The sequence below is a fragment of the Microtus oregoni genome, unplaced genomic scaffold (genome assembly GCF_018167655.1).
Source record: "Microtus oregoni isolate MIOR12 unplaced genomic scaffold, Mior012 000031F_ref0000149, whole genome shotgun sequence".
NCBI classification, from domain to species: Eukaryota; Metazoa; Chordata; class Mammalia; order Rodentia; family Cricetidae; genus Microtus; species Microtus oregoni.
Window position 1 is genome coordinate 1,418,184 of NW_024543090.1, and position 72,089 is coordinate 1,490,272.

The window sequence follows — 72,089 nt, forward strand, 5'->3', positions numbered from 1 at the left end:
GAGGAAGACTTCCAAGGGCTGCTGTTATTTACATTTAGATATTAATATGGAGACTGACTTTATCATTCTTATGTGCAATGACACTTAGATTGACAGGTGGCAGAAATAATTCTTTCGGTGCCTACCCTAAGCAGGCACAGCTTAGTATCAGCGCCTGCCGTCCTGTCGGTTCACTAGAGATGAGAATTCATTTCTTACTAAAGCACTGCTCAGATGAGCTGCATTGGCAAACTGAAGTAATGAGACAGGGACAGACCTAGAAGAAACAATTCAGCTTTTCTCACACACTACTTGCTCATTGTTTGATCTGCCTCCTCTCTTCTTCAGCCTCATCGGTACTGTCAATCATTTTATATTATTTCAATATTTGCTTGCTCAGATCACTAATCATTTTTCCAGGACCATTATTTTGCTTGTGGTATTCTCAGTCCATAACTTTCCTTTACCTTTTATTAGGTTAACTCCCACTCATCTTTTAATTTTAATTTTAAACAGCCACACTAGGTTGGGAGCCTACATTACAGAATTTCAAGCCACCCTATATTTGCTAGCAGTACTTACCAATTTTAAGTAAATGGTTTAATGGGTTGCTTTGGTTAATACATCTGTCTCCTGAGCAGCACTGAGCTCTGCTTGCCTCTTGCCTATCCTGTCTGGTACCTTGGGAGTGCAGCAGAGACTCAGTTAATTCCCAGTGGAACATTGAAAAAGTACAGCCCCCAGAAACGTCAGCCCAAAGCTAATGGGGAAAATGACGACAATCAACATTCACATGTACCCCGTACGTAGTTGTACTTGTAATTTTGGTAAAGTACATTCAATCATCATTCCCACACTTTCCTGCTACTCTTCTTTGGATGATGCGGAGGACGCCTTTGCTTTCAAAATAAAAGTGGGTTTATTTTGTTACTTTCCAAAACATTTTCAAAATCAAAAGGTGACAATGACAAGCTAATGTGTCAAATCACTTCCAGACTGTGTTTTGTTCCATGCTATTTCTAGTCTGCAGCCTTTGTGCTTTTTTCCTCCACTGTTACCATCCAGCTGTTGTCATAAAAATAACATGATTTCTCTTGGCAGTATTGTTTGTCTGTTTTTTACTTTCCCCAAGCAGACATTTAAAGTTGTGCTTGCTCAGCTTAGAAACCCAAATACCTGTGTATATGTATTTATGGTGTCCCTCCTCATCCATGTGTACCACACCACTGGACGCCAAAGTGTACTGGTACTCAAGGCACTAATAGAAAATGTCTTACGTGCAATATTTGTATGTAAACATACTTTTCTTATCATATACTTTAAGCAATCAATACATTACTTAAAACACCTAGTAAATATCACATTGTGTAAATAGTTGCTAAACTGTGTTGCCTGGGTAGTTATAACAAGAAAATATCTGTACATATTAAGTATATTAATACATAATTTCAGTCAGCAGTTTTGAATCCTTAGGTGGAGAATCATGGATACAGAGGATGATTGTGTATATTTGCTGGAGAGTTTCTGTTTAAATATATATATATATATATATATATATATATATATATATATATATAGAGAGAGAGAGAGAGAGAGAGAGAGATTTATGATTGTCCATTTCATGAGCATACCAAACAGAGATTTTTATAGATTGCCACCACTACTACCACTTGTAGAAAATCTCTTGCCAAGGCCTGCAGAACTCTGCACAATTGACTTTCTTCACTTAGAAGGGGAATATTGTGCTCAAACAAAAGACTGAGAAGTGTATGCTACTGATTTCCTACTCTGTGAGTTGATAATGAGGCCAATATTGATTGAATTCTCAATATATCTGAATCACCTGGAGGCTTACTTGAAAGAGACTGCTGTTCCCATACCTGGAATTTCTTATTTGTTATCTTTGGGGGAGCTTAAAATTCTGCATCTATTCTAGGTTCTCAGGAGATGCTAATGTCGCTGGTCCAGAAGCACACTTTGAATATGATTCCATTAAAGTTTAAAGATGCTATGAGAATAAATTTTTAAAGAGACTTTTGATCTCAAAACAGCTTTTCAATAGCAGAAATGACCACTAAAATACTTAGTGAGATGAGCATAATTTTGACAATGCCTTACTGAGGACTCAGGAAATCATGGAACCCTGTTCGGCCCAGTGCATGCCTTTTAGTGGTTAAATAATGCTGGTTTTCTTAACTTTCTATATGTCTTTCAAGCAAGACAAAATGTCTTTTCATTTCAGAGCATCTGTTTCTCAAATACTTAAAAGGTCTGCTAGCTGACTGGTTGCAAACATCCAGGAAATAATGTGGCAAAGACATCAACACACCATCCTATATTTGTGTAGATGAAAATAAATCTTAATTATTTCCTCTATTTGAAAATTTATGTGAAAATATTTAGGACAACTGTTTTCACATTTTCTTTTTCTTAGATTATATTCCAAAAATGGTTTTTCAGAATGGCAGTCAATTCAGCAGGTAGGAAAGAAAAGATACCTGCTGAAATAAAAGCAATTTTCCAGGGATAAGGAGAAGGAAGAAGAGTAACTCTCCCTTGGATGTTTGTGTCAGCATCTTCATAATGCAAGAAAGGTGCTTAGTCCAAGGGACACATCTTCTGGACAGCAGAAATTGTGCTTGTGGTTATCAGCATTGACTGACTGGAAGTCTGCACCAAAATTCCCAGATATGGTCTTTACAGTCTCATCAGAAATAAACAGAAGAGTGTAATAAACAGAATGCCAACTTCTCTGTTGTATGTTGAAGGTATTTGTCCAGATAATGTCACGTTCATCTGGAGATTTCTCTACAGGAGCTTTTCTGTTTAATTATATAGTCTAGTCAGAAACAAGAGATCCAACATGAAACTATGAAGAAATATGTTGCTTCATTTTATTATTGTTATTATTTTATAATTCTAGAATTCTAGATGAAATCAGCACTAAGAATAGATTTATAACCCTCTCTCAAAAAAAGAATACCTTTGTTTATTTTGTTAAGTTTTTGCTAACATCAGTAAGACAAAGTATTTTTAATTTTTTAAAGTAAACTTTGTCCAAAATCATATAAGGTAGGAGCTGAGCTATTATATTTTGAGTTAAAATAATATGAAATTTGAATTAAAAGTTTTATTGGGCTTTTACCCAGAACCCTGTTTTTCCAGAGTGTTTTATTTACTTCCAAATTGGCATATCTTCTTATGAACTGAGAATCTTAATGTCACAGAGAAACTAAATTTGGCTGAGGAGAGAAAGTATTCAATCAAATCAGAAAGAAAATGAAATAGCTAAGGTGCTCCAAACAAAAAGGTGAAGTAGAAAACAATAGAAAGTCTTTATTAAGAATTCAAGACCCATTTAATGTGGGAAGTGATTAAGTCAAACCAGATCCTTTAATTCATACAAGTATTTAACTCTTGGCTGTGTGTCATTTAAAAGAAGGTCTTTATAAAACATGTTCCACAGTATATGTGACCTGTAATTTTCTCTCTTTTCCTAAGTCCACAAAATCTTCAGTATAATTAACTTAAACTGAATAAGAGGGAAAATAAGACACAGGTAGGTAGTTGCTGCATAGTTTCTCAATTACTTCAGAGCAAATTATATTGATTTACATTAAATACAAGGTAACCATGCAAAATCCAGCTAAGATGAACATAAAATTACATATCTCCACACTTTTTGAAACAGTAAGTAGACATTTCAATATTCTAATTTCCTGAGAAACTTTTTAAAGAAAATGGAAATAAAGTTTTTCGAAGTAAATAGGATTGGAGGGATTTTTAAAAAGAAAGAGAAAATGGGAGCTTCTCTAAGAACAAGGAGCAGGTAGTGACATCAAATCCATCACCTTGAATCATAACCTCAATGGGAGAAAAGTCCAGAGAAAATAGAAAGTTAAAATATTATCTTATCCTCCCCCTGGTTCTGAGAACAGGCATATATATTCTTAATCAGTATTCAATAAGTAGAAATAAAGTAAATTGCCCTTTTCTCTCATCTAGAGCCCTGGACGAGGTCATTTTTTGCTTTACAATCATGGTCATTTTGAAACTCTTTTCTTCAGTAGCTAAATTCATCAAGCATTCTAATAGTCTTTAAAACTATTTGATAGTACGTATTTAAGCAATGATATAAAATGAGATGTTCTTGTCCTTCATTGCTGTTCTTAACCATCATTTTAATTATGGCTCAGCTGTTTTCCTCAACAATAATATCTCAGGATAAAATCTTAGAAAAATATCATACAGCTTTAATGAACATGACCAAGTCTGAAAAATAGAATGTATTTTATGATTAGTTTCATGGTCACAAATAAAGCTTTTATTAAATCTCCATACTGAAATATATGATCTAGTAGCCAACTGAATCAGTTTCCAACTCTTCAAATGAGAAAAAATTGTATTAAAATTGAGAGCCTTGAGCTATTATAATAGTCAAATCGTATTTCTGTAATCTCAAACTGCCATGCATTTCTTTTTCTGCATTGGGGAGAAATTCAGAAGGGGGTCACTAATACATGAAGGAGTCTTATAAGGTAATAACTACAATTCTCTCTAAAGGTCATCTATAAAATGAGGAAGTATAATGCCATTAATATTGCTTGTTACTGTGTGGATAGAGATTTTTTTTTGAAAGGCAGCCTCAGATGTAATTTTTCTCTTCTAGCACACACATGCACACGTACATGCACATGTACAGACACATACACACTCAAACCCACACACAAAACAGATTACATCTGACAAAGCCTTAACCTTGAGATATAACTTACCTTTCAATGAAGTTTTTAAAAGGAAAAACTTTCCAAATGTGGAAAAATATTTTATTACAAGTTCACAGAAATTTCTTTCATTTCTCTTTCTTGTTCTGTGGTCATCCAATTTATGGATAATTTTGTTGTATTTTTCTGCTATTAAAAGTATAGCTCTAAACACGAAGTGAACAAAGGGAACATCAATAAGCATGTGAATGTGCAGAGAGGAAAGAGCATTGGGCCTCAAACCTACACAGAGAACTACTGGCAAATAAGGAATGCTCAGCTTGTGTCTTTCCCCTCTGGCACCTGCATGGCATCTCCTAATTTCGCCTTCTTTCTTCCAGCATTCAGTTTAGTTTTCCCTGCCTACCTCTATTCTGACCTGTGCAGGCCAAGAAAGTTTCTTTATTAATCAATGGTATTCACAACATACAGAGGGGATTCCCACATCATATTTTATTATATAAAATATTTCATTCATACGTGATAGGTATAATTTATGAATACCGCTATGATTTCCAAATATTGCATCTTTAATACCACAAACACTAAATAATTATACGTAATAAACACATAATATCATAAGGAGACAAGAGTCTTCTGACCTTAGTTTCTTGGAAACAAGGAACTGGTACTGAAATGTACTTTTTTGTTCTTACCAGTTGTAGCAGAGAGGAGTGAGTTTCCTTCTGATTAGTCATCATATCTTGCTGTTGTTATTTAATAAATTTTCTAATTTTTAATATCATTTTTACTGCTTATTTAGGAATTTCAAACAATGTATCCAGTCCCATTCACTTTCTACTCCTTTCAGGTTGTCTCTACTCTTATGCCTTCCCACATATGCTGCAGGCCTAGGTCAGCCCCATGCAGGCTCCCTGCTTTTTGGTTCAGTCTCAAGGAGACCCTGTGAGTCCAGGTTCTTGTGGTGTTGTCAGCTTACACTGATGAGACCTTTACTCATGTAACCTTTCTTAACCCTCAGAGTATAAATTGTTTAAAGTTCTGAATAAAGTTGGCTATTGCATCAGACTTTAGTCTACCTCATTTATCAGCTCCATTCTCCTTGATCTTACCGCCTCTGGAGTAGCGACAACACAGTAATAGTGTCAAGACAAAAACTCAAGAACTATTCAAATCATCTTATCTGGTGAAAAACACCACACACACAGCAAAGAACTATAAAGACTAATAAGAATAGTGTGTCTTCTTCATTTCTGCATTAATTTATAATGTTTAATAACTTGCACTGATCTGCAGTTCTACTTGTTATCTCTCAGTTTTCTGTGTGCTTTATCTGCTTTTGATGTGAATACAGTAATTCCTTGCTCCCCTCTTCCTCATATTCATTAAAAATTTTAACTACAGTTGTCTATATTCCCCAGGAACTGATTCTATGCTTTATTAGCCTGTACATAAGTGTTAAATTCAGATGTTACAACATGCGCTGCATGGTCATGCCTGATTTAGAAAACTATTAATATTTAAACTAGAGTACTTCTGTGCTAATTGAGGCTATGGTGGTCTACAATTTTTAATAATTAACATTGTGGTAGGCACTCAATGCTTTAGATAAAGTAGTATAGGCTAAATAAGTTGGCCAACAGTTACAAAAGAACCGAGGTTTGATGAAATCCTGAAACTGAATAGTTTACAGAGCGCTGTGTTAATCCATGGAAGAGCAGACACTTGAGTATCCTTAAAAGTACATTCTTATAGATCAACTTTGTTCTGTTTGGGACTATACAGTGTTACTAACACAGAGTAAAGTCAAAGGATGGTAAAGACTTTTAAATAGAAAAATTGGGAGGAGTAATCAGTCACATGACAACCTGTGTTGACTAACTATAATGAATCAAAGTGGCATTCTTTATAGTTTTTGTTTCATAAATCACAGAGATGGTGTCATTTGTGTAACAGGGAATGAAGTGATAGAAATATATGTGGGTGGATGTGATTGCTTGGAGTTTCTGTTTGCTCAATATCTCCCTGTTTATTCTTAAGACAGACAGACAGACATATTATCGTGCTTCTTAGGTATAGGGTAGATTGAGACCAAAATGTGTTGTGCAATCTAAGGTTGGTGCTGCTTTGTATGTATAGTAGAAAACCTTCTTTTAAGACTCATAGCCTATCTATGTAGCTTGCTATACGATGTTATAGTATCATATGGAAATGTTCAATGTTGTAGATACCAATATATTGTATTATTTGTTAAATTATTCTCAAAATATGCAAGCAAAAAGTGTGTTCATATTAGCAACATTATGGGCTGATGGAGCTTAATTAACAGACTAAAATATCTTCACCCATTTTATCAAATATTCTTTATTCCTAATGTCTATTTCTGCACCAAGGAGAGTTTCAGAATAAAAAATAAGTGGGAATTTCCTGTCTCATCTTAACTCCTTATTTTACATACATGGAAAAAAAATCAATGAAATATCATAAGGAATTCACTATTTTTTCTAGTTCTATGTTCTAGACAAGATACAAATGGACTCGTTATAATTTTATGTGAACATTAAAATTCATCTTTCTGGAATTTTAGCAAGCTATATTGGTCCAAAGATTTTAACCAAAGTCACTATGACTTCTCTTCAGTATCTTTATCAATGTATATATGGATGAAAATGAAACTAATCAGTCATCTATAACAAACAAAATCTAAAACAGGTCAATAAAATTTTGTTAGTTTCTGCTTCTATGATTAATAACTTAGATGCAACTCAAAATGATGAAGCTATATTCCAATATACTAGTGTGTTTTCCTTCAGGAAGTAGTAGAGCAGGAAGCTGGTTAGTGGGAGACAGCATGGTGATTAATGTTGATAATCAGCTCGGCAGGATCTAACATAACCTAAGAGACAAGCCTTTCGGCATATCTGTGAGAGATTTTCTAGGTTATATTGGCTATCTTAACACCACTCTCAGGGACTATGTAGGTAAAGTTACTAGAGATGGAAAGATCTGCCTTAACCGTGCGTTTCACCATTCCATAGGCTGGAGTCCTAGACTAAATTAAAAGGAAATAGCAAGCTGAAAGTTAGCATTCATTACACTCTGCTTAATGACTCTGGATACAAACGAGGAACTAGCCTGCTGTCATACCACCATGCATTCCTTGTCATGTTCAAATGTATCACTTCAAACTGTCAGCCAATATCAACCTCTTCTCCCCTATATTGTTTTGGTTTTTTTAATATAGAATTCTATCACAACAAAAGATAAGGAACAAATATAGACCTTCATCTGAAATAGCTCACCAATATTCCATGTGAACTTCTGTCCTTCAACCGTCTAGACAGAATTAGGTTCACAATGAAATAAGAGAGTTAAAAGAGATAGAATAGAAATATATAAATTTTCATGTGACACAGAAACCTAAATACTACAATACCAGTTCTATCACAGTTCATTAACCAAATAAGTTATAAAACTTTCCATAACAGCTAAAGTATAATAATTCCATAACTTGATGGAAGGATAATCAAATAAGACACTAACTCATTGGATTCAGCAAGGAGAAAATTGGGATCCTTGCAATAATCATCCATTTAGAGGAAAATCAGGCAGATATAATTCTGCTCCATTTATAAAACTGGAAATACCAGGATCAGAAAATAAAGTTAGTGCTTCCATTAATCTTTAATTAAATGTTTTAAAAATAAAAAAAATACTGCAATATCCTTAAGTATCCAAAATTCTTTTGAACGGAAATACACCTAGGTAAATATTTTGATAACAATTCTCTTTGGAAATATTCATGGCTAGATCTCCTCCTCCTCTACTAGGGCTCATTGGTGCTGTAATGGGCATACGGGTTTGGAGGTTTGGGACCATCTACCTGAATATAGGTCTACCAATGGGCCACACAAAGAACCCTTTTCCTTTCTTGTTAGCCACCAACTACCAATAACTCCTTACTAAGTTGGGCCTGAAAATTATTTGCCTCATATATGCAGGAATTTGGGCTGACTTTATCTTGTATGGGTCCTGTGCATGTAGGCAAAACTAGTGTGAATAGAACATATTTTAAAAATTAAAAAAGAAAGACACCCTGTAATAATACATTTTAAAAATATCATCAACTAAATACTTGATAGGGTTATATAAATAACAACAACAAAACAAAACAAAAATCAACTCAATAACAAATGAATTTATAAAACCATAAAAAGAGAAAAAATATTAATGACTAGGAAAACTTGAAAACAACATAAACAGTGATGAAATGAAAGTATCTGAGGTAATTTCTTCTAGCATCTTTATGCAGCCCTTTTGTTACAATGTTTAAGATTATCCATCATCCTTGTAGATACTGGGCACTTTAGGCATCTGCCATTAGAGATTTCTCATCTTAATATTATCATACTATCAGTCTTGCTATTAAATATTGTGCATGTTCTGGCAGCAATCAACCCAAATCACCCATGTCAGACTTCTCTCCTGCACAGCAGATTTTGAGCAACTTCCTACTGTACCTTTCAGTTACCAAGTCACACTTACCATGCCTTAAACCAATCCTCAGAATAATTTGTCTAAACAAAAAAGAATAAGGCTGTTTTGTAAGTTCATTTTTCCTATCAAATAATGATATAACAATACATCCAATGTTCAGGTAAAAATAAGTTGTTTTCCAACTCTTCATGTCATTGCTAACTTCTACATTTATTATTCCATTTCCAAAATATACATAAAGTCGGAACATGGTGAAATAATACCAGGATTATTCCAACTAAGAAATTTTAATAATTTGATTTGTTAGTGTATAAGATGTTGTTGTGTTATTTCCATAAGATATGAATGTATGTATTTTAAACTCTGACCTACGATGTTGGAGTGGAAGCTTCACCCCAGCCCCTGGCATCCATATACCCAAAGAGTCAGGAATGTGGGTGGAAGCTCCACCTTAAGCCCTTCCCCCTGGGGTTGCCTCAATCCAGATGCTACCTGAAAGAAAACCTGTCAAGTGATCACACCTCCCCAGAGATGTTCTAGACCAGTCTCTTAGAGAACAAACATGGTTTTCCCATCTTCCTTTCCTGTCTCCTCTCTAGGAGTATTAGTAGCCATTAAACCTGGTTTTTTTCTAATCTATTTTGATTTGGTCTGATTCAGATTATTGCCTCTGAGGAAGGTTTATTGGGGTACAGAAACTTTCCACACATATTATAGGAAACACATGAGATTATCTCCCCCACACATATTTAATATTACCACAGATCTCTTTGGTCCTTATAGTCTGTCCTCACAGAGCAGAAGCAACATTTTACAAAGTGTCAAATACAGATCACTTCACACCATGTACCTTATTAGAAGCACCATTATATTGAAATTAAAATTAAACTCCTGACTTACTATACTATAAATGACTTTGTCTAACATAATCCTTGTCTGCTTCTCCCTGTATATGGACTCTTCTTTTTGATGCTGCACCCAATCATGTATACTAGCTTTTCCTCACACTTAGAATATTCTGTGTCTTGAATTTTGCATGTTGTTTTTCATTCATTTCAGTTCCAAATCTTTTCAAAGTGATTTTACATACCAACCACAGTTCCCACTCCCTTCCTTTCTCCCCTCCTTTTACTACTCCCTTCCTTCCCCCCAACCCATTCCCTATCCACTCTTCTTTTCTTTTGACATTGTTCATAACTCCTCTCAAAGGCAATTCTTCATAAACATTTGCTAACTTACATTGTCATGAACATCTATTTACTCAAATATCTATGGCTGACTTTATTAACCATTTCTGTCAACATGGAGTTAAATATACCAGAGGCTGTTTCATTCTGTCATTTTGTTTTGTTTTGCAGAACACTTCAAAAAATGTTGGCTTTCAAAGCTCTATTTCCTTGGGCTCTGAGTAACTTTATAATGAACTTGAAGAATTTATATTTAATCACTGAATAAAAGCACTTAATTCTACTTATATTTATATGGCCCAAATTCCCCTTACAAAAATTGTCTTCAAACATCTGTTAAGTTATTTCAATAATAATCGGCATTTTTGGTCTAGACTGGGTTCCCTGTCTAAACAACAGAATGCTAATGAATGGATTAATGGCTTGATGGCTCAAAGTATTGGAGCAATTAACATTTAAAGAAGTCTTTTGTTGCCTTCTTACCCCTTTTGTATTGGGGTATAAAAGTGTATAAAAATTAAATGCAGGGATTTTCAGTATTCACTGAAAAACTATCCTATGTTTCTGTTTTATTATTTTCACTTGGGTCTTCATCCTCTTTACTATTTTTCTGCTCCCCACACCCCTATCCTGGTAAGTGATATTTCTGTCAAAGCTTTCCCTCAAAGAGCAGGGAGGTCTCCAGGATGGCAGTTAACCAGATACCTCTCTACCCACACCTCCTACTGAGCGTGATCCCACCAACTCCCAACCCTCCCCTCCCCTAGTTGTCCCATGCCTGTAGGAAGTAGTAAGACTTGAGCCAGCAGCTCTATACCCAAAGAGTCTGAGATGTTTGGGTGGAAGCTTCACCACAGCCCCTGGCATCCATATATCCAAAGAATCTGGAATGTTTGAATTAAAGTCTTACTCCAATCCCTGGCATCCATATACCCAAAGAGGCTTGAATGATTGAGTTAAGGTTTCATCCCAACCCCTGGCATCCATATATCCAAAGAGTCAGTAATGTCAGGTGGAAGTTCCATCCTAAGCCCCCTCCCCTGGGAGTTGCCTCTGTCAAGACTCCGCCCCTGAGAAAGCCCACCAAATGAAGATCCCTCTCCAAAGTTACTCAAGACCACTCTCAAAGAGTATTTAAACTGCCCTCCCAGAAAACAAACACATGGTTTTTTGATCTTTTTCCCCCATCTTTTCTCTTGGGGGGGGGTGGTGGTGGCTGAAAAGCCATCCAGGAACATTGGTATCCATTAAATCTGGGCTTTTTCTAATTTGGTTTGATTTGATCTGATTTGGATTATTATGTCAAAAGAGAGACTTACTTGGGTGCAGAAACTTTTCAGAAACAGGGACCTCTTCTTCAACAAAGGAAACAGATATATTTTTTTATATATGAGAAAGAGAAGAAACTTGATTTAGCAGCATAGCCTAGTTATAGAAAATAGAATTAACCCCACTCTCTTTAACAATTAAAAATCAAGAGAAACATATTAACCATCTACATTATCACTCACTGGCTTAAGTAATGAATGACGGGTACCTACCTCGGCATCTGAAAGAACAGGAATCTGCAAGCTCTGGCATCATCTCCATCCCGTAGCCTGAGGGAAGATTCCAGGCTATGGGTCAGGAAGAGAAAATGTGGCAGTGTTCTTAGGAAAGAACACAAAAATTAGTGTTTGTGGAAGGAGAGTTGACTGTATTTCATGGAGAGAGTTCTAAAAAGAGAGAACTTTTCTGATAACTCTGAGGATACTCATATGGGTCCTCATAAAATTATCTGAAGCAGAAAATAGTTAAAATATTCATAAAGAAGGGAAAGGCCAGAACCTTCCAGACTTCATGCAAGGTAACAGTCTCTTCTTATAGGGGATCAATGGTGGAGTCTTTGGAGCATCCTTTGTTTTAAGGCACTTGAATAAACATACTTTAGAAATCCAGGCTAGATGCATAAAAAGTCATCTAAAGGCATATATTAAACAAATCTGGCAAAAACCCAAGTAATTTGCTTGTTTGTTATAACAAACCTCAACTACTGAAAGGGGGAAAATGCAAAGTAACACTTAAAGCCATAAAATTGGGTCAGTGATATGGCTCATTGGGTAAAAGTATAAGCTGCTACTTCCAATGACCTAAGTTCCATCCCTAGGTCCCACATGAAGGAATGAAATTCAACTCCTTCAGATTCTTCTCTGATCTGCATATGTTAATGTTAACAATGGCATATGTGCACACCTCCCCAGTGTATACACATTAAATAACTAAATAAACAAATGTAATAAAAGAATGGAGTTTACAGCCTCCAATTTAAAAAGTTTGAAGCTGGGAGAAAAGTGGAACATTTACTGTGAGTCATATCAGGACAAACGTTAGTGAACAGGCAGATCAAAATGACAGGTAATGTGTTATTAGAAAAGGATGCTAAACGGCAATTATAACTGCGCTCCATCTGTTCTAGAATGTAGATGAGGATATAAATGTTCTGCTGGAATGAAATATACTTAAAATAGGCCTCTTTGCAGTATCTATAGACAAAAAATACAATATGTGAATTTAAGGCATACTGGATGGGATAGAAAATGGGTTAAAACTGCCAAGAGAAAAATCTTGAACTCAAAAAAGCAACATAACATTACTCAAAATAAAACATAGAGAGAAGATGAAAGTTTGAAACTATAGAGTGACTTAGATCACAACACTGACTAACATATATGCTAAGGAATAGAAAACAAAATAATTTATTAAATGCTCACAAATATTGGATTCCTATCAGAAGATTAAAAATAATAAAAATCAGCTTTGTATTCTGATTTCCAAGTACAAATAAATATTCATCACAAATATTTTGTAAGATGACACTGAATATAGAGAAGAGGGAGAGAAAATTCATTTTGGGAATAATGGGGGAAATACAGGAAGATAATAGATATAACACCTGATTTTATTTCCTAGTTCCTAATGCTATAAAATAACTATAATATTTTATAGAACAAAACCTCATAAAAGAAACTTGATCTTTTGTTTCTAATTAAAAGGTCTAAGATAAAGGACAAGAAAGAGAGCTAAAACCAAAGACTTTGAGAACGGAATCGCAGCTCATTCTTAGTGGAATTTTTTTTTTCTTGTGGTTCCTATTTCCTTTATAGCAATTGTCTGAATATTTTCAGTGATGGTTTCAATTTTAAGTATGCATCTTCAGCATCATGATTTATAGCACAACCTTTGGGTTGCAAGGTGTTTTATATACAGTTATAGCCCAAATGTTCTGCTTTCTGCTCCACAGCCATGTACAGAAATCACCAGTATCAAATCCACCACCACACACCAAGCAGTTCTGCCTGTCTTCCCCACCATCATAGACTATGACCCCCTGAAGCCGAGTCACAGTCAGTCTCTCCTCCCTTGTGGTATTTTGTTAGGTGTTTTGTCACAGCAATGAAAAATATAAACAACACATTGCAAATCAAACATTTATGTAAAACCACCTTTGACCCCAGCACCAATGAATATAAATAAAACCTCAAGATGAATTGTACACCTTAATATGAATCCTGACAAACATATATCACTCTTAGAAAAGAGAACATTGTTATGACTATGGAACAGGGAATGATTATTCAAAGAGAACATGAGAAGTATAAAATATTTTAAATAAAGAATTGACCAAAATAATGTATTTATACAGAGATGCTGTTGACAGTTTGAAAAACGAAAACTAAACGTTTAGATGGAAACACATTCTTCTGATAGAGGATATATATTCAGAATAAATATTCTTTAATAATTGTTTTCAAATTGTGAAAAAGATTTAACAAGTAATTCATACCTTAATAAGTGGAATTCAACTTACTATAAAAGTGGGGGGAGGCTTGAGGAAAGACAACACCAAATGAGAAAGTGCTGCATAAGCAAGAAATATCTGGTATGGAAAGGAATCACAGGCATCCAGGACAGGTTAACTGTAATGTGTCTCCTGGTGGAAGAACACTGGCAAAAAAAAAATTGAAATTAGATTTGCAAATAGAATAGTTATATGTTTTCCTCAGAAAGAAAACACAGATATTAAAATACATTTCTTTATAATAACCTATATGGAAACTCTCCCCATCATGGCCTTACTTTGATAACACATCAAATGTAGTAAACTATAAAAGAAATAAACTATTTTTTTGTATTTTAATATTCAATATTATAAAGGAATTTGGTTCATACAATTTACAGGTATAACGTTGAACCACAACAAAAATTCATAATATTTTAATTGACATAGACACACTGAAGAGCAGTTCACACCAACAAGCAAATTGAACATATGCTCTCTGTCCATAAAAGCAATACAATTCCTGATTTGACACACCCAAATTCTCAGGAAGTCAAAAAATGATTTATTGTAGCACTGTAGTTATCAATGAGAAGGAAGAAATCTTTTTTTTCCTCTAGACAAGATATAGGGAGGGTAAGGGAAATGCACTGAGCAGTCATAATGTGAAGTAGAGTGCACATAGAATGAGTAAATGGTAAATATAGGTGCTGAGTGAAGAGAATAGGAAACAGAATGGCATCTACAACAGAACGATTGTCCTGAAAATTATGCATGATAAAACCAGCATCAAAACACTTTGCTTTGATGAATACAATACAATACAATGTATTAGGTATGGTGAATATAATACAATATGTTAAACCTCAAAAATGAGACTGACAGAAGAGAAAAAAAACTGACTAGAGTATTAAATATTGGTATCTGTAAGAAAAAACAGGGAAGGAGTTTTACAAAGTTAATTAACCTGAAGTGAGGAGTTTATTGATTTAATGCTGCCCATCTGATGTTCAAATAAAAGACAAAGAAAAAAAGAAACAAAAATGGTACTGGGACAAAATATATCATGGTGGTAGAAAATGTAACCATAATACAAGCATCAAATAGATACGATTGTGGACCTGCTTTTCTTCTTGCCTTTCTTTTTTTATCATTCCTTTACAAATTGGCTCAGATATGCAGCAATGAAATGGTGTATCTCTGTAAGTAAAGCACCACGTTGTAAAAATAAACCACCATCTTACTCCCCCTTTGACTTCTGGCGTAGATTCACAATATGAAAAGAAGCAAGATTCTCTCATTTGTATAGAACAAGCCTGTATAAAAGTTTCCAATTCATAATTGAGAAGGGAAATACAGTCATTTAACATAATCATCTCAGTTCTAAATGCACATAAATAGTAGGCAGCCATCAAGTGCTTTCCCTACATGCAGAAGGCAAGTAGACTTGATTATTAATCAAGTCAAGGGCTCAGTTTTCTGTTTCATAAGAATCTATTTTGTTACTTTTTTGTACACTAGCCAAATGTACCAGACATGGAACAGGTATAGTTATGTGACTTCAACATCTAAAAAATAAAAATTCTGTGCATTAATGTCACGATACCCTGTGACATCTCCTAATGTTAATATGTATGCAATGAGAAGACCAGAGCAAATCTGTTCAAACAGGATCATTGATGGGATGAAATATAACTTACGCACTTGAGCCAATTTGGGAGTGGAAAATAACCCTACCCAAGTATGCATGCCACTAATTATTTTGCATGATTCTAAGATTAAGCTGGTAAGTTATTGCAAACCTTAAACTATGCCTAGTGAGGACCATGCAAGCTATAGAGAAGGTACCCATGACTGAGGGGACCCACATCAAATTTAAGAAAATAGCCTCTAAGATTTTCATCCTCAAGAGTGATCTGGAGTGATCTGAGAAGTTTGCTACAGTGACCTAGACAAGGAATTCAAAACTGTCACTATCAGCCAGGCTGTGTCTGAAAAGTGTTCCATATAAAGGGAAAGAAATAGAAGAACTGAAACTTCTGTCTGAAGGAGGCTAAGACCCCAGCAGAGTTTGCCAAGGGAATGGTTTGGTTTTAGAACCTAGGTTCAAAGAAGAAAGCCAGGACTTACATGAGACTATGGATCACCTATACTTACATCAGACACAATACACTTACTGTATTTAACATAAGAAAGAAAATCCTCCCAACCAGCTCTGTTGACTGTCCCACCCAGTCCCGCAAACCTTCAGGCCCAAAGAAACACACAGAGGTCTGCATTAATTATTAACTGATTGGTCTATTGGCTCAGGCTTCTTATGAACTTTTATAACTTATATTAAGCCATAATTCTTGTCCCTGTTAGCCACGTGGCTTGGTACCTTTTATCAGCAAGGCATTCTTATCTTGCTTCCTCTATGTTTGGGTGACAACTGCAGATTGAATCTTTCCTCTTCCCAGAAGTCTCCTATTCTGGTCACCCCACCTAAACTTCCTGCCTGGCCAATCAGCATTTTATTAAACCAGTACAACTGACAAACCTTTACAGGGTACAAGACCATTGTACTTCTCCCCCATATTTTTTTTTCAAAACAAGAACTCTGAATGGAATCTCTTTTGTTTAGTTTTTTTCCTGACCATTATCCATAACAACTTGTAATATAACCAACATTCTAAACAAATGCAATCATCCATAATCCATAATTTGGGAATGAGGACATAGTTTTCTAGGCTATTTCCTGCTAATTAGGGCCACTGATAATCTTATGGGGACCTAAAAATAATTTAGAATTATGGTCAAGTCCTGACTAGAATATTCTGTGAAACTTGATTATCTCATCCAGTAATCTTGAGGCTGTTCTGGATATAGAACTCAGACATCTGAGTTCTCAGGGAGTCTTCCTTGATCAAACCTGATTTTTCTTAAACCAGAATGAATACACAGCCTCTCATTTCCTGTAGAAACAAAAGCAAAACTTCTTTTCCAAAGTAACATATCTTTTGGCTTAAATTTTGAAGTCAAGACATTTTCAAAATATATTTGTTGGATTAATTCAGCAGCATTTATAATCAAATGTCTTTTGGCAGCTGTTGCTCCTTCTTCAGACATCAAACAATTCAAATACAACACAATAACATACAGCATCCAGATTTTCAGTGTATTTTCCATCTTTATATGGCTTTTTAATCTCTATTTCTTTAATTTTTATATTTAATCTTTGATTTTTTTTTGAACCAAGGTTTCTCTGTGTATCTTTTGGCTTTCCTGTCAATGACTCTGTAGACCAGGCTGTCCTTGAACTCAGAGATCTTCCTGCCTCTGCCTTCCAAGTGCTGAGATTAAAAGTGTATACCACCACACCTAGCTTCTCTCTCTCTCTCTCTCTCTCTCTCTCTCTCTCTCACTCTCTCTTTGTTTTTTAAGAACTTTATTCTTTTTCTTTTCTCTCCCAATCCTACATAATTTTTTTTTGTTTCTTTGATTTTCTTTTTTTTTCTTTTCTTTTTTTTTATTTTTTTTAATTTATTTATTTATTAAGGATTTCTGCCTCGTCCCCACAACCGCTTTCCATTTCCCTCCCCCTCCCCCGATCAAGTCCCCCTCCCTCATCTGCTCGAAGAGCAATCAGGGTTCCCTGACCTGTGGGAAGCCCAAGGACTGCCCACCTCTATCCAGGTCTCGTAAGGTGTGCATAAATTTTTAAACATACTCTAAACAGTTCAGAGGTTTTCTTCATCTTTGAACCTATCTTTATACTTCTTTGTCTGAACACATGGCTTAGATGACTGGATCCACCCCTTTCCTTAGCTTTTCAAGAGCCTAGCTTCATTGCAGTAGTACTTGCATAAGCCATGTTTATTGCCGCGACTCTATGGAGTTTCAGTGTTCATGCTGCCACCAAGAAACACGCTGTCTGCTATTCATAAACACCATTTAGGTGTTTTCTGGCAGGTCCTCTTAAAGCAGCTGCAAGGTTTTTGCAGCTAAAGCTGAGTCAGGAAGCCTCTCTTAAATGAGATATGCTTGCCTCTAGCATACAGAGCACATCTGAGAAAAATGCTGCTACCAAGAAGCCATACTTAACTCTGTTCTTTTGTTTCTAAAATTACTTTCCCAAGCTCTTTCAGGTTTGATGTGGATATGGTTGTCTACGTTGGCATCATTTATTGACTGAGATTTCTGTCCTGCCCAGTTCTGTAGCAGTTCAGTGCCAAAGAAACATACAAAGTCTACATTAATTATAAACTGGTTGTCCTATTGGCTCAGGCTTCTTTTGAACTTACATTAACCTGTAATTTTTGTCTGTGTTAGCCACATGGCTTGGTAGCTTTTATTAGCAATGCATTTTCATTTGCTTCCTCTGTGTTTGGGTGACGACTGCAAACTGAACCTTTCCTTTTCTCAGAATTTTCCTTTCTGATCACCCCACCTATACTTCTTGCTTGGTGCTGTGGGAGCTTCTTCAGCCATGTGGGCATGGTCTCTTAAAGGCTATTGGCTGATGGAGTTACTACAGCACATCTGCAAAGATGCATGTCTGTCTTCCTTGTGTAGAGTTCCTTTATTATTACATCTTTCCTTTGCTGGAAGTGTCAAGTAAATAATGAAATTATAACCAAATGAGTGTTTTGTAAGTAGGGGTTGTGCATTTTAGCTTTGCTGTGATAGTGTTTTCTGTTAGCAGCTCACTGCTTATACATCTGACATTTCCCAACAGTGTGGGGTCAACACAACTCATAAATCTGACAGAAACTCACCTTGTTTCTAGCCAATCTCTACCCCTTACTTCTATTTATGAAGCAGCATAAGACCCAGGAAGAAACTAGAAATGCATGCCTTTTTAAAATATCAGTAGTGTGCCATGATGGTTCACTTTCTCTGTGTTTTGACCAGATACATTTTTACATAAACTATAATAAAAAGAAGGGAAAGGAAGGAAATTTCATTTAAATTGAGAGCACAATGTTGAAAATTAAATGGTTAAATTATTTAATTATACTAAAATTGAAAGTATAACTTGCAAAGTTCACAACTAAGATGCTACAAAATCCCTATATTCTGAGAAAATATTTGTGTTGAGATTGCATTTTGTCTGAAGCTAATTGTATTCAACTAATCAAATCAAATGGGTACAATATCAAAATTGAGAATTGCACACTATCTGAAAAAGTTTTAACTTGGAATTTTACTTCTAAGGGAGATGCTTAGAATGAAATGAAGAAAAGTATGTATAGAAAATGGGTAGTTATATTTCTCTATGTCAAAAAAATAGAAATTCCACCCACTTAATGCAATTTGGTCTCATTTTATTGTTTCTAATGGCACCTACAGAAAAACACTTTCTAAAGAAAGAATGTTGCAGATCAAATTAAAGTTCCAGTATCAAGGTATTAACAATATAATGTACCTTTTCAGAAGAAGAGAATCAATTTAATTTAATCACATTGTAAGAAATTAATTTATCAAAACAGATACTGACATTTTCTTTTTTTTATTATTGAGAAAAAGAAAAAAAAGTTTCTGCCTCCTCCCAGCCTCCCATTTCCCTCCCCCTTCTCCCACCCTTCTCTCCCTCCCCCCACTCCTCTCCCCCTCTCTCTTCAGTCCAAAGAGCAGTCAGGGTTTCCTGCCCTGTGGAAAGTCCAAGGTCCTCCCCGTCCGTCCATGTCTAGGAAGGTGAACATCCAATCTGGCTAGGCTCCCACAAAGCCAGAACATGAAATAGGATCAAAACCCGTGCCATGTCCTTGGCTTCTCATCAGCCCTCATTGTTCGTCATGTTCAGAGAGTCCGGTTTTATCCCATGCTTTTTCAGTCACAGTCCAGTTGGCCTTGGTGAGCTCCCAATAGATCAGTCCCACTGTCTCAGTGGGTGGGTGCACCCCTCATGGTCTTGACTTCCTTGCTCATGTTCTCCCTCCTTTTGCTCCTCATTGGGACATTGGGAGCTCAGTCCAGTGCTCCAGTGTGGGTCTCTTTCTCTATCTCCATCCTTCGCCAGATGAAGGTTCTATGGTGGTATGCAAGATATTCGTCAGTATTGCTATAGGATAGGATCATTTCAGGTTCCCTATCCTCGGCTTCCCAAGGAAATAACTGAGGACATCGCCTTGGGCACCTGGGAGCCACTCTAGGTTCAAGTCTCTTGCCAACCCTAAGGTGGATCCCTTAACTAAGAGTTGTGCTTCCCTGCTCCCCTATCCAACCTTTCTTTATCAAAATCATCCTGTTTCCCCAAGTTCCCCCCTTCCTCCTCTTCTCACTTTACTCTCCCCATCCACTCTTACCCCCATCCCACGCCACCCCCAAGATCCCAATTTTTTTCCCCAGCAATTTTGTCTCCTTCCCATAGCCAAGAGGATAACTATATGTTTTTCTTTGGGTTCACCTTCTTATTTAGCTTCTCGAGGATCACCAATTATAGACTCCGTGACCTTTATTTATGGCTAGAAACCAATTATGAGTGAGAACATCCCATGTTCATCTTTTTGGGTCTGGGTTACCTCACTCAGGATAGTGTTTTCTATTTCCATCCATTTGCATGCAAAATTCGAAAAGTCATTGTTTTTTACACAGCATAGTACTCTAATGTGTATATATTCCACACTTTCTTCATCCATTTGAACATAGTTAAACAAATGCTTTTGTCATATGATAGGGCATCTCTTGGGTATATTCCCAAGAGTGGTATTGCTGGGTCCAGGGGTAGATTGATCCCGAATTTCCTGAGAAACTGCCACACTGCTTTCCAAAGTGGTTGCACAAGTTTGCATTCCCACCAGCAATGGATGAGTGTAACTCTTACTCCACATCTTCTCCAGCAAAGGCTATCATTGGTGTTTCTGATTTTAGTCATTCTGACAGGTATAAGATGATATCTCAAAGTTGTTTTGATTTGCATTTCCCTGATCGCTAAGGAGGTTGAGCATGACCTTAAATGTCTTTTGGCCATTTGAACTTCTTCTGTTGAGATTTCTCTGTTCAGTTCAGTGCCCCATTTTTTTAAATGGGTTAATTAGCATTTTAAAGTCTAGTTTTTTGAGTTCTCTATATATTTTGGAGATCAGACCTTTGTCTGTTTCAGGGTTGGTGAAGATCTTCTCCCAGTCTGTAGGTTGCCTTTTTGTCTTAGTGACAGTGTCCTTTGCTTTACAGAAGCTTCTCAGTTTTGGTAGGTCCCATTTATTCAATGTTGCCCTTAATGTCTGTGCTTCTGGGGTTATACATAGGAAGCAATCTCCTGTGCCCATCTGTTGTAGGGTACTTCCCACTTTCTCTTCTATCAGGTTCAGTGTGTTCGGACTGATTTTGAGGCGTTTGATCCATTTGGACTTGAGTTTTGTGCATGGTGATAGATATGGGTCTATTTTCATTCTTCTACAGGTTGACATCCAGTTGTGCCAGCCCCATTTGTTGAAGATGCTTTCTTTCTTCCATTGTATACTTTCATCTCCTTTATTGAAAATGAGGTGTTCATAGGTTAGTGGGTCAAAATCCAGGTCTTCTATTCAATTTCATTAGTTGACTTCTGTGTTTTTATGCCTATACCACTCTGTTTTCATTACTGTAGCTCTGTAATAGAGTTTGAAGTCAGGGATGGTAATGCCTCCAGAAGATCCTTTATTGTATAATATTGTTTTCGCTATGCAGGTTTTTTGTTTTTCCTTATAAAGTTGATTATTGTCCTCTCAAGACCTGTGAAGAATTTTGATAGGACCTTGATGGGAATTGCACTGAATCTATGAATTGCCTTTGATAGAATTGCCAGTTTTACTATGTTGATCCTCCCAATCCAAGAGCAAGGGAGGTCCTTCCATTTTCTGGTATCCTCTTTAATTTCTTTCTTCAATGCCTTAAAGTTCTTGTCAAATAGATCTTTCACTTCCTTGGTTAGAGTTACCCTAGGATATTTTATGCTGTTTGTGGCTATCGTGAATGGTGAAGCTTCTCTGATTTCCCTCTCTGCTTCCATATCCTTTGTGTATAAGAGGGCAACTGATTTTTTTGGAGTTGATCTTGTATCCTGCCACATTACTAAAGGTGTTTATCAGCTGTAGGAGTTCTTTGGTGGAGTTTTTGGGGTCGCTTATGTACACTATCATATCATCTGCAAATAACAAAAGTATAACTTCTTCCTTTCCAATTCGAATCCCCATGATTCCCTTATCTTGTCTTATTGCTATTGCTAGAACTTCAAGCACTAATTTGAAGAGGTATGGAGAGAGTGGACATCCTTGTCATGTTCCTGAGTTGAGTGGGATGGCTTTGAGTTTCTTTCCATTTAATTTGATGTTAGCTCTTGGCTTGCTATAAATTGCTTTTATTATATTTAGGTATGACCCTTGTATCCTGAATCTCTCCAAGACTATTATCATAAAGGGATGTTGAATTTTGTCAAATGCTTTTTCAGCATCTAATAAAATGATCATATGGTTTTTTTCTTTCAGTTTATTAATATGATGGATTACATTGATGGATTTTCGTATGTTGAACCAGCCCTGCATCTTTGGGATGAAGCCTGCTTGATCATAATGGATAATTTTTCTAATGTGTTCTTGGATTCGGTTTGCCAGTATTTAGTTGAGGATTTTTGCTTCGATGTTCATGAGTGAGATTGGCCTGTAATTCTCTTTCCTGGTTGATTCTTTGTGTGGCTTTGGTATCAGAGTGACTGTAGCTTCATAAAAGGAATTAGGTAATGACCCTTCTGTTTCTATATTGTGGAATGCATTAAGGAGTATAGGTAGTAGCTCTTCTTGGAAGTTCTGGTAGAATTCCGCATTGAAACCATATGGTCCTGGGTTTTTTTTGGTAGGGAGGTTTCTGATAACAGCTTCTAATTTTTCACGACCAACAGGTCTGTTTAGATTGTTCACCTGGTCCTGGTGTAACTGTGGTATACGGTATTTATCTAAAAAAGTGTCCATTTCTTTTACATTTTCCAGTTTTGTGGCATACAGGCTTTTGTAGTAAGATCTAATGATTCTCTGAATTTCCTCTGTGTCTGTGGTTATGTCCCCCTTTTCATTTCTGATCTTATTAATTTACATATTCTCTCTCTGCGGTTTGATTAGTTTGGATAGGGGTTTATCAATCTTGTTGATTTTCTCCAGGAACCAGCTTTTTGTTTCATTGATTCTTGGATTATTTTCTGTGTTTCTATTTGTTGATTTCAGCCCTCAGTTTGATTATTTCCAGTCTTCTACTCCTCCTAGGTGAGTCTGCTTCTTTTTTTCTAGAGCTTTCAGGTGGGCTGTTAAGTCTCCAATATGTGCTTTCTCTGTTTTCTTTAAGTGGGCACTTAGTGCTATGAACTTTCTTCTTAGGACTGCTTTCATAGTGTCCCATTAGTTTGATTATGTTGTTTCTTTATTTTCATTGAATTCCAGGAAGACTTTAATTTCTTTCTTTATTTCTTCCTTAATCCAGGTATGGTTCAGTAGTTGACTGCTCAGTTTCCATTAGTTGTAGGCTTACTGTGGGTAGCATTGTTGTTGAATTCTAACTTTAATCCATGGTGATCTGATAAGACACAGGTGATTACTAATATTTTTTTATAACTTTGGAAGTTTGCTTTGTTACCAAGTATGTGGTCAATTTTGAGAAGGTTCCATGAGCTGCAGAGAAGAAGGTATATTCTCTCCTATTTGGGTGGAATATTCTATAGATGTCTGTTAAGTCCAATTGATTCATTACCTCCATTAATTCTTTAATTTCTCTGTTAGGTTTCTGTCTGATTGACCTGTCCATTGGTGAGAGAGGAGTGTTGAAGTCTCCTATTAGTGTTTGCAGTTTGATGGCTGCCTTGAGTTTTACTAATGTTTCTTTTATGTAAGTGGGTGCTTTTATATTAGGGGCATAGATATTCAGGATTAAGACTTTATCCTGATGAATTGTTCCTGTTATGAGTAAAAAATGTCCCTCTCCATCTCTTCTGATTGTTTTAAGTTTGAAGTCAACTTTGCTAGAAATTAGTATGGCCACACCTGCTTGTTTCTTAGGTCCATTTGCTTGATAAGCCTTTTCCCAGCCCTTTACTCTGAGTAGGTGCCTGTCTTTGTGGTTGAGGTGTGTTTCTTGTAGACAGCAGAATGTTGGATCCTGTTTTCTTATCCAATCTCTTAGCCTGTGCCTTTTTATAGGTGAGTTGAGCCCATTGACATTAAGTGATATTAATGACCAGTGGTTGTCACTTTTTTTGTAGTAGAGTTTGTGTGTTTCCCTTCTTTGAGTTGCACTGGTGAAGGGCCTGTAGATGTCTGAGTTATTGTGGTCATTGTTTGACTCCTTGGTTAGTGATTTTCCTTCTATTACTTTCTGTAAGGCTGGATTTGTTGCTATGTATTGTTTAAATTTGTTTTTATCCTGGAAAATTTTGTTTTCTCTATTTTTAGTGAACAAAAGCTTGGCTGGGTATAGTAGTCTGGACTTGTATCCATGGTCTCTTAGTTTCTGCAGAACATCTATCAAGGACCTTCTGGCTTTCATGGTTTCCATAGAGAAGTCAGGTGTAAGTCTGATAGGTTTACCTTTATAAGTAACTTTGCCTTTTTCCTTTGCAGCTCTTAATATTCTTTCTTTATTCTGTATGCTTTGTGCTTTGATTATTATATGGCCAGGGGATTTTTTTTTTTTGATCCAGCCTATTCGGTGTTTTGTATGCTTCTTGAACCATCATAGGTACATCTTTCTTTAGGTTGGGAAAGTTTTCTTCTATAATTTTATTAAGTATATTTTCTGTACCGTTGAGCTGCACTTCTTCTCCTTCTTCTACTCCAATTATTCTTAGGTTTGGTCTTTTTATTGTGTCCCATATTTCCTGAATGCTTTGTGATGAGAGTTTGTTGGACTTGCTGTTTTCTTTGATCAATGTGTTTATTTTCTCTATGTTATCTTCAGAATCTGAGATTCTTTCTTCTATCTCTTGTATTCTGCTGGTTATGCTTGTTTCTGTAGTCTCTATTCGTTTACCTAGATTTTCCATGTCCAGCCAGCCCTCTGTTTGTGTTTTCTTCTTTGCCTCCATTTCAGTTTTCAAGTCTTGAACTGTTTCCATTATCTGTTTGATTGTTTTTCCTTGGTTTCCTAGGGTATCATTCACTGATTTACTCAATTCTTCAAACTTTCTGTTATGCTTCTCATCCATTTCTATAAGGGCATTTTTTACATGCTGTTTAAGGGAGTCAATCATTTTCATAAAGTCAATTTTTTCTACTTCTTCTTGATTAAGGTGTTCCTGTCCTCCTGTTGTGAGGTCACTGGGTTCTGGTGGTTTCATGTTGTTTTTCAGATTGTTGGGTGAATTCTAGCATTGGCGCCTGCCCATCTCTTCCCTCAAATGCTTCCCTATGGATCTTATTTTACTGGATTAGGTCTCCTTGCCTACTGATGTATCTTCCCAGTGATGGCACTCCCCAGTGATGGCTCTCCTGGCGCTTGAGTGATGTCTCTCCCAATGATGGCTCTCCTGGTGCCAAGATCAGATCTCTGTGCTGGTTGGGTAGCTTGTAAACAAAGCGTCTACCTTGCTTGCTGCAGACAGGGTATTGAAACAAAGGAGCTCCGACCTGCTAGGTTGCCATCGGGATTCGGCCCCAGCACCCTGAAGAGGGAAGGAAGGCAGAAGGTGGGAGGGTTCTGGATGCAAGCCCAATGATGGCTCTCCTGGTGCTGAGATCAGATCTCCATGCTGGTTGGGTAGCTTGTAAACAAAGAGCCTACCTTGCTTGCTGCAGGAAGGCTATTGAAACAAAGGAGCTCCCGCCTGCTAGGTTGCCCTCAGGATTCTGCCCCAGAGCCCCAAGAGGGAAGGGAGGCAGAAAGGGGGAGGGTTCTGGATGCAAGCTGTGTTGGATAGGAAGAGAGAGGCAGTATGCTGGGAGTATAGGCCCAGCAGGAAGCCCAGGAAGTATAGGGAGGATGAGGAAAGTCTGAGTTCCCTGTCCCAGGATGCTGCCATGGGTCTGAATCCCACCCCAATGATGGCTCTCCTGGTGCCAAGATCAGATCTCTGTGCTGGTTGGGTAGCTCCTAAACAAAGCATCTACCTTGCTTGCTGCAGGCAGGCTATTGAAACAATGGAGCTCCCGCCTGCTTGGTTGCTCTTGGGATTCGGCCCCAGGGCCCCAAGAGGCTGACATTTTCTTATTAAAGCCAACATTGTCACAGAGATAAACTTTCATGACATTTAATAAGCATCCTTTTTGGTTATTATTTTAATGCTAGCATCATCACTAAGAGCTTCGTATATGCTTTAGTAAATATTGGCATGTTAGTTTAATTATTAAAAGTGACTTTGCTATATAAACAATCTCCTAGAATTTTTGAAACTATGAATATAATAAAACAAATTGTAATCACTATATATCTCTATATAAAATTATAATGATTTCCAGTAGCCCCTTTTAGTTTCAAAAGCCTCTTTCTTTGGGACAAGAAATAAACAATCTCCTAAATATAAAGAGATTATCTCTAACAATTATTCAGGACTAAACAGTCCTGGTTCCCCCTGAAGTGCCAAAGAAGGTATAAGTCTCAAAAGGCAGCAAACCTTGGGAGTCTATCTGGCAGCAATTAGACACAACTGAAAAAATGACCCCATGTGAGGTCCCCAGGCTTCCAAACTGTGGGGCTGATGATCAAAAGGCACAGTCGAGTTTTGTTTTCAGTTGGGCATTTTTTTTTTTCTTGAGTTGCAACAAGACACAGCAAGGGGAACCTGCTCAAAGTTCAGTGGTAATAGTGGCTCTAGTCAACTTAGCAGGGGGTGACTACTCTTCCACAGTCTCTGCTCCTACCCTAATGACCCACCCATCTGCTTCTTACCCGCGAGCTTCCAAGCTGCACTGCAAGAGTTCTAGAAACTCAATTATGTCAGTTAAACCAAACTTCAAGACCCTGCAACCTCCGTAGCAGGACAGATGTTTTCCGCATTGGTCAGTCCTATAAAATTCAGACGGAACTTTCATTTTTCTGTCTGCATACTGCACCAAATTAATGGGGCCTTGTCATTTAAATTGCGTTCATTAAGGCCTTTCCCCATTGAAAACTTCCCAAAGTCAGATCTCCTGTGGAGCAGAGAAACTGTAATGAGCTGGAGCCTGCCAATGTTAGGGCAATAATGATTTCAAGGTCAGAGCCTGGCAGAATGCTGAAGGAGAAATGACTGGCAAATATCAAAGATGCAGAAAAAGAAAGTGTATTCCAAGGGTTTGTTGAAATTGTGCCACCGCTAGAATTTATTTAAGTGGGTTTAAGAGAGTGAAAATAGCAAAGCTGTGAGTAAGTGCCGCTTTGTGGGAGTCTTGTGGCAAAGTAAACGACAGTGATTGTGTAGCTAATCTGAGAGGGAGAGTGCCGAGCAAGAAGTGGGGTGTGGCAGAGTGAGCAAAGGGAAAAGAACAAATATTGGTCTTTCCTTGCTATTTCCTCAGTTAGAGTCTTTTACAAAATCCACATCTCACTAAGTATTTACTGAGGAAAACCTCTTGACCTTAATCCACAGCCCAAAGGAGAAGCAGCTAATAACACAGAGCCCCTCCTGTCACCAAGGTTCCGCTTTCCAGTGTCTCAGTCACCTGGGGCAAATGGTATCTATAAATATGAAGAGTAATCTGAGCTCTTTCAATACAGAAAAATTAAATCCATGTGTTTTGTTGCAGTATGTTATACCTTTGCATCTTATTAGTTATTAAACTCCTAATTTGTCAATTAATTTGTTGCTATGTTTTTGCTGTGTCTACCTTATACATTCAATTTCATTAGAGGCATATTTATAGAATATAACCTATACAAATGGACAGTATCTGAGGTTTCAGGCTCCCATTGAGGGTCCTGGAACACAGAGGGATTCTACATACAACAATTTTCACCTGTACACACATTTCTAATGGTTTTATGGATTTCAAATGTTAACTGAGGTGCTGAGGATAGGGTGAGGAATGACGTAAAGTCTTTCCTACTCTGGGGTCTAAATTATGGCAGACATTAGGCAACTTTCTAGGACAAAGAACAACAGATGCTCTTTTGAAGGGGTGATATTAGAGGGAGAAGCTGTGTGGTTTACTGTGGGAGTGAGAGTTTCTGGAATAAAGGGCAGTCATTGCAAAGCCCACGTCACCAACATGCTGAGGAGCAGTGAGAGAATAAGGCACCATCTTCCCAAGAGAGGGGAATTTGGAAGCAAGAGGAATTAAAAAGCGTAAGTGCTTTATCAGGTGTAAAACCATCTCGAAACATAGAAATCAGGATGTTTCTCACTGACTGGAATTTTACGGTACAAAAAACATTAAATGTCTATGAAAGTGTTTATCCAGGCACCCATACTGGGAACAGATCAGTATTTTCAACATTCCCATGCTTGCAATCTACTCCTGTAGTCCCCATATACACACTGACTGCTAGGTCAGCTATAACCCTGACCTAGCAGATCTGCCTTCCCAGCATCCCAATAGTTGTTCATTCAGGGTTTCCTCTCATCTAGAAATTCAGCTTCTGCAAAGCCAATGTATAACATGCCACCCACTAGTGTTTCTGCCTTTGAAGAACCTTTTTTTAAGTCTTGCAAGCACAATCCTGACTTCCTTGATTTCACCCCACTTACTCTCTACTTATTTCTGCTCTTCAAGGTTATCTACCATCGTTTTCCATCCCTCTATCACATATTACCTGCATGCATGCACACACTACTTTCCATACATGCACACATTACCTGAACGCATGTAGATATTATCTGCATGAATGTACACACTACCCATTATACATGTACATATTACCTGTTACATATGCAAACGTAGCCTTGGAATCACTAAATTGCTATCAGAAAATGACTTCTGCTGGAATATCAAAATATATATATGAAAGATGTATTGCATTTTACCTAAACCCCATAAAAGATTAAATCCCTGGTGTATTAGCTAATAATAGCACGGTTTGAGCTATATAAAAAGACACCCATATGCACTAGCAATAGAACCAGTATTTATGGCTAGTACATGAATTGGTTTTTTGGAGCCCATTTCTTATGGAGGGATACATTTCTCAGCCTAGATACAGGGTGGAGGGCCTTGTTTCTGCCTCAAGTGATGTGACAGAATTTGTTGACTTCCCATGGGAGGCTTCACCCTCTCTGAGAATAGATGGGGGTGGGGTATAGAGAAGGTGGGGGAAGTAGAGAGAACTTGGTTTGGTATGTAAAATAAGATCATTTGGAAAATGAAAAAAGATGCATTGTGACAGCAACCTTATGGACATAGCCTAAAGTTCATGAACTGATCTTTTTTTGATGATGTATCACAGCATTTTAATCAATGAAATTAAATTAAAATTGAGTTATCTCACGGAAAAGCTACTTGTGAGTTTTTTGCTTTGAGATGTTCAAAACTCAAAGACAATTTTCATGAGATTCTTATTTTTTTCAATTACATGAACCCATTCTCCATGATAACAAGCGCTTACTGAGGGATGTGGCGTGACTGGGTATGAGCAGTATGTGTGTGCTTTTGATTAGTAGGATAGAGTCTCACACCTCAGCACTGTTCACCACCTTACACTGGCTCAATATACTGGCATTTCTAAAGTTTGCTTCCAAATCCTATCAAACGAATGTGGTTACTCAGGTCCTGTACCTGATTACAGATATGACATTTTTACTTCATATTTCAGTGACTTCTGTGTCAAAAGAAAATAGATAGCAATCTTCTAGGAGACACAGTGCTCAGCAATTAAAATTGAAGCCAGAAGATATGAACTTGGAAACTTTTCTTTCTAAACAGAGAAATATGGACAAGATGACAAGTTTACTCAGTGAACAATGCATCGAATTTCCAGAAGTACAGACCTCAAATTTTCACAGTAGCTGAGAAGAAGCACAGCATCATCTTGTGCGAAATTATTAATACATACATCAAATAGTTCTGCCTCCTGCTTCAACCCCAGGGCATCTTCCCATTAACCTTTCATTCAGGCAGAAGACTCTCCTTGCTGGAAGCTTAACCAGTTTTTAATCTATGGCAAGAAACTGCTCCTTTGCCCACAATTATTTATTTTCATAATAGCTCATTATGAGAGACGTTATCAAGAGCAGAACAAAAAGAAGAAGAAAAAAAGAGAAAAATTATTCTCAAAACTTATCTGCAATTGTGTTACCATTGTGTTATTCCTTATACTCTGAAATAAAGTTGAGCTGATGCACACACACACACACACACAGACACACACACACACACAGAGACACACACACACACACAAAATTCAGGCTTTTGGACTAAATAGGTAGTTTGACCTTATCAGAGAGTGCTCAGTTTGAGGAATATAATGTTGGCTGTTTAAATGATAATTTTTATGTCTCTTAAATGAACTTCCCAGTGATGGTAAAGAGATGGAATAAAGAGTCTTGGCTAGCAATGACTGATATTTCTTTCCAAAATAAGTACCAATAAGGCAGTAAGTAAAGTAGATCTCAAACATTTCTACCTGACCATTTTCTTCCCTAGCTCATAGCCTCATTGCCCAAAAGGAAAAAAAAAATCACTGATTTACTTTAAGTTGATATGACTGTCTGAGTTTTCTACCAGCCTTTTTGTAAATTGTATTTGCAGTAAAGCATTACTTAGTTTACTTCCATTGAAGATTCTCCTCTTAAAGTAAATTTGGCTAAATAGAATGAGCTTAGTTTATTATTGTCAGTTGACATAACCAATACACTTATTAGTTTCCTTCCTATTATTCATCCCCTTCCTCAAATTTTCATTTGGAAAGTCAACTCACTATTCTGTCTTCTTCTTTCTTTCCTTGATTTATTTATGCAAATAATTTTCTTCAAATGTAATTATGAACTGTGGTTTCTGTTTGTTGGTAAGCTTATAATTAACAATTTAGGATTCTCTCTGCAAATAACAAAAGTTTTAGGAAGAAATTTGAGTATATTTAACAGATTTACATCTCAAGAGAAGATGCAATGAAATAATTTTAACTGTTCCTTGGAATGTGAGTCTTTGAAAACGCATTAGTGGTAAAAACCTGATATATAAAAATTTAGAATCAGCTATAGCTCATAATGATTCCCAAAAGTGATCTGGGAATTGTTTTTCTGAAAATTCAGATTAAACAGTATCAATAAATGTCTCATTAAAACCATAGAGCATCTCTGAATGCAGAGGGTCAGCTGCCTCTTTGCTCACACCACCCATTTAAGCAAGCAATTCCAGGTCCTCCCAAAGAAATGTACTTAAGGTGACATGAGCAGCTGTCTGAGGAAAGTTACAGTCATGTTCAGCCCCTACATTTGGCCAAAATGACAACTTCTGAAATGTATTGGCTGTGCAAAATGTCACTGTGCACACTAGAAATGTAAAGATATCAGGTGGAACAAGCAATAACAATTACTCTAACATTTCTGATATTTCTAAAACGTAAAGGTAAAAATAACTTACAATACAATTCCAGAGCATAAAAATCATATAATGAAAGCCAAAAACCCAAAGCAGTTAGCACTCTGACTAACCAATAATTTCAGAAGTCAGTTTTACAAAGCAAACCTAAAATATTCAGTGAAGCTTGCGTTAGAAAAAACATCTTTCATGCTGAATGGAAAGCAATACATGTTCAGTCTCCTATCCCACAAAGCAATGAGCCGGGGCAGCCAAGGTCTTTATTCTTAAACCCCGTCATTCCTTTTCCCTGTCTCTGTCTTTCTCATTTTATAACATTTTTCTTGAAAACAACACATCTATACACCTTTATGTGCATCTTTCGTGTCTTTTGGCACATTAATCAGTCCTGCTCTGTGCTTTGTTTTTGTTTTGTTTTTGTTGTTTTCCCAGTTTGCCATAGTCTCCTCAGCCAGGATCCTTTTTTAAGTCGCAGTGTTCCTAGAACTGACTCCTTCACAGTGTGCTTACTGCCTCTGTGCTGTTTCTGTTGGTGAGAAGCCGTGTGACCTAGCCATCAAAAGTCAAATCTTAGTTTTAAATTTATTAATTACACTCACAGTTCATCTCATCTTTAATCAGTCAATTGACTACTTATTTGCCATTCTGCTTCATAATATCTTTAAATCTATCTCTTATTCTATCATTTTCTCCCTTACTGTTGAGATATTTCTAAATATTTTCTTAAATATTATAATAACCACTGTCAGGATCTTTCTTGTTTTCCCACTTTTGTCTTTCTGGTACAGCGGTGTCTCCCAGATCTTTGCATGGATTGAAGTAATAAGAGTGGCGGGGGGCTACGTCCCCCACACCCGGCCGCCCACATGGCTAGCTTATGCTCCGAAATAACAACACACAAACTGTATTCTTTTAATCACTGCTTGGCCCATTCTCTTCTAGGCTAATTCTCACATATTAATTTAGCCCATTCCTAATCATCTGTGTGTAGCACCCCAAGGTGCGCTTACCGGGGAGATTCTAGCCTAGTCCATCCTGGGTCCGAGCTTCATCCCGGGAGCAGGGCATGGCGTCTCTTTCAGGCGTCTGCTCCCGCGAGGAAAGCGGTCGAGTCTCCGAGCTCACTTCCTCTTCCTCCCAGCATTTTGTTCTGTTTACTCCTCCCACCTATCCTCTAACCAATAAAATGGGCCAGGGCAGTGCCTTTATTAGCCAATGACCTTCCTCCATCATTTCCCCTTTTTCGGTTTAAACAAAAAAAAAAGGATTTAACATAGCAAAATTACATATAACAAAACAGTTATCAAGTAAAAGTTACAATAATCTTTATCATAACTAAGGAAAACTATAACTATAACTAACTATTCTTAACTGCATCAAAGACTCCAGAAAGATATAATATTACCTAAGTAAACAAGAACTAAGAAACTTCAATCTCTAGAAATGACAAAGACATCTCGCTGCCTGGACAGTCACCCAAAGTTCTTTTGTACCGTTGGGGCATCCATCTTCAGCCTTCAGGCCCATAGTATCCAGCAGACATTTTCATCAAGCAGGAAATTCCAAAGGCAGTCACTATCTGCTTGTCCTGAAGAATGTCTCGCAGACTCTCATGAATCAGAAACCCCGAAAGATCATCTCACCTTAGGCAAGTTCAGTAGTCTTCTCTCTGTGGGATCTCTGTGTCCAGTTTATGCAATAGTCCAGGCAAGAGCAGTTTCTTGCCCAAATGGCTATCAAACTCCATAAGGTGCCTTTTCGATGCCCATCTTCCTCTTGAAGTAGATTGGTGCTGCCAGGAGCAGAGTGTCTCATTGTCATGAAAAGTCCTCAGTTATTAAAACATTAAATGTCCTATTCTGTAATCTTTGAAAGACATGAAGAATGTCTATCTAAAATATATCTCTATATATCTAGAAAATATTAACTAACATGACTACAAACTTGACTATTACGATTATCTATCAACAACCTATATTTCCTAATTATACATTACATTTTAATAATGAACTACACAATCACAATACCTTAATCAAAATCAGAAACACTTATACATATAACAAAATTGACCTTAAATCTCTATCAATAAAGCAAAATCTATACTAATGCAAATTATTCATATCTATATCATACCCCCCTTTAAATGTAAAAGAACGTTTATAAACCATATTTGGGAATATGGGCACAGTTATTTCTCTCCAAACTGCTTCCTGCTGAATGGGGGCGTCGTTAATTAGGTCTTTCATGGTATAACCTGTGTGTTAGCTTCATCTCAGTTGGCAGTTGAGCGAAGCAATTTTTTGAAGGCGTGCACAGCAACCCTTCAGGAGGGCGTGGTCCATCATACCAAATCGGAATAGAAGAAATGAACAGCGTCTCATCCTCTGTGAAAACAAAAGAAGAATCTCTTTTCCAAAGTATCATATCCTTAGATCCAAATTCTGAAATCATACCCTCATGATATCCGTTCTGGTTCCACTTGGCAGCCCATATAATGAAATGTCTCTCTGTACTTAGCTCCTTCACAGTCAAAAATTTTAAAGAAAACACAATGTACATAATCCAGACTCTCTGTGAATTTTCCATTTTTATGTGGCTTATTTTTCTTTATTTCTTTTAATCTCTTAACTATCTGTACTCTGTCTCTTTAAAGACTTTACTTTTACTTTTTTAAACCATTAACTTTATTCTCTATATTCTTTTTCTTCTCTCTCCCAAGCCTACGTACATTCATCCACAGTGTGACTCATTTAGTGGTCTGAATCTGTCCTATTGTGAATCTGCAATTTTTTACTATCCAGGGGCACTTTTGATTTGCGCCTTTAAATCACTAGGCGCTTAAGAATCTAAGCTGTGACATTCCTAGGTTAACTTTTTGCTTTTTGAGCGTCTATCTTCGACCTGGAATATCTCTGTAGACCAGGCTGTCTTTGAACTCTCAGAGATCCGCCTGTCTCTGCCTCCCAGGCATTCGGGATTAAAGGTGTATGCTACTACACCTTGAACTCACAGAGATCTGTTTGTCTCTGCCTTCTAGGCACTGGGATTAAAGGCGTGTGCTACCACACACAACAACTCAACAACTCTCTTCCTTTTTTTTTTTTTGTTTTTTACTTTAAGAACTTCAACTTTTAGTCTGCATATATTTTTAACACACTTTAAACCATTCAGAAATTTTCTTTGTCTTTGAATCTCTCTTTACTGTATATCTCTCTTTTTCTGACCACATGAATCTTTAATTTACCAAGCAATATCAGTAGGATTAAAGGCGTGGCTTTGCCGGCTGGATCCAGCCCATTCCTTAGCTTTCCAGCCTCGTGGCTGAGGTACTGGCTGTAGCCAGCAAGCGAGCTTCAGCAGCCTGTGTTTGCAAACCGCAGGGACCGCCTGCGTAAAAGAGTCAGAGTTTGTCCTGGCAGGACAGCCCAGAAAGCCGGCATTTTTAAATGGCGCAGCTTTTTTCCTGCTATGGCTGAAAACCGAAAAGCATGCGTTCAGCTTTAACCGTTTAAGTGTTTCGTGGCAGGACCTCTTAATGAGCTGCAGGCTTTTGCAGCTAAAGCTGAGTCAGGAAGCCTCTCTTAGATGACGCGCCCGCTTGCCTCTAGCAAGCAGAGCAGACCCGAGAACACAGCGAGTCAAGTTGCCATCAAACAAATCGTAGCACTTTACTCCAAATGCTCTATTCAAAAGCTCTGTCTCCCGCAGGAGCCAGACAGAGATCGCAATGGCGGCACAGCCCCAGGAAGTTGCGATTTAAAATGACAAAGTGGTTTTTCTGCTACTGTTGCTGAATCAGGAAATCTCTCTACAGCACGACACCAACAAACAGCAAAAATCTGTGTTAAAACTCTCTCTCCCTTATTTTTAAGCCTTCTCAGGTTTTTTAAGTGGGTTTCGGCTGTCCACATGTCTGGGCACCAACTGTAGTAATAAGAGTGGCGGGGGGCTACGTCCCCCACACCCGGCCGCCCACATGGCTAGCTTATGCTCCGAAATAACAACACACAAACTGTATTCTTTTAATCACTGCTTGGCCCATTCTCTTCTAGGCTAATTCTCACATATTAATTTAGCCCATTCCTACTGTAGTAATATGGGGCAGCAGGGCTGCGTCCCCCACACCCGGCCGCCCATGGCTAGCTTATGCTCCGAAATAACAACACACAAACTGTATTCTTTTAATCACTGCTTGGCCCATTCTCTTCTAGGCTAATTCTCACATATTAATTTAGCCCATTCCTAATCATCTGTGTGTAGCACCCCAAGGTGCGCTTACCGGGGAGATTCTAGCCTAGTCCATCCTGGGTCCGAGCTTCATCCCGGGAGCAGGGCATGGCGTCTCTTTCAGGCGTCTGCTCCCGCGAGGAAAGCGGTCGAGTCTCCGAGCTCACTTCCTCTTCCTCCCAGCATTTTGTTCTGTTTACTCCTCCCACCTATCCTCTAACCAATAAAATGGGCCAGGGCAGTGCCTTTATTAGCCAATGACCTTCCTCCATCAATGGATTACACTTTCAAGACATATATATTAACTCAAGTTCTCTTTCCTCTTCAAATAAGACTGGTAGAAGAAGCTTCATCATCACAAACACTGTTGGGATGTGGGACAATGGATCAAAGAGAACCCAACAAACTATATGAAGACAAATCCCTTCATCATATCCCCTGCAAGAGTATAAGGCAACAAAATCATGCTGGACAGCAAGAAAATGTAGAGCATCAGTGCATTGATGGGCAGCACTGCCTGCTGAAGAAGAGCTGCCTCTCATCATTCTTAGAAGAAAAAATGTTGAAAGGCTCAATCTAGAAAAGAATACAGTACACTGTGGTGTGGCTCTTTATCTCTCTGGGAAAGGACTTTCCTCCATCCTACTGCACCTTTGCTGTTCCAATGACATGACATGAATTAACCATAACAAAGAAAAGTCAAATGAGTGCATGGTCATGAAGAGTATCAGCATCAGTGAGCTAAGTGTTGAATGGGTAGCAATTGTGAAACACTTAATAGTGTTGGATATGAGATGTGCGTATATTGACAGTATGCAGGATGAATCCTGAACAAATACCATTCTTACCAACATTTCATTCAAAGAAAATGAAGGCATGGCAAAGTCAAATGCTTTGTGCAATTTTCCAACAGAACCAACTTCAAACCTAGAAAGTTCCAGCTCCAGAGAGAACCCCTTAGACAAAGGAAAAGAAAAACAGAACAGAATAGAACAAAACAAACAAAAAATGTACTTCATTGATAATGGCTTCACAAATATTTTTTTTTTAATTTTGTAGTCTGCTACCAAGAAAGACAGCAAAAGGAGTCATACCCTCTGCATGCATAGATTCTACATCTGGTGTATATACAAAGCCACCCAACTGTTAGCCAAAGTATTTAGGGAAAAATACATGTCTGTACTGAAAATGCACAGACATGTTTTGTGCCATTATTTTCAAAACAATTCAATTTATGTAGCATTTACTTAGTTTAGACACTATAAGTATTCTGGAAATGATTTGAAATATATGGGAAGATGAGTAGGGCACATGAAAACACATTTATATGTAATATAAGGTACATGAGCATCTGAAGGTTTTGTTATTTATGAGTGTGCCTGGAACAAATGCCCCATGGATAACAAATGGCAGCTGTGTATGTATGTGAAAGTCAACTGCTAGAAGGGGCTCAGCAACTCTCTTCAAATGGAGAAACACTGGATTTCAAATACTTATTTCAATGAGTTTCATTTTGTAATTTAATTTAAAGCTGTGCAGCCTATGGTGGCCACCAGTTAGAAATCTCCATTCAAACTTTATGTTGCACACAGCATGAACTCAGATCCTTTCAAGTGTGTGATTCAGTTGTTCAAAACACCTCTTAATACTTAACCCAGCTCAAAACTCTTTAAAAAATGTCATGGATATATAGGATCTCAAAGTCCTTAGCCAAATATTTTAGCCAATTCAAAGTTCTTCTTTTGATAAAAGCCACCAAGACAGCGCTTCCCCTAAATGAGAATTGAATGGTCATCTGTTAATATCCGAACATAAGTCAGGTTTCTGAATTTTTAGATATGACCCACCTTTTGACCTACACATCACTCATCCAATCATGTGGATGAGAACACATGCCAGCATAGAATACCTGCACTGCCATACTCATGAAAGGATCAAGAGCTCATTTGACATACCTGCTTTTAAAGTTCAGACCTAAAGGACATGTTAACTGCTCTTCCTTCTACGTTCTGCCAGCCCCATCACTATACCAGACTGACTAATGGGATAACAGCTTTCTTTGTCTTCATGTTCAACAGTTACTTACTTCCCCTAATTTTTTTTAAAGATTTTATGAGTGAAAGTCTACTTTAATGAATTTGTTTTTCTTTATAGAAATCTCAAAAAATAATTCATTGAATCACATTTCCATTTTACTAATCTGTTGTCAAAGAGCTCATGCTGTACAGGAATCCATATGTATTACTTATGCCTTTCTTATCTAGAGATACATGTTTATGATCCAAAAATTGATGAAGTAAAGTAGTATACTGAGTGACTGGGAGTATAGCTCTGCTGGGGGAATGTGTGTCTAGCATTAGCAAAGGAAACCCTGCATTCAGTCTTCAACATAATATAGCATAGACATGGTGGCTAATGGCCTGCAGTTCCAACACTCTGCACATATAGACACAGGAAGATGAGAAGTTCAGGATTAGTCTCAAATATTTAGAAAGTTCAAGCCCAAGGTGAGCTGCATGGCACCTGTCTCAAAATAAAATAATATAAAATAAAATAGCACATTGTGTGTCTCTCAGTCTTTGAGAAACCACATGTGACAAAGCCTAACTTTGTTATCTTTCATGAAACTATATTCACTGTGCTGGCAAGAGCTCATGTGTCATCTAAAGACTCTGATAGGGAAATGCTCTCTTTAGAGTTTGTTTGCATCATCTTTTTATAAGATTTGGTTCCTTAAGATTGTTAGGCTGAGTGCCTCAATTACTTGATGAACACTGGTTTCAATCCTTCCTCAAGCTTTTGTCAAAAGAACCACCCAACACAATTTTCTTCATCAAAGCAGCAACAGGAAGCAAGTGACCACCAAGATCATAGTCACAGTTCGAAAAGCTTAATTGCAGAGGAAATCTAGTTGGCTAGAAACAAATCAAGTTAACTCAATGGGAGTTCATATTAGCCTTATTACAAACTGCTGAATGACTTCTAATGTGTCTCATCAGTTTTCTTTCTTTTAACTTCTAGTAGAAACTATTAGATATGTTAAAGCCTCGCCCTACCTAAATATGCTAATGTATTAGTTCTTTTAAAACTATTTCCCTAATAATTTCCATTTGTCTTCTGCTTTTAACTCACCACAAATGCTAAGAAATTCAAATGTATTTTCAAGCAGCATGAGACATCAGCAAATGGCGAATGGATTACTTACAGTAAGTACTACTACATAAAGGGGACGAGACACAAATTCAACAAAGCACTCAAAAAACTACACACAAGTAAGAATGTAGAAAATTGTTTACCTCTGTTATCTCTTGTCTTCAACTAGAAATAACTTCCCTTAACCTTCCCAAACTCTCAGGACTCAAAAAAATAATAAAAGCCTAAGAATTTTGTGTGCTAAATGTCATGTAAAGATAAATTATGATAATGACATTTAGTAGAAAAGGATAACCAAATTGATGACATGTAACCGTAACTACAATATAAATCTTTTCCCACTGTCATGACATAAGTTTTGAAGTCATCTGTGAATTAGGTCAATTAGTCTGCCACATCATTGTAAGTTTGATTACAATCTAATTGTATCTTTTACCTTGTTTTTCATGTTGAATTTCATGCAGAACTTAAAATATCTATTTAGCAACCAAGACACTTAATTTAAAGCTTGCATCACTTCCATTGCTATCTAACAGCCATCAACAACTTTAATGATAAAGTCAGCAATATTTGAAATATTTGAGGGATCATTTGGTTTGTGATGGGGGAGAGTCTTCTGTTTTGTGTTAATTTCATTGGTTAAATAAAGAGACTGCCTTGGCACTTTAATAGGACATAAAATTAAGTAGGCAGACTAAACAGAACAGAATGCTGGGAGAAAGAAGCTGAGTCAGATGGTCGCCATGATTCTCCCACTTCAGACAGACACAGGTTAAGATCTTCCCTGGTAAGCCACCTCGTGGGCTACACACATTATTAGAAATGGGCTAGTCCAGGTACGAGAGTTAGCCAAGAAGAGGGTAGATATAATGGGCCAAGCACTGTTTAAAAGAATACAGTTTCCTGCCGGGCAATGGAGGCACACGCCTTTAATCCCAGCACTCGGGAGGCAGAGGCAGGCAGATCTCTGTGAGTTCTAGACCAGCCTGGTCTACAGAGCTAGTTCCAGGACAGGCTCCAAAGCCACAGAGAAACCCTGTCTCGAAAAACCAAAAAAAAAAAAAAAAGTAAGAATACAGTTTCCGTGTAATTATTTCGAGTATAAAGCTAGCCGTGTGGTCAGCCGGGTGGCGGGATACAGCCTGCAGCCTATTTCAACAGGTTTGTCTCAGCAACATTTGAAATTAAAAAGGAAAGTATTTACACTTTCGTCATCAGGCTTTTCTAATTCCTTTCATTCAAGTCAGGCCATAACCTGCCAAAATGAAAAATGAAAAATACGTCAGGGCTTTTCAATAGACAACAAATACTTTCTGACATTTCTCAGGATTGAACAAAACTTTGGTTGCCATGGATGCCACTCATACAGCTCAAGTTGTTCATCACCACAGCAATAAGACAAAAATAAAATCCATTTTTTAGCTGCTGGACTTTTAATACAGACCATAAAGAAAAACCAACAAACACAGCCTTGGCGCATGATTGTCCTCACTAGGAGCCTCCTGGCCTAGCCAGTCTTTTTAGAACTAGGCAGTAATCTTTAATGACAGTTATGCCAGACAGGAAGACAAGGATGTTCTGGTGAAAATAATCTTTCAAGTCATTTATTTAAATAGGCAATAGCATGATCTAAGTGTAATTAGATTTTAAATTCACCTTCTGATTAACAATTGTGTATTTATGGAAAATATTCAGTAAACTTCTGAGTGGTTCTTCCTAGCCAAGCTCAAAGATTTCTTTAGCTGATCTGAAGTTGGCCCTAAACTCAGGAAATAAAATTAAATTGGCCTGGCAAACCCCATAAAATAAACTAATCCTTATGAAATAAAAAAATGTGTATGAGTTTAATGAGCTGATTGAGAACAACATCCTAGAGTCTGTCTTATGGAGTATGTACGTGTGTATGCACGCACGCGTGCATTTGTGTTGTTTCTTTGTTTTGTATCTTTGATTTACAACACTTGATGCAAGAGTGTTCAATATATAGTAAATAAAATTTTATTTGTTTAGTTTTACAAAATAGATAATGGCTTATATTTGGTTATTATATGTATGCAGTTAAAAAAAAACACTTAATAATCCCAGCACTCAGAAGGCAAGGCCAGTCTGGTACACAGACTAGTTCCAGGACAGTCAAGCCTAAACAAAGAAACCCTGTCTCAAAAACAAATCAAAAATACATGTAATAAATATTACAATAGAAGAAGTAATTAAATGAAATTTGAAATATCTGGGCATTGAGGCACAAGCTGTTGCTACATAATGAGCTCCAGGCCAGCCTTGTTCTCTACCTCTTGTCATAGGAAAAACAAAAAAGTAGAAGTAACTAGGAAATGTAGACTGTTTAAAAGAATAAACAGAAATCATTAAACACCTTATATTAGTCATTGTATTTGGAAACATATGTTAGAATTTCATAAATTAATAAATAACTACAGAAAAAGTTTATAATTTCACAATTCACAGAAGTTGTCATTCACATCAAGTTAGTTTAATATTCAATAATTGAACTCTCTCTTCAAAAATAATGCACAGTGCTCACTGTTAATTTAATGTATCTATAACTGTCTATTAGGCTGTGAATCTCTCAGTAGTTTGGCTTCATGTTTTCCTGACTCATTTTTCTTCTACTATTTGATTTCTACTGTCAATTGAAAATATTCCCTCTTTTTCCCCATAGGCACAAGATATGTTAAGAGCTGCCACTGGAGAGTCCATTTATGATGTTCCATTTCCCCCTTCTTGAGCTTTTGTAAACACAAATTAGCCATTGTAATGAATTATGTGGCTCTGATGTGACTTCCAAATCCTTCCTGACAAAAGAAATATCTTTATCCTTCACTTTATTTCAGGTGTTACTGAGTGCTAAGTTTGTGAAAAAGTCAGCTCTCAGCATCAAGAGAATATCTGTTTCTATTGAATTTAAAACCTATTAAAGGCACAGATAAATAAAGAACTATAACAAAGGTCTTGAGGAATACTAGGAATTTAGTGGAAATTCTGTTGTAAAGAATGACTCAGCCAAAGTTTCAGAGGCACCATAACAGTAGAGACTCAACCTTGAAAATATGTTCTGACTATAAACAAACTCAAAACCTCAAAATATGTTGCTAAAATGATAACTCATCTCCATGAATATTCATGTCTTTCTATGTATAGATTATTCCATAATCTAGAATTCAGGAAGAAGAGGCAGAAGGATCATCACAAGCTTGACGCTAACTTGGTCATCATATTTAGTTTCATGCCACCCAGGCACTTTTACAGAGTGAGAATCTTTCTCTAAAGCAAAACCAAAACGCACAGATAATCATGTCCAAACATGCTGGAATCTGTCTATGTCCTTTTAAGTTAGCTACTACACTCATTCTGGACCAGTAATTTGCTGTCTTTCTTGGCTAATGGTGGAAACTCAAACCTGCCTATTTGTCTTCTATATTCTTACAACATACTATCTGATTCTTGGTCACATCATATGCAGAACTATTAAATGAAGACTTGAGGGTGTGGCAATAGATCTCAGAGCTATTCAGTATGCTTGACTGAAATGCTGTAGAGACACTCCTGGCCCCTCATCCCAGTCCCTAGCTGCCACTGTCTCCCTTGCTTTTATCGACTGTATTATTTTAGATTTCCCTTCTCACTCCAGCTTTTTCATTGCTCATCATTTGTCTGGCCTGATTTACCCTTAGAACCATGCTGTTGCATATGCCAGGATTTTTCGATTTTTAAGGAAGAACATTTTGTTCATTTCCTACTTATATTTTTCATAATCAAAATGCAGTGGCATGTGTCTTGACAGAAGGCCATTCGAAAGTCATATGATTCCAGGTTGTCTCTCTGTCAAGACAAGTTACATGGAATCCTCAAACTCAACTCTTGCTGAAATGGCCATTCAAAGAATATATAAAATCAAAGAGGTTCCCTAAAAATTCTGGACTATTCCAACTCCAGCTTCTCAACTTCCCCAATGGGTACCAGCTAGAGCACAAAGAAATTATGTCTGCCAAATGTCACCTAGAACTTAGATTCCTTAGTGTCAAATTAATTTGACTTAGGGTCAAGTTAACACTGCCAAATTTTATGTTTTATAAAATCAATTTTATTTAGTTTCTTTTTGGAGAATTTCATACATAACTATTGTACTTATATCATGTCCACCACCATACCTTCCAGCTCCTCACATCCCCTCACTAACCGACAAATCCTTGACTTCTTCTTCTTTAATTATTACACATACATACATACATAAACACACAGAGAAAGAGACAGAGACAGACAGATACAGAGAGGAGGGAGAGAGAGAGAGAGAGAGAGAGAGAGAATCTCACTGAATGCATTTAATGTTCCTCACATGTTTTTGCTTTTAGGATTTAACTCTTGGGACTGGATATTCTATCCAAGGTCTTATCCTTGAAGAAAATCAATTCTCTGTCTCTCAGGAGCAATTGGTTGATTGTAGCTCTTCATCCAAGGGCAGTGTCTTGTGAAATTTCCTAAATCCACATTCAAAATAATGCTCAATTAATTTTAGTAAATTTAGAGACTTATGCATCTGTTGATAGAGGTTTCTGTCCTTCCCAGTCCCACAGCCATTCAGTCCCAAAGAAACACACAGAGGCCTACATTAATTATAAACTGGTTGGCCTAATAGCTCAGGCTTCTTATTAACTAACTCTTACATCTTAAATTAACCCATAATTCTTGTTCATGTTAGCCATGTGGCTAGGTACCTTTTATCAGTGAGGCATTCTAATTTTGCTTCCTTTATGTCTGGATGACAACTACAGACTGAGCCTTTCCTCTTCCCAGAATTCACCTCTTCTGAACACCCCACATATATTGCCTGCCTGGCTGTTATCCAATCAGCATCTTATTAAACCAATACAAGTGACAAATCTTTACAGGGTACAAGACCATCGTCCCACAATATGCAATGATATCATAGTCTAATTTGATAACACTTCCAGTATATAAAAAAGACTTCTATAATATCTTTCTATCCCAACTCATGGAAATCATTAATATATATCTGCAGACTTTTGCAGTTGGCAGACATTTCAAATGAATGGAGTCATCAATCAATATCCTGTCTTTTGATTTGGTCTTCTGTTTTGGTGCAGTCTTCTTTCATTCTATTGTTCCATTTAGATTATCCTTTCATCAGTTCTTGAACATTTGGATTGTTCCTCTTCATTGGCTATAATAAAACTTTCATATCAATATATGAATATACACTTTCATTTCTCTTGGGTACATATCTAGGTTAGGGAATGCTGGGTTGTGTGGTAAGAAATACTGAATATTTCTACCACTTAGAAGAAGTTTCTAACCTCTAAGTTTCTAACATAGAAGGCACTCAAGCATTGCATTATACTGTTTAATTTTATCTGTGCCTTTGACATCATTAATATTTTAAACTTGTAATTTTGAATATCATCATTTTGTCACAATATTATGAAAACTTGTCATGGAAATGTATACTACCATGACAAAATTTTTAAAAATTTGTCATTTTTCTCTGAATTGTAAATTTTATAAACATTTGTCTCCATTTTTGGCAACTAAACAACATACCTAAAACATTGCACTTTAAAGATTCCATCAATATGTAAGGATTAAGTCCAGAGAAATAAAATTGTTTATATATTGTTATTACTAATGTTTAAATATTGTTATTAATACTAAAATATAAGTCAGTTTCTCAATGATATTACATAATCTTCAAGTTGTCTGATTTCTTAAAATTCACAATGGCAAATAGGTCTTACTACATTGTATTAGGACATCCTTAAATTATCAGGGGAATAATGGTTTTAAGTGTGCATGTATAAACCCATATGTGCAGGTTTTATTTCCATTAGTGATTCTTAAAATATGTTGAAAAAGTGCACATTGTGAGAAAGGAAGACACATTATCATGTCTACTGACAAAAAATGCACAGTGCATAAGTACAGTTCACCTTTGGTGTGTTTGTTATTACTATGCAGAGGGAGTAAGAAAGTAAAGCTTAGAGAAGTCTTAGAAAATTTCAGAGTCATTGATCCTTGCTGGTAGTTCAGTGAGCATCCTTAGATAGAGTTTTAGGGGATAGCCTGCATTCAGAAGCATTTCAATCTGTGCACCTGGGAACCCCAGGAATGTAGCCCAAGAACACTCATAGCAGACTGGAAAATAGAACAACTTAGAAACCCAGAGGAATATAAAAGTCAGTAATATAAAATATTTCCAAAATGTTCAAGTTCTTGTAGAATCACATACTGATAAAGTAAGAAAATGGTTGATGACGCTATTTGTACATTTACTGAAAGAAAGAAACGAAAAGTCTGTCCATCTTTAAATTCAAAGGTAAGAAGAAGAAAATACAAACCAGGGTAAAGAAATAAAAAATTAAAATGTGAATCTCTCTTAGTTCATTCCAAGATTAACAAAACGGTTGGGTTGGTCAATTTAAATCAAAAGAATTAGAGGCATAAAAATGGATTCACATCAACTTTGAATCGTCAGATAAAGCAATACAAACTATTCAATAGATAGTTGTCTATTATATTCTTTTTGGTTTTTATATTTTCAAGATAACATTATTAATATTTATTGGCAAAAACTTCATTATTACAATTTTTAGTCTCTGTTTGCAAAAATGTCAAGAAAGAAACATAACAGTGACTATTCTTTACTTACCATGAAAATTATTCAACATTTGCACAACCCACACAACCTAGTCTGAGAGGATCACTACTCTACTTGCCATGACAAGTAAAATATTTTCTGGATGTGGCCCTTAAAACAATAACTCACTGGACAAGACCATAGGGACCTAGAAATGTGTTTAGGAGCTTGCCAGACTTACTTTGGGCTTGTCAATAAACAGACTGCAGAGGGACTAACCTTTCATAATAGAACCACAGTGTCTGGGAAAATCTCATCAATATGTGAATGTAAGAGACTATTGGGATCCTGAAATGGAATAAAATAAGATTATTATAAAAAGTTATATAAAAAAACTGTTGTTTGCTCAGCAATTCTATGCCTGTCCTTATCCTAAGTTTCATCTGGTTAAAACACTGCAGCTGTGTTGTATTCTGCATTTTTACAAAGACTCAGAAGTGTATGAATTTGTTACCTTATTAATGCCTATGTTCCCTTTTGAGATTATATTATAATTATACCATTTCTTCTCATTTTCCTTCCTCTGAACTCTCCCATTAACTCCTCCATGCTCTCCTTAAAATTTATGGTATCTATTATCACTAACTGTTATTGCATGCATAAATGTATATGTATATACATATATATTCCTAAATGTAACCTGGTCAGTAGACATAAAATACTCCTATATTTCCTGGAATGACTATTTGGCACCTGATAACAAATTGATGTGCACTTTCCAGGAGAAGACCACCTTTCCTTCTCCCAGAGTTCCTCAGTTGCTAACAGTATTTTTTGTAGGATTGAGGCATCAATAAAAATTTTCCTGTCTACTTTGGCATGTCCTTACTGAGCTAACATTTGGGCACTCATGTTGGTGAGACTTTATCAATTTCCATTCTGAAATCATTAGGAGACAAAAATCTCATAACAAACTCCCTGATTCTCCTGGTCTTACAATTTCTCTGCCCCCTTTTTGACAATGTTCCCTGAATCTTGTGTGGGAATTTTTTGTTTGTTTTGTTTATTTGTTTGAGATAGTGTTTCTCTGTAGCTTTGAAGCCTGTCTTGGAACTTGCTTTGTAGACGAGGATGGCCTTGAACTTACATAGATTTTCCTGCCTCTGACTCCCCAGTGCTGGGATTAAAGGTGTATGATACTATGACCAGGTAGGGATTATTTTAAGTAAGTACCCAAGGGACTGGGCTCCACAAGTCTACATTCTCATTGGTCATTGTTTGTCTCTATGATCTTTGTTGTGAAGAGAACTTTTCTTGATGAGAGGTTAAAACAAACGTATCTGTGGATATGAGGACAAATGTTTTAGATCATTAGTAGAGATGATGCTGGCTTAGTATATTAGAGGCTGTAGATTCTCCTCCAATAACCGTAATTTCACTAGCACCGCGTAGTTGGCTAGGTTTCCAGTATCAGGCATAGTATTCTTATTGAGTGAATCCTAAGTCCATTTAGAAAAGTTTTGAATACTTATATTCTTAACCACTGGCCAGCATGAAGCAAGGTAAAATAGTAATTTAAAAAATTAAGACCTAGAACAGATTGATTCAATTTTCCTGGATGTATAAGCAAACAGATAGGCTGAGAAAGCAGTTTTAGGGAAGAAAATGTGCTCACTCCCATGGTTTACTGTAAAAGGACAGTTCCTGACTGAAACAAATATGTAATGGGGGGGGGGTTAGAAGTTCAATCTCCAAAAGGTGAATAGAGTTATACAAAGTAAAAATGAAGGCAGAAACAAATTATCAGTTAGACTAAATGAGAGAATATTATTAGTGTTTATTTTGTCCATTGTATTCTGGCACATATCCTATACCTATTATTGGCAATCCTCACTAGGAACGTTGGAAGTCTCTAAGTCAGATTGATGAGAAGTGGGCAATAATATCCAAATGATTGATTATGGAGCTGCTCTCAGAATCAGTAAATGAGAGAAAGTAAGAGGTGGTTGTGAATGAAGTCAGCTTGGGAATGATGTCAGGCAAAGCTCCATCAAAAGGTTACTTCAGCTTGACCTACTGGAAAAATCTTTATCATCAGCCTCAGCAAAAATAAAGGAGCCATCTGGCCTCCCATATCCTCTCACCCATCACACATAAGTACACTGATTCAGAGGAGAGGTCGGTAAGGCTGCGAGGAAACAGAACTCAACTTGTTCATTTGTATTTGCCTCCCAATGTTATCTGGTCCCCTTCAAGTCTCTTTTAACCTTTGACGATGGTAATTCTAAAATCACAAACATTCCCACTACTCCCCATGAATGATTAAAAATAAAAATAATATCAGATTACATACTGACAAGAGTCCTTAGAGTCCGTGCTTATTGCTTAGTTCTACGTGTGCCGGCCTTTGCTAAGATCAGCAGTTTCCATCATCCAGAACATCAAGGACTCTGTTATACAAACCAGAGCATCCAGAAGTTCTATTTGGCTACACAGTGTTGCGTAATGAGCTATTCCTGCACAGTCTCAGACTTCAAGAACCTTTAAAGATTACCCAGAAAAGAGTATATGAGAGAAGTAACAATTTAGAGATAATATCTGTAAAGTCTAGTATTTCAGATTAGAAAACACATGCCATTTTGGAAAAAAGTAGCTACCTTTCCAGATAAATTTGCTGTTTTTTTTTTAATGTGCAGTTTGTTCCTGTCCAAATAAACTCAAATCCTGTAACTTGACCCAAGATTCTTTGTCCTTTCACAAAAGAAATGGTTTGCAGCTATGTGGGTTATTTTGCTTCTACATTTCCTGTGGTTACATCTCAATTTGCATCCTTTATCTTTAGGCAACATGGACACATCTTCTGTTCATTTATTTATGTCTTCATAAATGTAAAACCCGAGGTCCTATTTATCTAGTCGTTGAAAGTCTATAAAACAGTAATGTGAAATGTGAAATATTCAGTGATTCCAAGGAGAAGGAAATTCTAAACTGTCCTTATTTCCATAAGTCCATTCATCAATGACACTAAATATTATCAGCTTGATAATCATACATAAATAAGGATTGAATTCCTAATGAGGGATTAAGCTAAAATTACTTCAAGAGCATACATATCCAAGCCAATATTTCCTAAAACCTTGACTTAGATTGCAATTTTGCTTGTCATTTTCTTCATCAAAGAAGATTTACATGTCCTATGATAGCACTAACCTTTTCAAAGAACAGCAAGTACACTTCATAAAGTTAAGTAATTATGAATTATGGCTCTGAAGTTATGGTATCTAAAACATCTGAGAAAATGTATAAAAATAAGATAACTCCAATGACAGGAGAAAGTGACTTTATTTCATTCTCAACCCCTTACTCAGTAATTTCGCAATATCTGAGTCTTTTAGCTGAGTGATTCTAATTTCATTTTGATAAAGGCACAATTATAAGGACATTAAATTACAAAAACACACTTGTACTTCATTCTGTAGGAAGGAATCTTTACCCCCTCCCCCATACACACACAAGGTTAATGGTTTGGTTGCTTTCATTAACCTTTAATCTAGATGTCACTCAAGTGACTAGCTCCAGAGTAATATAAGAATTGGTGTCTGCAAACACTCTCCTGCTACAAAAAGGATAAGGAAATGAGAAAATTATCAATAACTTAAACCTCAAAGACAAGACTACACACCTGATCAGAAGGGCAGAGCTAAACCTTCAGATGTGTGACTGCCTTAGCCTGTCTCCCTAAAGAATCTGCTAGTTACACATGACATAGAAGATATATGTTTCGTAGAATAACAAACAATTTTGTCAGAGTGCTGGTCTCTGAATGTACTAGAGTTTAAAAATTCAATTCCTGTTTTTTTTTTCTTTTCATTTTTTTTTTTTTGCTTATGTAATGGGCAACAAGACCACTCACATTTAACTTACTAGATCATGACAGGTACTATAAGGTATTTAATACAAAGGCATTTACCTGAGTACCTACTAGATGCCAAGAAAAATGTGTTTCATTGGTAATGTAGTTTAAGAGTTTACAAGGAAGTACACACTTCTCCATGGTGATTCTCACTCATTAAATTGTTTGACAAAAATTCATCAGGAATTATATCTGATACTAAAGCAGCTGAAAACAGAATCATACAAGTTATTGAATCATGTGAGGAGAAATGAGGAGGTAGAAAGAGGGAAAAGAACGAAGGAAAGTGAGATACAGTGTTTAAAACTCTTTAATGGAGGTTCTTTTGGCACAGAAGAATGATTACCACTCAACAATTCGACACCTGGACGGAGGAAAGAGATAGAACCCAGTTTCTTAGACATTTGAGACAGTTGGGAAAGCATGTGCACATAAACAGAAACACAAAAGTATAATTATGGTATTGAATAACATCAGAAAATGTGCATAACTGGGTAACACCCATAGTAGAAAGAGATTTTATTCTATTCTCTAGTCTTTTTTTATTAAAAATTTCTGCCTCCTCCCTGCCTCCCCCCCCCACTTCCCTTCCCCTCCCTCTCCAGTTCAAAGCGCAGTCAGGGTTCCCTGCCCTTTGGGAAGTCCAAGGTCCTCCCCTCTCCATTCAGGTCTAGGAAGGTGAGCATCCAAACAGACTAGGCTCCTATAAAGCTAGTACATGCAGTAGGATCAAAACCTAGTGCCATTGTCCTTGGCTTCTCAGCAGCCCTCATTGTCAGCCATGTTCAGAGTCCAGTTTTAACCAATGCGTTTTCAGTCCCAGTCCAGCTGGCCTTGTTGGGCTCCCATTAGATCAGCCCCATCACCTCAGTAAGTGGGTGCACCCCTCGCAGTCCTGACTTCCTTGCTCATGTTCTTCCTCCTTCTGCTCCTCATTTGGACCTTGGGAGCTCAGTCCGGTGCTCCAACGTGGGTCTTTATCTCCATCCATCGCCAGATGAAGGTTCTATTCATCATTATGGCTATAGTATCAGGCCATTTCAGGCTCTCTCTCCTCAGCTGCCCAAGGAACAAGCTGGGGACATCTCCCTGAACACCTGGGAACCCCTCTAGAGTCAAGTCTCTTGCCAACCCTAAAATGGCTCCCTTAATTAAGATATATACTTCCCTGCTCACATTTCCACCCTTCCTTTATCCCAACCATCCCATTCCCCCAAGCTCTCCCCACCCTCTCCTTCTCACTTTTCTCTCCCCATCTCCCCTACTCCCACCCCACCCCACTCCCAAGTTCCCAATTTTTTGCCCGGCAATCTTGTCTACTTCCAATATCCAGGAGGATAACTTTATGTTTTAATTTGGGTTCACCTTCTTATTAAGCTTCTCTAGGATCACCAATTATAGGCTCAATGTCTTTTATTTATGGCTAGAAACCAATTATGAGTGAGTACATCCCATGTGCATCTTTTGGGGTCTGGGTTACCTCACTCAGGATAATGTTTTCTATTTCTATCCATTTGCATGCAAAATTCAAGATGTCATTGTTTTTTTTACCACTGAGTAGTACTCTAATATGTATATATTCCCCACTTTCCTATCCATTCTTCCATTGAGGGGCATCTAGGTTATTTCCAGGTTCTGGTTATTACAAATAATGCTGCTATGAACATAGTTGAAAAAATGCTTTTGTAGTATGATAGGGTATCTCTTGGGTATATTCCCAAGAGTGGTATTTCTGGATCCTGGGGTAGGTTGATCCTGAATTTCCTGAGAAACTGCCACACTGCTTTCCAAAGTGGTTGCACAAGTTTGCATTCCCACCAGTGATGGATGAGTGTACCCCTTACTCTACAACCTCTCCAGCAAAGGCTATCATTGGCATTTTTGATTTTAGCCATTCTGACAGTTGTAAGATGGTATCTCAAAGTTGTTCTGATTTGCATTTCCCTGATCGCTAAGGAGGTTGAGCATGACCTTAAGTATCTTTTGGCCATTTAAACTTTTTCTGTCGAGAATTGTCTGTTCAGTTCAGTGCCCCATTTTTAATTGGGTTAATTAGCATTTTAAAGTCTAGTTTCTTAAGTTCGTTATATATTTTGGAGATCAGACCTTTGTCTGTTGCAGGGTCTATTCTCTAGTCTTGGTATTCTTGTAGTTTCATCCTGGCTGGAGGGTGCTGCATGGCTAGTGTGTCTCAGTTCAGGATTTTGTGCTTTTGAGGAATCCATTTCATGTGGAACTGGCAACCACTGTAAGTATTTAATATGCACCTTCTTATATAAGTTGTTATGCAGGGTGTAGTGAGATTTTTCATTTGTTTATTTTCAGTACTTAAGATCAAAATGGATCTTGTGTATACTTGACAAGGGTTCTTACTTTGAATTATATCTCTTACTTCATCTGCAACTTCAAAAAAAGGATCACAAATACACTATTGTAGAGTTGTTTATGAAAGAAAATCAAAGGAATTTTGATTTGAGAAATCTACAAAAATAAAAAAATGAATAAAAATCTCCACTAACCTCACAAGTACTTCCAAAACATCCCCTGTATTCACACTTGGCAGTTAGTACTGTAATTCATTATATGATTAAGATTTTTAAGCAACAGTACCTACTTATAAAATTTATAACAAATATAAATTTTGTAATAATAAGTTAAAGAACTTGAGTTAGCCACACAGTTAGAATGCATCAAAGCCAAGCCAAAATCTTAAAGATAGCTAGAGATTTTTTATGAAGTATATTTCAGAACAATAAAAGAATTGATTCAATATAGGAGTTGATATGGGAGAAATGGCCTTAATAGTCATCTTCCCTTTGCCTGAAATACAAAGTTTATGCTGATATCTTATTTGTACAAATAAAGCATGACTGAAGATCAGAGGGTGGAGGTAGCCACTAGCTAACCATAGAGGTCTAGAAGTCTGTACAGACAGACAGGAAGTGATATGACTGGGCAGAGAGAGAAAGTGGTAAGTTGGGAGGAACAGCAACTCAGTTTCTTTATGGCTGGCAAGTTGAGAGGTATGGGTGCTGGTGGTTTTGCTTCTTCCTCTCTCTGATATTTCAGCATTTTCCCCAATATATGACTCCAGACTTTTTTTATTAAGACCTATTTGAACTTGTACTACAAAGGTTGCATGGCGTGGCAACATCATTATCTGTAGGAAGACAACTTAAATTCTGAAAGTATGAATTCCTTCACATACCCTGTTTATCAAGTAGGAATAATTACTAGTCCCAGACTGTGAATTAGCAAGAAGTACAAACCTGCCAGAAAGCAAAGCCTATCTTGGCAGTTACCACCTCTATCTTCTTTATGGCTGTGTCCTCATTTGAGAACAAAGAGTGAGGCATCACATAAAAATTCTTCCACACATGTAAGAGATTCATAAACTGAGGAAACATTTCAACCATTATGTGAAAAATAGGTGAAAATTATTCTAGCAAATGGCAGTATAACAGAATGCCAAGTACCCATTATTAGAATAACTTTTATTTCACATCCTTCTTATAGTGTATATCCCCACACGCTGTACAGAATTAAAAGCTTGAAAAAGAAGCATGTGAGGTAAATTAGATAGACACCATGATATCATCAAAAGAAATAAGTGTATAACCTCTAACATTAATGTGTATATCACATACATTATATATGTATATACTGTGTAGAGAGGGAGGATCATTGGAATCACTATATTTTTAAATTGATAATTTATGTAAAAGTGATTAAGGAAAAAACTTGGCAATCATTACTGAGGTTTAGCCTTGAAAGGGGCATAAAGAGCATCAAATACAGAATTTCCAAATTGAGTTACTTGAGAGAACTGAGCAAGGTGTCCTTTTCCACAAAGAAGTGACAAAAATCATATTGTACAAAGTTAAACATTTTCTCAGGTGATCTCTGATTACTAGAAACAAGCAGAGGCACGATTCTTTTATGAGAAGGTTTACTGACTCAGCAGTAGCAGTAAAAACCACATGGTTTCCTGCAACGTGCTGCCAGCATGAACTCTGGCTCTTTCAGGAGGCTAACATTTAAATGGGGTTTGTGAGCAGAGTGCTTTAACTTGCTTAATGGAGACATAGACCCATTGTGTGCCTGAAAATGGGGTTATGAACATTGCTTGAGCTAAACAGACCTCGCCCTGCCATGTTAGACTAGGCAGAGCCAAAGGCAAAGCATCCTTAGAAGTGTTTAGCATTTTAAGAAACACTCTTGGATAAAAAAAAAAGAATTACAGATACACAATAGGACAGATTCAGGCATAAAAGAACTCCTAAACAAGTCACAGTGTTTTGAAAAAAGTACATAGGCTTGGGAGAGAGAATTAAAAGAGTAAAGAGACAATAAATGTAATATAAAAGAGTACAGACAGTCATAGATTAAAGGAGTAAGGATAACAAAATAAAAAGGAATAGAGTAAAAAATAATAATAAGCCATGTAAAGATGGAAAACACACAGAGAGTCTATACTATGTATATTATTGTGTTTTCTTTCAATTTTTGACTGTGAAGGGGCTAAGGATAGAGAGACATTTCATTGTATTGGCTGCTAAGATAAACCAACACAATGGTATCTTGACTTCAGAATTTGGATCTAAGGATATGTTGCTTTGGAAAAGAGGTTCTTTTTTTTTTTCCACAGAAGATGAGAATCTCTGGAATCCTTCAAGACTAATATGGTTTGATGGACCAAGACTACCGAAAGGTCTCCATGAGAATTCCCCAAAAGAAAATACTTTGTCCAATAAACAGCAAAAAGCAAATTAGAGAGAACTATGACCATATTCCCAAATATTGTTTGTAAATGTTTCTTTACATTTAAAGAGGGATATGCTATAGACATTTGCATTGATATGGATCTTGGTTTATTGATACAAATTTAAGGTCAATTTTGTTTTATGTATTTCTCATCTTGATTAAGGTATTGTGTTTGTCTAGCTAATTTAAAATATAATGTATAATTAAGAAATATAGGTTAATAGATAATTATGTATAACAGTGAAGCTTGTAGTCATGTTAGTTATATTTTCTAGATGTATAGAAATGTATTTCAGATGAATAGGTATCCTTCAAACCTTTCAAAGACTACAGAATGTTTCCTTACAGCATTGCTTAGCCATTTGGGCAAGAAACTGTTCTTGCTTCAACTGCTTGATGGTATGCTGTGTGAACTAGACATGCAGGACCCACAGAGAAATGACTTCTGAATTTGCCTAAAGATATGACAGTTCTTTGGAAATACTGCTTTATGAAAGAGTTTTCCAGAAATTCTGTGGGACAGAGAAGAAAGCAACTGATGGATGGACTTTGCTATTACAAGGCAGAACAGATCTTCAAATTTCCTGCTTCTTCAAAAAGTCTGCTGCATTCTATGGACCTGTAGGCTGAAGATGGATGCTCCAAAGATACAGAAGAACTTTGGGTGACTGTCCAGGCAGTAAGATATCTCTGTCGATTCTAGAGTTTTGGAAGTTGCTTACAATGTACTTCCTGCTTACGTAGGTAATAGTATATCCTTCTGGAGTCTTTTATGGAGCTGAACAATACAGTTATAGTTTTCCTTAGATATAATAAAAGATAAAATAGATATAAATATTGTAACTATATTTCTTGCTTGATAATTGTTTTGTTAAATGCAGTTTTACTATGTTAAAATTAAAGCTTTCCTTTTTATTTAAACAGAAAAGGGGAGGTAATATGTGAATCCCCTCTGTATGCTGTCATTACCATTGATTAATAAAGAATGTGCTTTGGACCTATAGTTAGGGATAACTTAGATATGTGGGGGAAACTAAACTGAGTGCTGGGGGAAGAAAGTCAGAGTCAGGGAGAATCCATTGAGCCACCACCAGAGACAGACATGGTGAAATCTTGCCAGTAGGCTATGAGCCTCATGGTAAATTATAAAATAATAGAGATGGGTTAATTCTAGATGTAAGAGCTAGCTAGCAATATGCTTAAGTAATTGACCAAGCAGTGATTTAATTAATATAGTCTCTGTGTGGTTATTTTGAGAGTCTGGACAACCAGGAAATGAACAAGTGAGGGTGGCCAAGAACACACTAGCTGCCTCTTACTGCAGCAATATTTTTTAAGCAAACTCATATTAGCCATATTGTCACAAAAACTACCAGAAATGTCTAAAAGTAACATCCTGGACCTAGAGATTTAAAAAATAATAATACCATGGACCCTTGTTCTTTTAGTGATAGTTATTAGCAATAATGTTGCATAGAACAAGACTAAGAGAGCAAACATGATGCTATTAACTTCATTCCACAGAACAATGAAGTATGGAAAAGATATACAAAGCTTCTGTAATAAAATCCAACAGCAATGAGCCCTTTCTAGAAACTTGATTTCTGATTACCACTTTCAACTCTCACGTTTTGTCTTGTCTTTGACATAGTAACAATTTGTGTTATTTTTCCAAGAGTACACAATCTGAGCATTGAAATGAAAATAGCAGAATGAGTCAGCAAGCGGGTCAAGCAGAGTCCTAACAGTGACTGCATATAGCAGATAAAATAGAAAGATAACAGAAACTTTCCCTTGTTCCTCATACTAACACTGCAATATACTGAGGTACATGCACCCTGACCCAACTAAAAATATGTAGAGGTATATTGGATTATACTGACTCAGTTCAAAAATTACCAAGCTAGGCTAGGATATATGTTTAACTAAAGCTATTAAATGCTACCTAACAAGTAAATAAAGTGGCAGGAAGAATTTTAAATAAACACAACAAAAATAAACCAGACTTTTCATGGAGAAAGCCACTACAATTTTATGCTGTTCTCTATAAAAAGTTCACAGATCCAAGATACTGAAAAAGTCATATTATTTTGTCACAATTCTTTAATAGCATACAGGCCTTTTGGCATACCAGCAGCAGAAGAAAACTTACAAACCAGATGAAACACAGACACTTAATTATCTGCCAACCTTACAATTAATTAATGAATTAAGATCGCATACTATAGCACCAGTGATGGCTTTGAAACTTAATTTGTTAAGTCATGAAGATACCTATAATGTCCATCTATCAGTTGCTCTGAAATCAGACAAAATGAGATAAGAAGAGAAAGAAATGTGCTCTCCTGCTTTCTTCACTGATGAGCATTTGAGGGATATTAAAGCCCTGAAACCTTCATTAGTCTTTACATGGAAATAATGTGCTGACTTGGTATTTCATTTCTAAGCTGTGAGGCTTTATTAACAGTAACTCTGATCCTGGCAGCAAGGGCATCTATGTGACTGACACTGTAGTAATAAAGTACTGCCCTTTCAGCTTGTCGACTCTTCTTGCTAAAGGCAGATTGAGGAGATCCCTTGACAATGATTCATGGCTTGAAACTCAGAACCATCTGCTCTCTTGGAGAGTTCCTCATCAAGGTGCAGGGGGGTGCAGCTGTATTCTTTTTCCTTCTAAACTCTACCCAAATGCATTCAATGCATCGCACACACAAAATAACCTGGCATCCTGGCATCACTAGGAATATGGCACACATTATCTCCATATGTTCTTGTTTCAATGGACTATTTCAACAGTCTCCATCTCATTGGATGCCATTTCTTCCCTCACTTCATGACGGGAAGTGTCAATTTTCCTCAGTCTATAAACTTCCTAATATCCTTTACTTCCCACACAGTTAAAAGTTATTTGTCCATCTATTTTTTATTGGCAAGTACTTCTACTGTGGACAAAAATTCAGGGTTCAGCTGCAATTCATCAAGTCCAATTACATATTGTATATTTAAGTACATCAAGACAGCATAATGTAACTGTTCACCCTTAAAGTGACAGAGCTAATTAGTCATATAATTAGAACTGAAGTTCTTGCCTCCCAATGTCGTACTCAGTACACACTGCCCTACTCATGTGTTTTCAGCTTCTCAGCTACAGTATTCAGACAGCTTACAGCTTAATCAGGAATTGTTTGGGTTCATGTATCACCTAACCAACCACAAGGAATATGTCACATGCACCAAACGTTTAGACTTTATGGTGATATAATTGAGAAGAAATGTATTCAATTCTAGGAGACACCTTTCCCTTTTTAAATAGAAATTAAAAACATTTCAATTTAAAGATATATTAAGACTTTTAACAGCATATTTTATTGTTTTGTGGTTGAATCTCTAAATTCAAAGGTAAAATTAACTTATATATCTTTACATTGTACTCCAATGTACTTTCAAGTAAATTAGAAGAAAGCCTAGTAGATTAGAATACATTACATTGGCAAATCTATGATTATGTACAAACACCAAGCAAATCAACAGAAGAGTCAACACTGGAATTGGACAGGACTTTGGGCATAAAGAAACTGTTGATAGGAAAACAGAAGATGAAGATGCTCAGAAACCCCATTTGGGGTCCAATTCTGATGAACTTCACATAAATTAATCCTGGGCTAGGACCAAATGTCTGAAGTATCCATGGTAAGCAAGAGGTTGCCACCTTCTAAAATTAGAGTAACAGACAGAAATTAATTTGACTCAAAGATGTAGGCTGTCACTCCTACCAACTTCTTATGCCACCTAGTAAAGATCAGAAGCAATGGTGTAGATCAAATCATTAAAATTTAAATGGACATTATGTACTGTATGAAAATTCACATTAATATAGACAAAGGAAGGAATGATGAGGTCCCAGCCTTCCTTGAAGGGAGCGGATTCATATTCTTCAGTGGTATAACCACTCAAAGGTGCTCACACTCTAGGAAATAACTTTTCACCCATACATGTGAATAACCCTTCTTTTACTCAGTGAGTCACACACACAAACAGAAATGAAAACTGGGGAGGCTGCCTGGAGAGAAAAAAATGGGTTTCAGCTGGAGAGAGATCTGAGAATGAAAGAAAGAAATAGGAATGAAAACAACTAATATACAGAAACAAATAAAAGAATGTCATACTGAAACCCATCATTATGCATAATTAACATATAATAGTAAAACTTTAAAAGATTTGAAAACACAGAGGACAACACAAGAATGAGTTGTCATGAATAGATTGAACCACAAAAAACGGAAGGATAAAAGAAGAAATGATAACCAAGTAGTTCACTCTCCCTAAAATGGGAAAATAGGTCTTTCGGGGGATGATCGAGACAAAAGCCAAATGTAAGTTTGTTTTGGAAACAATGAAAGACAGAAAACTGGGAAAAGCCTGAGGGAAACTTTTCTAAGTTCTTTGTTCTAAACATAAGGAAAGAATGAGGGTAGGAGGGGCAGGGCTGTTGTTTGGGGATAAGCTATTTTTGTTTTAGAAAGTTGAAAATTGTTAATTGTTTCTTTATTGACAGCAATTACCTCAAAGGTAGAAAAAATTGTCCTTTGAAGAGAGAAGAATGGGGGCACAGATATCCTCTGTGATGTCTTTAGCCAAGCATAAATCAAAAGAACCTTCTTGAGAGACAAAGTATTAACCCTGCAAGAGAGTCATGAAAACAGAAAGGGAAAAGTATGTGCCAGTAATGGCACTAAGATCAGGGTAATGTAGAAAGCTTTTCTCAGACTTCTTTTTTTTGGTTTTTCGAGACAGGGTTTCTCTGTGGTTTTGGAGCCTGTCCTGGAACTAGCTCTTGTAGACCAGGCTGGTCTCGAACTCCCAGAGATCCGCCTGCCTCTGCCTCCCAAGTGCTGGGATTAAAGGCAAGCGCCACCAGCGCCAGGCCAGACTTTTTTTTTGTTGTTGTTTTGTTTTTCGAGACAGGGTTTCTCTGTAGCTTTGGAACCTGTCCTGGAACTAGCTCTGTAGACTTCTTAATATAGCAGAAACAAATGCCATCAGCTGAGGATAAAATTGAGATAGGAAACACTGAACTCTCTGGGAGGCAAGGAAAGATACAAAGCTGTTGGCTTAACAAATTAATGAATGATGGAATAAGAGAATACAATGGCAGCTGGGCGGTGGTGGCTCATGCCTTTAATCCCAGCCCTAGTGAGGCAGAGGCAGGCAGACCTCTGAGTGTTCAAGGCCAGCCTGGTCTACAGAGTGAGTTCCAGGACAGGCTCCAAAGCTACATGGAAAACCCCTGTCTCAAGAACACAGAAACAAACAAACAAAAACAAACCAAGAAACCCCACAAAACAAAGATAAAACCAAATAAAAAGGCAAGAAAGGAAAGAAAAATAAAACACAATGGCATTAACTACCAATATTTTTTATGGAAATCTGATTTTAAAAATTACACTAGAAACTCATAAAACTTAGAAGGAACTCTAAGTTCAGCGCCAACAAGCACAAAGATGATTTTTTGAAACATACTTGTTATAAAACAGAACTTATAAGAATGAGGAGAGGAGACTGGACCCCGCCCTGCCTGCCACGTTCTTCCTTTTGTTACCGGCTCATTGGGCTACCAGCCATCCCTGTTTAGGTGCTGAGTAACTCCATCTGGACGGGCTACCCACCCAGAGAGGTGAGTGCCTGCCTACTGGACAGGCCTCAAGGACCCCCAAAGGGACCGTGGGCACCTTCAACTTGCCCGGCAGCGTCGTCTCCTGTCTTCTACTCGACCCCGCCCTGCCCTCCAAGTTCGCCCATTTGTCCAAAGGTCATTGGATTACCAGGCATCCTTGTTTTGGTGCTGACAAGTTTCATCTGGACAGGAAAGGTTCCTGCTTCTACACTGAGGAGATACACCCAGAGAATCAGTCAAAGCAAAGTCTGAACCAAGACACCAGACCTCTCCTGGTTTCATTTGAAGAAAGAGAAGGAAGGCACCAATGCAAAAATTCCTCCAACAACCTGAAAGGCAACATGACATCACCAGAATCCAGGGATTCCGAAATAAGAAGAATTGTACACCGTACTCCAGAATAATTAGAAGAAATCGACTCAAAAGTGAATTATATGAAATTAATAGCGGACATTAAACAGGAGGTGAAAAACTGCCATAAACAATTAGAGATTACAAACAAAAAGGTAGAGAAAGTGAATAAATCGCTCAAAAATACCCAAGAAAACAATAGAAACAAGAAAAAGCAATCAAACAGGTAAGGGAAGCAGTTCAAGACTTGAAGAATGAAATGGAAGTAATGAAGAAAACACAAACCGAGGGAAAGATGGAGATGGAAAATCTGGGTAAATGAACAGGAACTACAGAGACAAGTACTAACAACAGATTACAAGAGATAGAAGAAAGAATGTCAGACACTGAAGATACCATAGAGAAAATAAACACACTGATCAAAGAAAACAGCAAAACCAACAACTTCTCATCACAAAACATTCAGAAAATCTGGGACACAATAAAAAGACCAAACCTAAGGATTATAGGGATTGAAGAAGGAGAAGAAGTACAGCTCAATGGTCCAGAAAATATATTTAATAAAATTATAGAAGAAAACTTTCCCAACCTAAAGAAAGATATTCCTTTGAAGGTTCAAGAAGCATACAGAAAACCGAATAGACTGGACCAAAAAAAAAAATCTCCTCACAATAAAATAATCAAAACACAAAACATACAGAATAAAGGAAGAATATTAAGAGCTGCAAAGGAAAAAGGCCAAGTTACTTATAAAGGTAAGCCTATCAGACTTACACCTGACTTCTCTATGGAAACCATGAAAGCCAGAAGGTCCTGGATAGATGTACTGCAGAAACTAAGAGACCATGGATGCAAGCCCAGACTACTATACTCAGCCAAGCTTTTGTTCACTATAAATAGAGAAAACAAAATTTTCCAGGATAAAAACAAATTTAAACAATGCATAGCCACAAATCCAGCCTTACAGAAAGTAATAGAAGGAAAATCACTAACCAAGGAGTCTAATAATGCCCACAATAACTCAAACAACAAATGACCCTTCACCAGCACAACTCAAAGAAGGGAAACACACAAACTTTATTATCAAAAAAAAAAGCAGAAAAAATGACTGGAGTTAACAACCACTGGTCATAAATATCACTTAATATCAGTGGACTCAACTCACCTATAAAGAGGCACAGGCTAAGAGATTGGATATGAAAACAGGATCCAGCATTCTGCTGCTTACAAGAAACACACCCCAACCACAAAGACAGACATCTACTCAAAGTAAAAAGCTGGGAAAAGGTTTATCAAACAAATGGTCCTAAGAAACAAGCAGGTGTGGCCATACTAATTTCTAACAAAGTTGACTTCAAACTAAAATCAATCAGAAGAGATAGAGAGGGACATTTTTTACTCATAACAGGAACAATTCATCAGGATGAAGTCTCAATCCTGAATATCTATGCCCCTAATATAAAAGCACCCACGTACGTAAAAGAAACATTAGTAAAACTCAAGACAGTCATCAAACCACACACACTAATAGTAGGAGACTTCAACACCCCTCTCTCACCAATGGACAGGTCAATCAGACAGAAACCTAAAAGAGAAATAAGAGGATTAAGGGAGGTAATGAATCAAATGGACTTAACAGACATCTATAGATCATTCCACCCAAATAGGAAAGAATATACCTTCTTCTCTGCAGCTCATGGAACCTTCTTGAAAATTGACCACATACTCAGTAACAAAGCTAACTTACACAGTTACAAAAAAATATTAGTAACCACATGTGTCTTATCGGATCACCATGGATTAAAGTTAGAATTCAAAAACAATGCTACCCCTAGAAAGCCTACGAACTCATGGAAAATGGACAGTCAACTACTGAACCACACCTGGATCAAGGAAAAAATAAAGAAAGAAATTAAAGTCTTTCTTGAATTCAATGAAAATAAAGACTCAACATACTCAAACCTATGGGACACTATGAAAGCAGTCCTAAGAGGAAAGTTCATAGCACTAAGTGCCCACTTAAAGAAAAAGGAGAAAACACACATTGGAGACTTAACAGCCCACCTGAAATCTCTAGAAAAAAAAAAAAAGAAGCAGACTCACCTAGGAGGAGTAGAAGACTGGAAATAATCAAACTGAGGGCTGAAATCAACAAAATAGAAACACAGAAAACAATCAAAAGAATCAATGAAACAAAAAGCTGGTTCCTGGAGAAAATCAACAAGATTGATAAACCCCTATCCAAAGTAATCAAACGGCAGAGAGAGAATATGCAAATTAATAAGATCAGAAATGAAAAGGGGGATATAACCACAGACACAGAGGAAATTCAAAGAATCATTAGATCTTACTACAAAAGCCTGTATACCACAAAACTGGAAAATGTAAAAGAAATGGACGCCTTTTTAGATAAATACCATATACCAAAGTTAAACCAGGACCAGGTGAACAATCTAAATAGACCTGTTAGTTGCGAAGAATTAGAAACTTTATTAAAAACCTCCCTACCAAGAAAAGCCCAGGACCAGATGGTTTCAATGCGGAATTCTACCAGAACTTCCAAGAAGACCTGATACCTATACTCCTTAATGTATTTCACAATATAGAAACAGAAGAATCATTACCAAATTCCTTTTATGAAGCTATAGTTACTCTGATACCAAAACCACACAAAGACTCAACCAAGAAAGAGAATTACAGGCCAATCTCACTCATGAACTTCGAAGCAAAAATCTTCAACTAAATACTGGCAAACCGAATCCAAGAACACATTAGAAAAATTATCCATTATGATCAAGTAGGCTTCATCCCAGAGATGCAGGGCTGGTTCAAAATACGAAAATCTATCAATGTAATCCATCATATGAATAAACTGAAAGAAAAAAAACATATGATCATTTCATTAGATGCTGAAAAAGCATTTGACAAAATTCAACATCCCTTTATGATAAAAGTCTTGGAGAGATTAGGGATACAAGGGTCATACCTAAATATAATGAAAGCTATTTACAGCAAGCCAACAGCTAACATCAAATTAAACAGAGAGAAACTCAAAGCCATCCCACTAAACTCAGGAACACGACAATGATGTCCACTCTCTCCAAACCTCGTCAATATAGTGCTTCAAGTTCTAGCAATAGCAATAAGACAACATAAGGGGATCAAGGGGATTCGAATTGGAAAGGAAGAAGTTAAACTTTTGTTATTTGCAGATGATATTATAGTGTACATGAGCGACCCCAAAAACTCCAGCAAAGAACTCCTACAGCTGATAAACGCCTTTAGTCGTGTGGCAGGATACAAGATCAATTCCAAAAAATCAGTTGCCCTCCTATACACAAAGGATAAGAAAGCAGAGAGGGAAATCAGAGAAGCATCAGCTTTCACGATAGCCACAAATAGCATAAAATATCTTGGGGTAACTCTAACCAATTAACATATTAATGCTACTGCTTATTGTTAGGCTAAGTTAAAAACTACACACAGATTGCTCGTTTCTCTTAATCAAAATCTGCTGCTCTATGCAGACTTTGACCCACGGCTGCTAGGGAGGATCATACTGGAGGATGGGAAATTCAAGGCCAGTTTTGGATAGCTAAATAAAAGCCTACCTCAAAGGAAAATGTATTTTTTAATTATTTCTATTGAGATACAAAATTTCTCTATTCCTCTCCTCCCCTCTCCCCTTCTATTCTATCCTGTGACCCCCCCACGATTCCAATTTACTCAGGAGATCTTGTCTTTTTCACCTTCCTATGTAGATCCATGAATGTATCTCTTAGGGTCCTCTTTGTTTTCTAGTTTCTCTAGAGGTTGTGGCCTGTAGGCTTGTTTTTCTTTGCTTTATGTCTAAAGGCCACTTAGGAGTGAATACATAATATATTTGTCTCTCTGGGTGTGGGTTATCTCACTCAATATGGCTTTTTTTCTAGATTTATGAATTTGCCTGCAAACTTCAAGATGATATGAATTTTTACTGCTGTGTAGTACTCCATTGTGTAAATACAGAACATTTTCCTTATTCCTTCTTCAGTTGAGAGGCATCTAGGTTGTTTCCAGGTTCTGGTTATTACAAATACCACTGCTATGATCATAGTTGAGCAAATATCCTCTGTCTCTGTATGAATATTTTTCTAACTTTCATTAGTATGTCTTTCTAAGATTGTATCTTATCAGTCAAATTTTGGTATTTTACATTAACATCAAAGCACATTTTTAAGGATGAAATATTAATTGCCAAACTGATAATGATTATGATCAACATTATGTCAATTCCAGCTAAGTTGAATATCCCTTCATTTAATTTTTCCATTTTTCAAACCATCCAATGTGGAACCATACAGAGACCTAACTCCCCGCATGGTGACATTACTCCATTCTTCGTGTGGACTTTCTTTAAAAAACAAAAAAGAATTTCTCCCTTAAAAATTCCCAGGTGACTTTCTAGATCTTATGATGACAGTGAAATAAGAAACTGGCTGTCACTGCACCATATAGATGGGCAGAAAATGCCAGCAGTGCACAGCCTAGCTGAAGACAGCTGCAGTTGCCCACATGTAGCTGGGGACTGAGAGCGTGTGGCAGAGGTAGTGTCAGTAAAAGCCTGAACAGGTATCAAGGCATCCATCTGGATGTGACAGCAGCCCACGAAGGGGTTCAGTGGAAGACCACAACCCACAGGGAAGGAAGTGAGCCACCTGGAAAGTGGACACGGGAACATGCAGAAGAAGCCTGCATGGTGGAAAGTGGGGGCACAGGCGATGCCTGAATGACAGAGTCAGCTGAGAGTGGGTGCTAACTCTGGTGGCATCTGGACCCAGCCCTCTGTGGCATTTGGGCCTGGGGCAGGCAGCAGCTGGAGGCTGCTCTAGAGAGGTTGCAGTAGGAAAAACCCAGATTGCATAAACGGTCTGGGGGATGGGAGGGAAAGCCAGTCAAGGTTATGACTACAAAGCCAGTGGCAGCAAGTAACTACCTCGTAATCTCATGCCCCGCATTGGACACCAGATGAAGAGATTATCTAATTAATCTTTATCAGTAAAAACTCAGGAGTCAGACATCTGTGTAAGAATCTAATTGATTAGAGAAACAGGAGAGAAATGACTCCTTTCTGGATCAAAAATGATCTTTTCTAAGATCTTTTTTTCTTTTTGGAGACAGAGTTTCTCTGTATAACAGCTCTGGCTGTCCTAGACCTCGCTCTGTAAACCAGGCCAGCCTCGAACTCACAGAGATCCACCTGTCCCTGCCTCCTGAGTACTGGGATTAAAGGTGTGCGACATCACCACCCGGCTAGATCATTTTAGAATCTTTCTAAGCCTCTTGCTACTACTTCCTGTGTCTTCTATATGTTGTGGGTCATAATTTTGGTTAGCTAGTAGCTAGCTCTACCCTCTTATTCAAGGTAAACTTTATTGGTAGTGTCAGAGTTCAATCAAAACATCCCACAACAGACTTACACACACACACACACACACACACACACACACACAAACACGATGAAGAAGAAGGAGGGGGAAAGGGAGAGGAAGGGAGAGGGAATGGGCAGAGAAGAGGAAGGGGAGAGGGAGAAGAAAGAGGAAAGGGCAGGGGGAGAAGGAAGAGAAAGGAGGAGGAGGAGGAGGAGGAGGAGGAGGAGGAGGAGGAGGAGAAGGAGGAGGAGTAGGAGGTAGAGGAGGAGGAGGAGGAGGAGGAGGAGGAGGAGGAGGAGGAGGAGGAAAGAGGAAGACTAAAACTAAAAGTAAGCCATGTAAAAAATGTCCACTACTACCATCAACTAAATGAAAGTTGGGATGACCGTATTAACTTTGGACACAACAGATTTCAGGACAAGGAGTATTTTCAGTGATTGACATACATCATAAAATTATCAACAGATTAATTCTGCAAGAAGGCATCACAACTCTCTTTGTATAGAGAGTCAAAATGTATAAAGAACTGATACAGTAGTCATAAGGTGACATAGAGACATAGATAGTGCCACTATTACTCTATGGTTTCTTGGGTAACTGTCCTCAAGGGATTTTACTGGCATAAAGTCAGTAAGGATATCATTGAACTGAAGTCTAATGTATATCACTTTGATTTTTTGGACATTTGTAGATAGTTTATTTTAAAAGAAGAGAATTCACAGTCTTTCCAGGTTCCCATGAAATATTCCACCAAGATGTAGCTCTTTCTGGACCATAAAACATGCCTTACCAATTATAAAAAATACAGGTCATTATAAGATTATAAAATATCCATTACATGAATATTGTCCAAAGACATTCAGACTGACACTTTTTAATTAAAATATAATATCATCACTTCCCCCTTCCCTTTCCTCTATAACCTATCTAATGTCCCCTCTATCAAACTCCTCCCCATTCAAATTTTTGGGCTCTTTTTCTTTGATTATATTAACTGTATACTAAAAGCCCACTCAGCAGAAGAGAAATCATGGCATGTACTGGAAACAACGTACTATCTGGGACTGTTGAGGTCATGAATTTTAGAGAAGAACCAAATCTCACTATCTTACTAAAGCTACATAATTCCTAACTGCAATGTAAAATTAAACCTAATATTAACAAGTCAGTGTCTCTTTCATCCCTCACTGAAAAAGCTTCTTTTCACAGCAGAGAGAATTTCAGAAAGTCACAACAGGTATCAGCACAATGAAACCTTTGCAGATTCTGAATTGGCATGAAAAATCTCAGAGAGGAAGTGGGGCAAGAAAGACAGCCACTCACTGAACTGCTGGGTGAGGAAGACTCAATTTTCTTTTATTTTTTTTATTGATTTTTATTGAGCTCTACATTTTCCTCTGCTCCCCTACCTGTCTCTCCCTTTCCCACTTCAACCCTCACCCAAGGTCCCCAGACTTCCAATTTACTCAGGAGATCAGGTCTTTTTCTATTTCCCATGTAGATTAGATCTATGTAAGTATCTCTAGTGTCCTCATTGTTCTCTATGTTCTCTGGGATTGTGATTCGTAGGCTGGTTTTCTTTGCTTTATGTTAAAAAGCCACCAATGAGTTAGTACATATGATAATTGTCTTTCTGTCTCTGAGTTACCTCACTCAAAATAGTGTCTTCTACCCCTATCCATTTTCTCGCAAAATTCAAGATGTCGTTACATCTTTCTTCATTGTGTAAATGCACCACATTTTCCTTATCCATTCTTCGGTCAAGGGGCATTTAGGTTGTTTCCAGGTTCTGGCTATGACAAACAAAGCTGCTATGGACATAGTTGGGCACATGACCTTGTGGCACGATTGAGCATCCTTTGGATATATGCTCCAAAGTGGTATTACTAGGTCTTGAGGAAGGTTGTTTCCTAATTTTCTGAGAAATCACCACACCGACATTTAACGGGGCTTTATCAGCAAATGTTCCAACCAGCATTGCAGCAGTGTTTCCTTTACCCACAACCTCTCCAGTATAAGTTGTCATCAGTGTTTTTGATCATGGCCATTCTTACAGAATGTAATTTCTGATAAGTCTACAATGGAGCAGGGTATGCCCCACTCCTAAGGCTACCTGAGCAACATCAAATGGAGTGATGAAGAAAGAAAAAGGAGAAATTTCAAAGTTTGATGGGAAGATTTGGGAAACAAAGAGGGTGGTTATGAATATGCTCAAGGTACACTGTGTAAAATGTAATTCCCAAAAAATTAACAAAGATATTGTTGAAAAATAAATACCAGTACTTAATTTTTGACAGTATAAAAAACATAGAACCAATCGTACTTAAACTAATTATTTCTGTGGTTATGATATAATTTTTAAAAATTGTTTATCGATATGTACCAACTTCTTTTATTTATTTATTTATTTATTTATTTATTTATTTATTTAAGATTTCTGTCTCCTCCCCGCCATCGCCTCCCATTTCCCTCCCCCTCCCCCAATCAATTCCCCCTCTCTCATCTGCCCGAAGAGCAGTCAGGGTTCTCTGCCATGTGGGAAGTCCAAGGACCTCCCACCTCCTTCCAGGTCTAGTAAGGTGAACATCCAAACAGCCTAGGCTCCCACAAAGCCAGTACTTGCAGTAGGATCAAAACCCCATGCCATTGTTCTTGACTTCTCAGCCAGTCCTCATTGTCCGCTATGTTCAGCGAGTCCTGTTTTATCCCATGCTTTTTCAGACCCAGTCCCGCTGGCCTTGGTGAGTTCCCGATAGAACATCCTCATTGTCTCAGTGTGTGGGTGCACCCCTCGCGGTCCTGAGTTCCTTGCTCGTGCTCTCTCCTTCTGCTCCTGATTTGGACCTTGAGATTTCTGTCCGGTGCTCCAATGTGGAACTCTGTCTCTGTCTCCTTTCATTGCCGGATGAAGGTTAATATCCAGGAGGATGCCTATATGTTTTTCTTTGGGTTCATCTTCTTATTTAGCTTCTCTAGGATCACGAATTATAGGCTCGATGTCCTTTATTTATGGCTAGAAACCAAATATGAGTGAGTACATCCCATGTTCCTCTTTTTAGGTCTGGCTTACCTCACTCAGGATAGTGTTTTCTATTTCTGTCCATTTGCATGCAAAATTCAAGAAGTCATTGTGTTTTACTGCTGAGTAATACTCTAATACGTATATATTCCATACTTTCTTCATCCATTCTTCCATTGAAGGGCAATTAGGTTGTTTCCAGGTTCTGGCTATTAGAAACAATGCTGCTATGAATATAGTTGAGCATATACTTTTGTTGTATGATAGGGCATCTCTTTAAGTCTTTGAAGAAAGAAATTGAAGAGGACACCAGAAAATGGAAGGATCTTCCTTGCTCTTGGATTGGGAGGATCAACATAGTAATAATGGCAATTCTACCAAAAGCAATCTATAGATTCAATGCAATCCCCATCAAAATCCCATCAAAATTCTTCACAGACCTTGAGAAGACAATAATCAACTTTATATGGAAAACCAAAAATACCCAGGATAGGCAAAACAATCTTATACAATAAGGGATCATCTGGAGGCATTACCATCCCCGACTTCAAACTCTATTACACAGCTACAGTATTGAAAACAGCTTGGTATTGGCATAAATACAGAGAAATCGACCAATGGAATCGAATAGAAGACCCTGACTTTAACCCGCAAACCTATGAACACCTGATTTTCAATAAAGGAGCTAAAAGTATACAATGGAAAAAAGAGAGCATCTTCAACAAATTGTGCTGGCAAAACTGGATGTCAATCTGTAGAAGAATGAAAATAGATCCATATCTATCACCATGCACAAGATTCAAGTCCAAATGTGTTAAAGACCTCAATATCAGCCTGAACTCAATGAATCTGATAGAAGAGAAAGTGGGAAGTACTCTACAACACATGGGCACAGGAGACCACTTCCTACTTATAACCCCATCAGCACAGACAGACATTAAGGGCATCATTGAATAAATGGGACCTCCTGAGATTGAGAAGCTTCTGTAAAGCGAAGGACACTGTCACTAAGACAAAAAGGCAACCTACAGACTGGGAGAAGATCTTCACCAACCCTGCAACTGACAAGGGTCTGATCTCCAAAATATATAAAGAATTCAAGAAACTAGACTGTAAAAGGCTAATCAACCCAATTATAAAATGGGGCACTGAGCTGAACAGAGAATTCTCCACAGAAGGAGTTCAAATGGCCGAAAGACACTTGAGGTCATGCTCAACTTCCTTAGCGATCAGGGAAATGCAAATCAAGACAACTTTAAGATACGATCTTACACCTGTCAGAATGGCTAAAATCAAAAACACCAATGATAGCCTTTGCTGGAAAGGTTGTGGAATAAGGGGTACACTCATCCATTGCTGGTGGGAATGCAAACTTGTGCAACCACTTTGGAAAGCGGTGTGGCGGTTTTTCAGGAAATTCGGGATCAACCTACCCCTGGACTCAGCAATACCACTCTTGGGAATATACCCAAGAGATGCCCTATCATCCAACTTCTTAAATTTACGATGGTCTAAAAGTTTTTAATTGAAAAGGTATACCTTAACTCTGTGAATATGCTTATTTTAAATATAGTTAATTAATATATGTGGGCGTAGACTCATATACAACTTCTCTTTATATGGAAGTAATGTACAATGATTAAATTAAGGAAACTGATATATTAAAATCCTAGATCACCTATCTTTTCTTGTGTTGGAAACTTGCAAAATTCTATGTATGTCTCTTCCCTACAGATAGTATTTCAATCTATAATATGTTAAAAAAGATATATATGTATGTATAAATATTAAACAATCATTGTATCTGGAAGAAACATATACCACAAAAATTTCTATCTATGTGCTGTTTCAGAAACACTGTTAATGTTGCCACCACGTTCACCTAGGGCTACAGACAGTGTTTGTAACTTCACTTCTGAAAGTACATGGCAAAGTTATCAGAAAGTTGAGGACTTATACACCAATTCATTTCATATTATCATCTACACAGGAAAATGTGAAACAGTCTATTCAATAAGAAATTAGGAAGTTATATTCTAATATTCTTTTATTTGGAATACAGTGCAGTACAAATAACATTTGGTGGAAATGCTAAGGACATGGAAAAGCAATCAGGATATAATTAAAAATGAAAGTGCTTTTTAAGTGCAACTGCATCTTTGGATCTAAGGTCCTAAACTGTTTACTCTGAGCTTTAATAAAGACTATTTTATGAAGTGCAAGAAGTAATTTGTTTTCTTATTTATAATTTTTGATGTTTTCTATAACTAGTAGGTATTATGATGAGTGTATCCAATAAGTGGATGTCAGAGAAAATAATAAAGTAATAAATGAGTCAATTTGATCAGACAATTTAATAAGCAATTCACTCTATAAAAACCATAAAAGTTTAAGAACAGATGAGGTGTAGTGTATTTCAAGGTTACAGGACAGCTTATAGCCAGTGTTGTTTCAACTGACACTATACTTAGTCCCAGTCCTTTGAGAGTCTGAAAATTTTTTCACGCAATATGAGGGTATCAGACATGTGGCCAAATCAGATTTGTTTATCATACACACTGTTTTCATGATTATAGAATTTTAAAAATTTAAATCCATCTGTTTTTCAATAATTCTGAAGATGCTTCCAGGTTACCATTAACAGCTATGCATTAATTGTTGAATACTTAATGTCATGAAATTGATTAATATACTTCAAGCTGATGAATTACCAAACACACACACACACACACACACATATATATATCTTTTATTTATGAATAGATATTAATAATAAATCATTGGTAATAAAAACACTATGTAAATTTCCTCCTGCCCTGCTCCTCTCATTTGCTAACACAGAGAGGGAAAGGGTGTACGTACAATGAATAGCACATGGACTAACAGGGGACTTGCTGGCTTCTGTTTGCTACAGGACTGAACAGATAGTCAGATGCAGTGAAGGTTAAAGTGTTAGAGGGTGGGGGGCCCTGTGTAACTCGTCCAATGAGACTTTGAAAATGCAATTAAGGATTTATTTTTTTGTGGAAAATTTTTTATTTAATTTTTTTCATTTTTCATATCAACCCTAGTTCTCATTCCCTCCCCTTCTCTGCCCCCACCTCCTTCCCACCCTCCATCCAATCCTCAGAGTGGGTAAAGTCTCCCTTGGGGAATCAACAAAGTCTAGCATACCATGTTAAGGCAGGACCAGGCCCTTGCTCCCTCGTATCAAGGCTGAGCAAGGCATTCACTATAAGGCATGGGCTCCAAAAAGCCACGCACCCAGGATAAGTCCTGGTCCCACTGCCAAGGGCCACCCAACAGACTAAGCCACATAACTCTCAACCATATTCAAAAGGTCTAGTTTGGTCCCATGCAGGTTCCCCAGCAG